We start from the raw sequence: 72,089 nt of genomic DNA, 5'->3' as shown, positions 1-72,089 counted from the left end.
ATTTGAGAGTTGTGTTGCAGAGATTGAGGGAGGAGAAGCTTTATGCCAAGTTCTCCAAATGTGAGTTTTGGCTCAAGTCAGTGGCTTTCTTGGGGCACGTGGTGTCCAGTGAGGGTATTGAGGTTGATCCGAAGAAGATAGAGGCGGTTTAGAGTTGAACCAAGCTGTCCTCAACCACAGAAATTCGCAGTTTTCTTGGATTGGCGGGTTATTACTGTCGGTTCGTTCAGGGATTTTCATCTATTGCATCACCCTTGACCAAGTTGACTCAGAAGGGTGCTCCATTCCAGTGGTCGGATGAGTGTGAAGCGAGCTTTCAGAAGCTCAAGACTGCCTTGACCAAGGCTCCAGTGTTAGTTTTGCCATCAGCTCCAGGTTCATATACAGTGTATTGTGATTCTTCGAGAGTGGGTATTGGGTGTGTGTTGATGCAGGAGGGTAGGGTTATTGCTTATGCTTTTCGTCAGTTGAAGCCCTATAAGAAGAACTACCCTATTCATGATTTAGAGTTGGCTGCCATTGTTCACGCGTTAAAGATTTGGAGGCATTACTTGTATGGTGCGTCTGGTGAGGTGTTTACTGATAATCGTAGCCTCCAGCACTTGTTCAAACAGAAGGATCTAAATTTGAGGCAGCGGAGATGGTTGGAGCTGCTAAAGAACTATGATATTACTATTTTGTACCATCCGGGGAAGGCCAATGTAATGGCCGATGCTTTGAGCCGGAATGCGGTGAGTATGGGCAGTCTTGCATTTATTCCTCTTGGGGAGAGACCTCTTGCAATTGATGTTCAGGCCTTAGCCAATCGGTTCGTGAGGTTGTGTTAGTTTATATGAGTCCACCAAACTATAGAGTACCTGGTCCTTTATGAGTTTCTTCTGAGAATACTAATGAAAAGTAAATGAGACACGAGATTTTTACGTGGAAAAATCCCACTCAAGGGGACAAAAACCACGACCTACTCTTGTAGGTTTTCAACTTCACTAACTTCTAAACACTCTATTATAAGCCACTTTGTAATGACTCTATTACAAAGGCTTCAACTCAACTAACTTGTGATACATTTACCACAAGCCACTTTGTCACTCACTAGTTACAAAGACTTTAACTCAACTAACTTGTGATACACTTACCACAAGCCACTTTGTCACTCACTAGTTACAAAGACTTTAACTTATGACTAACTCTAGTCACAACACAAACTCAGAAAGTTTATGGTTTTACAAATGGGTTCCTAAGCAACGCTTCTAGCTAAGCAATTTAGGAATTACAATAAGAACAATCACAAAGTTACAACTCAACTAAGGACAACGAAATACTCGATTTAGGAACTGGTCTGTAGTAGCGTTTAACTTTGTTCTTCAAGCTCACGAGAGTTAAGTTCACTGTTTGCAGAAGACTTCTATGCTTGAAGTGAAATCTCAAGTGTTCAAGTGATATTTTATTATAATGCTCTTGTTAATACACCCTTGATGACATCACTTGAATGATGTAAGCACTTCATAGGTCAAAGGGAAAGTGACTGCAGAACAGCTGCACTGTGTGCACTATTTCTGTGGCAGTCACTTTCCAGCTGTGCACAATTGACTTTCGTACTGCTGTCAGGGAAACACAAGGGATCAGGTCCTTGACTTGTTTCCCTATTTTCTACACTTGTAGCAGTTCTCTTTAGCTGGAGTCCTGGCTAAAATCCGTTCATTTGTAATGTGTACCAAGTGTGTCAGGTTCCATATCTCGTTCTTGATAGTAAGTTTTTTAGATCATCAAATCATAAGACAAAGATATTGAAAACCTATCAATTTCCCCCTTTTCGATGATGGCAAACTTAGATATTGATAACATGTATTTAGAGCAAAAATAACCAGATGAAGTAACAAGAACTTCACAAGTTCCCCCCTGACTTGATGCTTCCCCCTTAATGAGATCCCTGTTGAATTATACTTCCACCTTTTGGCATCATTAAAAATACGCAAGTAGGAAAACACCATAAAGAAGTCCAGCCTAGCTAACTCATGTCACATATATGCACACAACATGATAGAGAAGAGAGATTGAGAACGCAAGCATTTAGATAACAAAAGAGGATAGATTTCATAGAAAAAGAAACAAAAACATCTGCCAAGTCATAAAAACTAAAAGAGACAATCCAGAAACTGGTCACTGAAGGGGTTACTTAGGGGGCACTAGGAGTAGAGGGCTTGGAAGCTGCACCAAGAGTTTGGAGAACTAGGTCTATTTGGGCATTGGCCGACTTTTGCTCATAGAGCAGTTCTGCTTTCAAGTTCTCCACTTGTGCTCTGAGATCAGCATTTTCTTTTGTCAAACGAGGCACTTCCACATTTGACTCCGGAGCCCCTTGGGCCTGCTGACCTTCCAGGATAGCATTCCTAGCCTTCAACCTTCAAATCTCCTCAGTTGCACTATTTTGAGCATTAATGATCTGCGAGATTGTTGATGTACTGCCTAACCCCCCCATTCTTCTCGATGCACTCACATTCTTACAATGTTGTTTGTGAGAAGGTCTGCTTCTTGGTTCCTATCTTGCCTTGCCTAAGTGGCCCTTGAAGAACTTGAACACTTGTGTAAGCAGAAACCCATATGGAAGACCATGATTGCCATCCTTGAATGTTGCTACTTTTTGCATATGTTCGATCATGATAGCAGGTAGGTTGACAGGATAAAGACCATCCAGTTTCTCCATGAGAAATAGGTCAGACAGTAGAACCTTGTTTACCAACTCGAAGAGTAATTGATAAACAGGGAGTAAGGCCTTCTTGTGAATCTGGTCTCCCTTTTGGTTCGCATTATCCTTTACCACAGCAGTCCAGAAGTTAGACCCACACGCATCTTTCACACTAGACACACCAACTGTAGGGACTTTAAGAATCTCCCCAAGCAAACATACATCAAACACAATGTCTACCTCATTCACCAATGCACGATGTGGTCGGTATCAACAGGAAAGAGGCTTGCATAAAAGCTTTGAACCTCATCCTCATACACTTTGGGTGAATCTATTTGGAACAGATGACCCCATTGTTGAAACTCAACCATCTTCAGAATTTGTCTCATACCAGCCATATCCGAAATTGCTGGGTTAAAAGTATGATCCAACAGAACTTTTTGGCGCCGTAATCATTTTGAAACAGAGCTAGATTCACTCCTCATCTTTTTCACAGAACCAGGTTCCTTAACGATTTCAGACTTTCTCTTTCCAGATTTCACACCACTTGATTTTGCTTTTCCCTTAGACTTGAAAAACACATCCTCATCAGAACCTGAGGGCTCACTCACAACATCCATCAACTTTGAACTGGGGGTTGTAACATTCTCTATGGAAGCAGATTACTTCTTTTTCTGGGACCTTCTCACTAGAGAACTAGGTTCCTCTATTGTTTCCTCCTCAATCTCCACCACAGGAACAACCATATCACACAGTATAACATTGTCTTTCACCAATCTCCTCTTTTTCTTCTTACTGCTTTTTCTACTCTTTTAAAGGGTAGAGTCATAGGCTACCTTTGCTTGCAACCTAGTAGTAGGTCGCTTAGTAAAAGACTCAGGGGTGGACACCACTCTTCGCTTGACTATGAAAGCATCAAGACAAATGTTGTCGTGATCCTCCTCATCGCTAGACCTCATTTCAGGAATTTGAGTATCCAAGGGCTCAACAGCAAATGCAGGAGCAGAACTGGCCTGGGAGTGAGAACCCTGACCTGTTTCCTCCAGAGAGGCGTCAAATTCCTCACGAGAGGGCCCGGTAGTTTCTGCTAGTGCAGAGGTTTCAACAGCCACCATGGCTCCTTCTCCCACCATTCCATGTGTCACATTCTTCTGAGACATGGAAGCAGCAGCAATTACCTCATGTAAGATGCCAACAAAGATGGTCGCGACATTTTCTTCCTCAATAGGCTCCATGGCCACCACATGATCTGAAACAACAATAGCAGAAACCTCTTCGACCTCAGGACGTTTACCCAGTTCTCCACTTTTCCTTTGATCAACGGGAACCTCAGAAGATATAGAAGAAGGATCAACAATTTTAGGGTTTCTGAGATAGTCGTCGTAGAACTGGAGGGAAACGAGAAACTTGGGTTAGGATTGATTTTAGTGATGAGAACAGGAATGGTTACAGAAGACTCATTGAGGACGGAGGGCTCAATGGGTTCTTTAGTGTTAGAAACGACTAAGGCAGGAATTTCGGAGTTGGTGCCAGCCATTGAAGAGATAGAAAGAAAAGGCTTTGGAGAAGTTCTAATAGATGACTATGGTTTGTGAAGTAGGGAGAGGGTTTTTAATGAGATGGGATAATTATGAAAAGAGAGATGGGAATCGGTTCTGAAACAGTGGTTGTGCTTTGGAGAGATGCAACGTTTCAGAGGGAGATGGAACGATTTGAAGTGAAGAGACGTGACAACAGGGTCTGAAAAGGTGGATGACATGGCAGTTGATATTTGTACCTTTTCTAGACGTGTATTAAAGAATGCACAGAACTACTAACCTTTGGTACAAGAACCAAGTTCTTGACCTATCATTGGAAATTTCAATCCACTTATATCATCCATGAAATGCATCTACAATTTCTATATTCATCATGCGTGTTTACCTGCAAGGGTATTGAAGTGAGTTAGACTTGGCCAGAAAACATTTTAGCTAGTTTTACCTGAAGGTGATTTTCATAGCCAATTGATGAGGAATCAGGTTCTCAATTGGGCTTCAATAGCCCCAGCTTCACCTTGTTTCTTTCAAAATGTTCCCTACTTAATGCTTTGGTGAAGATATCTGCAATTTGGTCTTCTGTGCTGTAGAACTTCATACATATCAACCTTTCTCCACATTGTCCCTCAGAAAATGATGTCTCACATCAATATGTTTGGTTCTTTTGTGTTGAACTGGATTTTTGGCCATGTTGAGTGCACTGGTGTTATCACATAGAAGAGGCACACACTCAGTAAACACCCCAAAATCCTTCAGTTGCTGCTTAATCCATAGGAGTTGAGCACAGCAGGATGCTGCAACAACATATTCTGCTTCAGCTGTTGAAAGAGCCACTGAGTTTGCTTCCTTGTGCCCCAAGATATGAGACATGACCCTAAAAGTGAGCCATTCCAGAAGTGCTTTTCCTGTCCACAAAATAACCTGCATAGTCAGCATCAACATACCCAATGAGATTAAAACTGTCACCTGAGGGGTAATATAGGACCAGGTCCTGTGTCCCTTTAAGGTATCTCAAAATTCTTTTGGCCGCCTTTAAATGAGATTCCTTAGGATTTGATTGAAACCTTGCGCATAGCCCTACACTGAAGGCAATATCGGGTTTGCTGGCAGTGAGATAGAGAAGTGACCCAATAATACCTCTATACATAGTTTGATTCACAGGAGATCTAGTTTCATTCATGTCTAGTCGAGTAGCCGTTGCAATGGGAGTGTCTATTACTTTTGATGCTTCCATATCAAACCTCTTCAAGAGATCCTTGATATATTTATGCTGACAAATGAATGTACCCTTTGTGGACTGTTTCACTTGAATACCCAAGAAGAAATTCAAATCCCCCATCATGCTCATTTCAAACTCACTTCCCATGAGCTTTGCAAATTCATCACACGGAGAATCAGCTGTTGCCCAAAAATGATATCATCAACATAGACCTGAACAATGAGCAGGTTCCTTCCCCGTTTCTTTAGGAACAAGGTGTTGTCAATTTCCCTCTTGTAAAACCATTTTCTAAGAGGAACTTTGACTGTCTCTCATACCAAGCTCGAGGATCCTGCTTCAACCCTTACAATGTTTTGTCCAGTTTAAACACATATTCAAGGTGTTCATGACATTCAAATCCTGGAGGTTGCTTCACATAGACTTCTTCCTTAAGAAGTCCATTCAGAAATGCACTTTTGACATCCATTTGGAACAAGGTGAATTCCATATGAGATGCAAAAGCGATTAGGATTCTAATAGCTTCCATACGAGCGACCGAAGCAAATATTTCATCATAATCAATCTCTTCCTCCTGATTGTAGCCTTTAACCACTAGCCAGGCCTTGTTTCTTGTAGTGTTTCCATGTTCATCAAGCTTGTTCCTGAATACCCACATGGTTCCTATAATGGTTCGATCTGAGGGTCTAGGTACCAAGTGCCAGACATTGTTCCTTTCAAACTGATATAGCTCATCTTGCATGGCTTAATCCAGTCTGCATCTTTCAGGGCTTCCTTGATATTTTTGGGTTCTATTTGGGAGAGAAAGGTTGAGAAGGCAAGTGAATTTCTGGCTTTTGACCTAGTTTGTACTCTAGAATCTAGAGGAGTAATTATGTTGTCAAGAGGATGAGAGCTTTTGTGTCTCCAGTTGGGTATTTGAGGATCATTCGTAGCGGAGCTGGGTATATTTAACTGGTTCTCTTGTGTTCTTCTCTCAGGTACTAGTGGAGTACCCTGTACAACATCAACCACTCTTTCTTCAGCTTCAGTGGTGGTAATTGAGGTACCAGGTTCAATTGAAGAAGAGGCAGAATTGTCTCCACTCGGCTCCTTCACTTGGCTCATCATATCTGCCTTTCCATTTGTCATGTCAATGACTTCACCAGGAACTAGATAGGGCTCTCCATCTTGATCATCTTTAGCATTTTTCTCACGGGAAGGGTAGGACTCATCAAAGATAACATGAACACTTTCCTCAACACATTGAGTCCGTTTGTTGTATATCTTGTAAGCTTTACTTTGAGAAGAATACCCCAGAAAGATTCCTTCATCACTCTTGGCATCAAATTTGCCAAGCTGATCCTTTCCATTGTTGAGAACATAACATTTGCACCCAAATGTTCTTAGGTGAGACAGCTTGGGTTTTCTTCCGTTCAGCAACTCATAGGGGGTTTTGTCCAGGAGAGATATGATCATGCACCTGTTCACCAAGTAGCAGGCAGTGTTGATAGCTTCAGCCCAGAAGTTCTTTGCAATCCCACTGTCGATCAGCATTGTTCTTGCCATTTCTTCAAGAGTTCTATTCTTCCTTTCCACTACTCCACTTTGCTGGGGGGTTCTTGGAGCTGAGAAGTTGTGAGTAATGCCATTTTCATTGCAGAACTCATCAAATTTGGCATTGTCAAAATCTGTTCCATGATCTGATCTAATACATGCGACTTTGGACTCCATCTTCACCTGGATTTTCTTTACAAAAGCCACAAACACCTCAAAGGTTTTATCTTTAGTTCTAAGAAACAGAGTCCATGTGAATCTGGAGTAGTCATCAACTATCACAAATATGTATCTTTTTCCTCCCCTGCTTTGCACTCTCATAGGGCCACATAAATCCATATGCAGAAGATCGAGTGGCTTTGAGGTGCTTACATCTTTTTTAGACTTAAAAGAGGACTTCACATGCTTTCCTCTAGCACATGCATCACATACTTTCTGTACTTTGAACTTTGACATGGGCAGACCACGGACCAGGTCCTTCTGAATTAGTTTGTTCAAAAGAGAGAAGCTTGCGCGCCCCAATCTTCTGTGCCAGAGTTCAGCATCATCATCAACAGCTTTCAGACAACTCAGATCACTACTTTGTATGGACTCAAAATCAGCAACATAGATGTTCTTGTATCTCTTGGCCACAAGTACCACTTCACCAGTTACCAGATTAGTAACTGTACATATCTTAATTGGACAAGAACTCCACCTTGTTTCCTTTATCACAGATCTGAGAGACACTCAAGAGACTGTAATTAAGACCATTAACATAGTACACATTCTCAATAGAGTGGGTGAGTGATTTCTCGACTTTTCCAGCTCCAAGAATGTACCCCTTTTCCAATTGCCAAAGTATACACTCCCTCCTTGCAGGGCTTTTAGTGAAAGAAAGTCCATGATGTTCCCAGTCATGTGCTTTGAACATCCACTATCCATGAACCATTGTTGACTGCTTCCCTTCACTGTTCCCTACACAAGGAGATCAAGAGTTAGTTTTAGCAACCCAAGCAAGTTTAGGTCCCTTGTAGTAGACAAGAGGATGAATAAGAGCTCTCTTAGTCCATGCAGGTAATATGCGTTTTTTGTGAGTGGAACTTGGCCCCTTTTTGGTAGTTACATTTTCAGCAAACGCTTTGTTTTCTGAAAGGCCTGGACCCTGGCTTGGCAATTTTCCTTGAAATGCCCATTGTTCCCACAGTGGGTACACAACCAGTTATCTGGTACAGTAACATACTTGCTATTGGGGTTGTAAGGAGTTTTCTCCCTTTGGAACCCTATTCCCTGCCTGTTTCCACCATTATTAACATACATGTCAGTTATAGCTTCTGAGGACCAGGTCCACTTTAGGGACTTTTCAAGATCATTTTTTATTCTTTCCAGTTAAGTCCGAAGATGCTCGTTTTTCTCAGATTCAACATAGACTAGTTCTTACGGCCTTCAATTCGGTTTCAAGCCTAATGTGTTCCTCACTTGCTACCTCTTTTCCTTTTATAGAATTTACAGGTATTGACTCGGTCCCTAGTCCCTCTACTGTTTCCCTTAGGTCTGAAATTGTCACACCTCCTTTTTTACACACCACCCCGAAGGATAGTGTATAAGGGAGTTTTTCCAATTTAAGTGACATTATTCGAATTGGGATTATTTATTTATCAGAGTCGCCACTTGGGATAGGTTTGGCTTTTGGTGTCCCAAGTCACCGGTTTATGTTGAATCCCCACTCGAGGAAATTTCGACTTTCCAAATGAAGTTTGCGAACCAGAAATTCTGACTAAGGAATTCTGTTGACCCGGGGGAAGGTATTAGGCACCCCCGGATCCTGTGGTGCTAGCACGGTCGCTTAAACTATTATAAATGGCCTAATATCTAATTTTAAAACATGTTCATCCTATAGTGCAATTTTAAAATTATTTACCGCTTTTAATTGGTTTTTAAGGAAAGTTGAACGTCGTTTAAAATGTATTTTTGGATCACGTCACATGAAATGCACCCGGATCCGCGACACATTTTATTCAACATTTTGTGATTTGGATTTGGGTCACATGAAATGCACACCCGAGTTTAGGAAGGTAAAATTATTAAATAACGCGCCTAAAGCAACTAACGCGTTGTTAACTTTGCGGGAGCCCATGAAAATTTGCTAAATGGCACGTCCCGATTTCTAAGTATTTTAATGTAAGTATTTAAAGAGGGCCACATAATTTATGAATTTTTTTTGGTGCGGCGCACCTCGATTTATTTTAAAAGGCCATCCTAAAAGGAACTATTATTCTCTATTAAGGATTGTCTCTAAAAGGTCTAATTAATTAACATTATTAGTTAACTACTATTAAAGGCATTCAAGGAAATTCGGGCCTCAGGATCAAGTCCAAACTCAAACAAGAGGATCTTCATTATTGAAACCCTTTAATTCAAGTTTGCTACTTAACTTGAAAGGCCTAAGCCTACAACATTCAAACGATTTAATGGATCATTTATTAAATCTGTCTTGAGCCCAAAATGGATTCAGTCCTCATGAGAGGCATACAGAATAAGGGCTTCCATGGTTGCAGAAACTAGCCCAATTCGGCAGTGTTAACCTGGGCTCAGGGCAGGCCCAAAGCAAAAAGGGATGTCTAAAAGGAATGTGAAAAAATCAGGAAATCAAATTCCAGCAATCACAATTAATCTAAAATAGGTATATGAACAACTGATTTTAAATCTGCAACTTCCTTAGCTAGACTCGGATGAATACAAGGAAGAGATGAAAAGTATAAAAACATAAATCAATCATTGGAGCATGGATCATGAATTAACTAGGAACCGATTTAAACATCTATTAGCTAATCAATTTGATACTCATACTATATTAAACCTGAATTCCAGATTTGAGTTAACTCCTTAATCATAATAGTAAAACTTTGAAAGCATTAACGGGAATCTATGCGATTGTAAGCCAAACTCCTAATAACTTTCATGTTTCATGAACGATCAACCTGATTATTACTGCTTAACCTGGTTCATAAGAGATATCCAGCTCACATTTATTCAACAGCAATAAAGTTTGACAAATCTAAATTGCTTATGCATTCAAACTAATGTGGATTATGAATTAAACTACAACTCTAAACCAAAATAGCAGAATCCGAGCATTTCAAAGTTCAAAAGTCCACTAATAGTTACAACTCGAGTTTTAAACCATTCTAAGGGAATAAACGCCAACAATTACATCATTGATAAGCAAGGTACATGATCATGAAAGGGAACAAGCATTTAGCACAAGTGAAAACTAATATTAAGGTGTATGAAAAAGTTGCTTCATTTCATCCTCAAGACTGGGTTTCACATTATGTAGATCAGAAATTTGTACCTGGAAGAGGAAATAGACAAGGAAAAATGAGACAACAAGTTCAGCACCAACAGTAACAGGATAATATTCAGCAAGAAAACAACAATCCTAAACCCAGAACCCATGCAACGAAGGATAGAGTGCAGTAGATTCCAAAACAACTTCAATCAAACAACAATCAGCTGAATTTGAAAACAAGCTTGATGAACCACTTCAATTGAAAAACAACAGTAGATCCGAAGGGATTTTTATACTATATTTTTTGTTGATTTTCAGGATTTTTGTTTCTAGGGCCTATTTTCAGTAGTTTTCAGCAGCTTTGAATTTGAATTTTGAATTTTCTGTTTTCACTAAGCTTCAGATCTGGAATTTTGAAATTTTCAGAGTTTTTTTTATCTCTAGACCTCTCCCACTTTTATAACCTTTGAATTTCAGATCTGTAGCTCTCTCCAACTTTTTAAAACCTTTGAATTTCAGATCTGTAGCTCTCTAAAACCTTAAAAACTTCTGAATTTCATATCTCTCCCCCCTAAACCTTTCAGATTTCTAAACTTTTTTTTTATTGCAAGGCAGGGGTACTGCCCTTTTATAGATCAAAACTAGGGCAACTCTCAGATTTTCCCTTTACATTTTAGTCCCTCATCTAATTTTAGTTTTTAGCTACTTAGTCCTTCAATTCATGACTTGTTGGTCAAGTTATACTACCAAGTTCCTGAATTTCAAATTAAAACCCCATCTAGAAGGTTCTAGGGGGTTCTATTTCAGTTATTGCAGGATTCTCATAATTGAACTACCTATACTATCCCTACATTGGTTCTGAAATTACCAACCTATGTTAACTAACCCCAGTCCATTTAACTTGGTCAAAAATTGACTATGGTTAATACCAAAGGCCCTGGAGTATTCAGCTATATCCAAACAATTTCAATTATAATAAAAACCCTAAAAATTGAACTAATAAATCAATCTAGCTAATCAAAACATGGAAATTAATTCTAACTAACACTGTTAAGGGCTACTGAAATAAACAAGAATCTAAGAACAAAGTTAATCCTGCTGCTAGCAATCAAAACAAAAATTAAGACTCACATAAGGAATAAAAGAAACAGAATCAATGTGAAACCAGTACGAATCATAGAAAAATTAAAAACTTAAAATAAAATTTGGCTACAAAGGCGAAACAGGAGATGAATAAAAGAAGAACAAACAAAGAAAGAAAGCAAACGAAAAGTGAGAAAAACTTACTGATTTTAGCCCTCTAATCGACTGACTTCGAGTCTAGTCCCCAAATAATGTTATATGCTTGTTCTTGCCAAGAACAAACACATAACATTATTTTGGAACCCAATTCGAACACTGGTGACCCTTTGGAACTCGATCCAGTCTTAACCTAAACCCTAGATCTAAAAATCGAGGGATTCCAACTGGATTTGAGGGATTTTGGTTTGGGATTTGGGATGAGGGAGGTGAGAAGGCTATGGGGTGTGATTTTGGTGAGGACGGCGGAGCCGGCGGCCACTGCTTCGGTTATTCGACGAGTTTGGGAAAGATTTGAAGGAAACTAAGGTTGGATTTGGAGAGGGGAGGAAGAGAGGGAGCTATGGTGTAAATTTTAGGGGTTTGGAGACTCGCCGCCGGCGGAGGCGATTTCCGGCCGGCGGCGGACGGTGGAGGAAAGGCGGCGTTAGGGTTTGTGTACATTGAATGATCTAAGAGACGGAAGAGGGGGGGGGGGGGCATGCGTTTGGATAGATATATATTTATTAATGGGGACTTCTGGACCGTCCGATCAGGAAACCTCGACGGTCCTGATTAAAAGTTGCCCAAACGACGTCGTTTTAGGCTTAGTGGGGCTGGACCGGGTTGGCTCTTGGGTTTGGACTGGGTTGGACGGGTTTGGGAGGGTTTTGGCTTGGGCTGGAGTTTGGGCTTGTTGACCGGGTATCCTTGGGGTTGGCTTGGGCTGGGATTTGTTTTAACACTGGCCCAAAAACTTGTAAAGCTTTAACAAGCCAGCTTTGTTTTCTTTATTTCCCATTTCAATTAATTCCTCTTTTCTTTTATTTTCTTTCATTTTCATTTCATTTTTTATATTTTTGTCAAATACAAAATTAAAATGAAAAGTCCTGATTTAACTCTAATTTTCTAAAATTAACTAAATCCTAATTTAAAAAGAAAGCTAAGAAAAAATCGAAAATTAAAAGTAAAAAAATGCAAAAGGACTATTTTTGTTATTTTCTTCCATTTCTTGTAATGTTAATTAACTAGTGGAACTAAAAAAAATATATAAAATTGGGTCCTACATGCAAGTATGCTATTTTTGTATTTTTTTATGAATTATCATGCACACAAAATACGCAATTAAATCCTAAAAAATCAAATAAAAAAAGAAAAATCCTAATTCTAAGAAGCTATAGGAATAATTCAAGCGAGGCAAAAATCACGTGCTCACAGCTGCCCCTCTTTGCTCGGAGACACGATGGGTTTTCGGGCAAAGATAAATGAGCGACATGAGAGATTTTTGCCTGCCTGGCACTCCATGAGAAGCATTTTGAAAAATGTCTGACCGAACCTTGCTTCAGAGGTTGCCTAAATATCCTTGGCGATAAAGGAATCAGGTCAGTGTAGTTCTGGAAGTTTTGGTAGCTAGGACTACTAGGGGCTGTGATTTCAATGCTGTTGCTGCTGTTACTGCTTGCTGACCTCTTTATTACACCAAAAGGAAAATCAAAGCTAAGCTAGCTATGCCTATCAACTATGAGTTACAAGATTCCTATCTATAAATCTCTTGAAGCTTGATCTTGAGTCTTAGCTGATTTTGCCGTGGACTTCGATCTGAATCTTGATGCTCGCAAGCTATAGGTGTTGGTTCTTTCTTCAGCATTGTGTCAAAGCGGGACAGGCGGAGCTTGTGACTTCAATCAAGTTTTGAGCAGTCCGCATCTCTGTTCACTTCGGCATTTTGAATTCACTTCTTTTTGTTCTTTTTTTTCCTTCTTTTCTTTATTCTAGATTGAGACTCATTCCTTTGGTCGTCTCGAACACTCGTGCCTCGATGTCAAACCTGCTCAGACACCAAAACAAACAAACGAACTAAATTTCTGCCCCAGTTTTCACTAGGAAAATTTCATGAGTTATTTGTTACAAAGTCTGAACTCATTCTCTTTTTTTTTTCTTTTTTTCTTTTTTTTTCTTTTTTTTTTCAAGGATTGTATTTATCTATGATAGAACAAATTAGGGATTGGAGGCCCTATGTCTAAAAAGGCGCAACTCAGGGATTGGAGCCCTAATGTTGGTTAAAAGAAAACCGCTCAACTCAGGGATTGTAGCCCTAATGTTGGCAAAAGGTAAAAACGCTCAACTCAGAGATTGGAGCCCTAATGTTAGCTAAAGAAAAAACGCTCAACTCAGGGATTGGAGCCCTAATGTTGGCTAAAGGGAAAAAACGCTCAACTCAGGGATTGGAGCCCTAATGTTGGCTAAAGGGAAAAACGCTCAACTCAGGGGTTGGAGCCCTAATGTTGGCTAAGGGAAAAACGCTCAACTCAGGGATTGGAGCCCTAATGTTGGCTAAGGGAAAAAACGCTCAACTCAGGGATTGGAGCCCTAATGTTGGCTAAGGGAAAAAGTGCTCAACTCAGGGATTGGAGCCCTAATGTTGGCTAAGGGAAAAAACGCTCAACTCAGGGATTGGAGCCCTAATGTTGGCTAAAAGGAAAAATGCTCAAATCAGGGATTGGAGCCCTAATGTTGGCTAAAAGGAAAAATGCTCAACTCAGAGATTGGAGCCCTAATGTTGGTTAAGGGAAAAACGCTCAACTCAGGGATTGGAGCCCTAATGTTGGCTAAAGTAAAAACGCTCAACTCAGGGATTGGAGCCCTAATGTTGGTTAAAGGAAAACGCTCAACTCAGGGATTGGAGCCCTAATGTTGGCTAAGGGTAAAATGCTCAACTCAGGGATTGGATTCCTAATGTTGGCTAAAAGGAAAAACGCTCAACTCAGGGATTGGAGCCCTAATGTTGGCTAAAAGAAAAAACGCTCAACTCGGGGATTGGAGCCCTAATCTTGGCTAAGGGTAAAACGCTCAACTCAGGGATTGGAGCCCTAATGTTGGCTAAAGGAAAAATGCTCAACTCAGGGATTGGAGCCCTAATGTTGGCTAACAAGGTACCAGGTTAGGTATTGGAAATTCTAAATTGTCCTCTTTTGGGGATTTTCTTCTTTTGTTATCTCTTTTTTTTTTTGATTTTTGATAAGATGCAGGAGAGAATTTGGGAGGAAGCGTTTTTTTTTTCTTTTGGCTGCACCTGCCTTTTCGCGGTCGCCTGGATTGCACCTGTCTCAATTTTCAAACAAAGAACAATTGTTAGTTTGAAATGGTGGTGGGTTTTGTGGCCTTGATTGCTTGATCTCGGCCTAGCTTTTGTTGAGAACCTCTGCTGCTTGCTGGTTTTGAAGATTCTTCTCTCTTTCAAACCATAGGACTCAACTTTCAAGATTTCATGATGACTCGCCCCGCGTGGGCCTTCGATCCTTTTCACTTTATTCTGCCTTTAAGACCTTTGTCCTTGACTTTTCTTTTTCTCTTTCAATAGCTTTGATTTCAAAGCATCCGCCATCATGGCCAGTCGGGATTGACTTGATGCACCCGCTGAGGCTAGGTACTTTTCTTTAGCTTTTGTTAGGGAGAGCACTGTAAAGCCAGTCCTGTCACCTTTTCTTTGCATTAATTTTGGGAACAGAGTTAGACCGAAAGGGATTTCATGGAAAAAGTAGACAAAAGGCAAGAGAATGAATTTAAAGAGAAGCGTCCCTTTCAGGGAGAAAAGAAGGACTTATCTGGGGTGCATGCGGGCTTCAAATAGACATGACATGCTTCTTCGACTGGGTGCCCGACCCGCACAAACTTTCCACACTTCTCATAAACTCATTGACCCGTGTTTCAGATCCAGGGAATCTTGCCAGGACTCTTTCAATGGTGGGAGATGTCTTCTCTTCGGCCGACGGCGCCCTTTGCGGGTTTTCACCAGTCGACCTCTCTCATTTCTCTTCTCACCGTCGCCCGATAGTGCTCTTTACGAGTTTTCACTAAGCAGACTCTCTCATTTTTAATTTCTCTACTCACCATCGCCTTATGGTCCCCGTAGGTTTTCACCGATAAGACTCTCTCATTTTATTTCTCTCAATTTGATTGCATCAGATTCCAACAATGATGTTTTCAATTCCCACGCCTTTGCCAATTGATCGGAAGGACTTGGACAAGGTTTTTGGGTAAAAAGAATCTTGGATGGAATTACAACTTTGGAACCGTTTTGGTGGGCTCATTGCCGAGCCATTATATCATCTGCCCCAGTTTCACTTTTTGGGGGAATTGAGATTTTTGTTTTGGTGTGACTGAACCCCAGAGAGAGGCTGCCTACGTATCCTTTCGGAATCAAGTCAGACGTAGTTTAGGCAAACATTTGTTTTGGTTGTTTTTGTTTTTTGTTTTGTTTTTTCTTCTTTTTTCTTTCTTTTTTCTTTTCTTTTTCTTTTTTTTTCACTTTTTTTCTCTTTTTTTTTCTCTTTTTTTTGTCTTTTTTTTTCTTTTTTTTTGTACTTTCGGGTTCCAAAGAGGGTAATCAAGGAAGAGTAACCGGCTTAAAGGGTTTGCAAAAGATTGATAGTGTTTGGATAACAAGAATGAAAGCCTTCGTCATCCCAATTGAACAAAGTCATAGTTGCAGAAAGCCTAAACATAGTACCTCTTTACTGTATCCGCATTCACAGCTGCTTCGGGATTATTTCCTTCGATATCGCCAAGATACAATGCTCCTCTCGGCAATATCTTTCTGATGATGTATGGGCCCTTCCAATTAGGAGCAAATTTTCTTTTTGCTTCCTGATGATGAGGGAGAATGCGCCTTAACACAAGTTGTCCCACTTCAAAATTTCTGGGCCGCACCTTCTTGTTATAAGCACGGGCCATTCTTTGTTGGTACAACTGCCCGTGACAGACCGCAGCCATCCGCTTTTCATCAATTAGGGTCAACTGTTCCAGACGAATCTTGACCCACTCAGTGTCCTCAATCTCTGCTTCAACAATGGTCCGAAAAGAAGGGATTTCTACCTCTGCGGGTATAACAACCTCGGTTCCATAGAGCAAAAGGTATGGGGTTGTTCCAACCGATGTGCGCACTGTGGTGGTGCGATATCCCAGTAATGCAAAAGGCAACTTTTCATGCCATTGTCTGGAGCTTTGAATCATCTTCCTCAAACTCTTCTTGATGTTCTTGTTTGCGGATTTGACAGCACCATTGGCTTTAGGTTTATTCTCAAATTGTTCCAATTCTCGATTTATTTCCCTAAAAGCCTCTTCTTCATCATATTGTGGTTCTTGGTTCATTACTTCACAATTAGACAGCGTGTTTGGATCTGGGCATGAAGTCCGCAAGCATGTCATGTTATTTAAGGCCGCATTATTAGAACTGAAAGAAAAAGTAAAAGAGAAGAATAGCAAAATCAGAAAGAATAAAGAGAGATGAACGATTCATTTCTTGGAATTTAAAGATAACAGGGTTTACATTTGGAAATTAAAAGACAAGAAACTAAAAAAAAACATCCGAGTTACACCCTGGAATAACTCGCGATGCAGAAAAAGTGGCCGGACAAGTCTACCGGGACTCCCGCCTGATTGGGAATGGCGTAGCCTTCCAATTCTGCAGCTTGGCGTTTGGTCCCATATACAGCACCTCAGCGGTGCTTGTGCCCTCTCCCGGCTGAACCATGTGGGTTTCGTAGAGTATCTTCCTCATTGCCCCACATATTTCCTCAATCTCTTCGGCCGTAAAGGCCTCATCATCCTCTTCTTTACTGTATTTTGGCTTGACAAAGGTTTCGTACAAATGTGGCAGTGGCTGAGGTAGAACCCATCCATCATTCTTTCTCTCGTCTGCCCACTTTATATCATCTGGGGTAGGGTGGAAACCTATCCCGAAGAACCTCTCGGTGGTAGGCAGGGTAACCGGTTCAGCTATTCCTTGCAGGGATTTTCCAAGTCCCTTCCCTGGTTTGAAGCCATGTCGGATTATTTCTTTGGCCACCATAATCGAGGCATTGGAAAGGAAGGGTTGGGGGCAAGGGTTTCCTTCTTCATGCTGGTCTGCCACCACAACTTCAAAGGCCTGATAAACTATGTGCTCACTGCCTTCTCTCGCTTCAAGACATGGGACTGATGGGTCCCGATAAATTGATTGTTCATCCTCCCCGTGGACCATGATCTCTTGGTCCTCATGCTCAAATTTTACCATTTGATAAAGAGTAGAGGGTAGAGCCCCCGCTGCATGGATCCATGGTCTCCCCAAAAGAAGGTTGTAGGAGGTGTCCATGTCTAGAACCTGGAAGGTTACTTCAAAGTCCACTGGGCCAATGGTCAAGATTAGGTCGATTTCTCCAATGGTGTCTCTTTTGATACCGTCAAAGGCTCTCACACAGACATTGTTGGGACAAATCCTTTCAGTCCCGATTTCCATACGCTGTAGTGTGGAGAGTGGGCAAATGTCTACCCCAGAACCTCCGTCTACCATGACCCTCTTCACATAGTATCCCTCACATTTGACGGTTAAGTGCAAAGCCTTGTCGTGAGCAGCTCCTTCCGGAGGCAAGCCATTTTTGCTGAACGAAATCTGATTGACAGCAAAGAATCTTTCCGCCATTCTTTCCAACTGTTCCACTGAAGTTTCAGCTGGCATGTATGCTTCATTCGGGGTCTTCATTAAAACCTTCTGGTGTTCGGGGGATTTCATCAGTAAAGATAGCAAAGAGGCTTGTTCAGGAAACTTTCGAAGTTGGTCAACCACTTCATAATCTGCCATCTTCATTTTTTGAAAGAAAGCTTCCGCCTCTTCGGCACTCACGGGTTTTTTGGCTGGGAAACGCTTCCTGGTGGCGTTGTTCACTTCTTCCAAATTGGAGTACTTTTCCACAGGGTAATTTTCTTGAACCTCTCCTGAGATTTCTTTGCCCTTATACGTCACCACTGTTTTATGGTAATTCCAAGGCACCGTGGAAGGATCTGTCATGGGCCTCTGTGGCGCGCGGCCAACAACCACGGGCTCACTCAGCCTTGGTGGATTAATTGGCCCCCGCACCACATAAGCTCCTTTGGGTACATACATCTAGGCTCCCTTTTTCAGTTCAAATCTTTTTGGAGGGCTCAAAGTCAACTGCTTTTCGTTGCGGCCTCGTGGGACATATAGAACAACATCTTTGCGTTGCCCCAGTTTCAGCTTCAATCTTCTTCTCCGACCTTGGAGGGGTGGTTTTGTTCTTTTTCTCCCCTTTGTCTTGTTTCAGGGAAGCTTTTGGTTTCCTCTCTACATCAGCAATGGCGATTATGGCCTTCAATGCCAGGTCAAATTCTTTATCTTCGCAAATCATTTCGATTACTGGCCCGTTGTTGTGGGCCGGCAGTGGGTTATTAGTCACGTTGGGGACATCCTCATCCCTTAGCACTATCTTTCCTTGCTCTATCAAGTTCTCCACCGCTCTTTTCAGGGTCCAACAATCATCTGTATCGTGCCCTTCTGCTCCTGAATGATAGGCACATCTGACACCGGCTTTGTAAGCAGGTGATGCTGGGTTTTGCCTTGTTTGAGGAACCGGCTGCAGCATACCCATTTGGACAAGTTTTAGAAACAGATTGGAGTAGGATTCACCAATTGGTGTAAAAGTTTGCCTTCTGGGTGGCTCACGAGGGGGAAAGTTATTATGTGGAGGACGGGGATTGTAGTGGTTTTGGTAAGGAGGCTGGTTTCTTGGAAATGGAACTTGGTTTCTGTTGGCTTGTTGCTGAGGCCGGACAAAAGGTTGAGCATTCATGACCGCGTACGGTTGAGGAACATAGGCCATGTCGTGGTGAGGGTAATAATGTTGAGGGGATCTTTCTGAGAGCATGGGTCTAGGAGCGCGGTGTCTTCTTGCACCCGAGGCCGCCATGGCTGTTTCTTCTTTCTTCTTACCCTTTGCCATTCCTCCAGACCCGCCTTGGATGGCTTGGGAGGTTGCTCTAATAGCGGATTGGCTCAGAATTCTGCCTGTTTTTAGTCCATTCTCCACCATTTCACCGATCTTAATAGCTTCTGCGAACGGTTTGCCCATAGCTGACATCATATTCTGGAAATAATCAGCTTCCTGGGCTTGAAGAAATACCGTGACCATTTCCACCTCATCCATTGGAGGCTTTACTCTCGATGCTTGCTCACACCACTTAATTGCATACTCCCGAAAACTTTCTGAGGACTTCTTCTTTAGATTTGCCAATGAGTTCCGGTCTGGAGCAATGTCTATATTGTACTGGAACTGTCTAACAAAGTCTCTCGCGAGGTCGTCCCAGATGTGTCATTGAGAGATGTCCTGATCCATGTACCACTCAGAGGCGATACTCACCAGACTTTCCCCAAATTAAGCCATGAGCAATTCTTATTTTCCTCCAGCTCCGCGCAATTGATTGCAGTATTTCTTAAGGTGAGCAATGGGATCCCCATGCCCATCGTATTTTTTGAACTTCGGAGTTTTGAATCCCATAGGCAAATGCACGTGAGGGAACATGCACAGATCAGTATAGGACATACTTTTCTGCCCACTCAGTCCCTGTATGTTCTTGTGGCTCTGCTCCAAGCTTCTCATCCTTTTTGCAATTTCCTCCTGTTCGGGAGTTTTGGAAGTCCTTTCCTGTCCCGCAGTGAACTCAAATTGAGGCGGTTGAGGATAAGTATAAGTGGGGAACTGAGGAGGCTCCGTTTGGACAATAGGTGTTTGGAATGTAAAGGCTGAAGGATCAAAAGTGGGCCTAGGCAGTGCAGGCTGTGTTGTGGCTGAGCATGGGGGAGCGGTGCAAATATTGGAGGCCGCACCAGACATGAACACCTGGGGGCGAACCTCAGAAAGTGTTCCTACGAAATGAGCCGATATGGTGGGCTGTCCCAGTGGAGTATTAGGATGACTGATGGGAATATTGGAGGTACCCCCTGATCTAGGGAACAGTTCGGGGAATCCAGGGATGGCACTTGGAGGTTCCCTTCCATTCGTCCACGCAACCCACATCTCCATGACCCTAAGAAGTAAGATCCTGTTCTCTTCAGCCGTTGCAGATTCCGAGGCCGGGATGCCCGAGATTGGGCTATCTTCTGGGATCGGATTTGCTGGCAAGGTCATTTCCGAAGACATTTCTATGCTCCCCTTTGATCTAGTAAAGTACGGATGTGATGCCAGTTTACCACGAAAAACCGACCACCGTTTCTATAAAACCCGGACTGATTGTGACAGCAGCAAATGGTTAGTTTGAGGCAAATAACAGATAGGTAATCGCACGTTGAGGCGTGATGCACCTATATAGTTAAATGTGTTTCTATACGTTTTGCAACGGTTGCATGCGTCATCCCAGCTTTTCCTTATTCTTTCCCATTTTTCTTCTTTCGATTTTCATTTCTCCTTTTGTTTCTCTTTTCTTTTCTTCTCTTGCCCTTTTTCTCTCACTTTTCAATGCCTCATTTTTTCACTTTTTTTTCTTTCTTTTGGTTATGGTCGAATCCTATAAAGGTTGCCTACGTATCATGACCCCGCATGAATCAGACCGAGCGTAGTTCTGGAAGACTGGGAATTGAGTAAACTAACTCTCTTTTTTTTCTTTTTATAAAACTCAGACCATGAAGTTTTATGGCAAAAGAAAAATATTTTTGAATTTTTCTTTTGGAATTTTCTAAAAATGCTTTTAAACGAAGAAAGAGATTTTTTTTTTGATTTTTGATTTTGATTTTGATTTTATTTTTGAAAGAAAGACTTCAAAAAATTCCTTTTCTTTTGATTGGAACTTTGGGAATTCAAAAGTAAAAAGAAAATATTTTTTGTTTGAATTTTTATTTGTTTTCTCTTTTTCTAAGCAGGAAAGACAATAATATTTTTTTTGGATTTTGGATGTTGCCTCTTAATTTTCGAAAGAGGGGATTTTTTTTAAGAAAAATGTTTTGAATTTCTGAGCTTTTATTTATTTACAAAAGTACTTCTAAAGAAAAGCAAAAATATTTTTAGACTTCAATTTTTTTCAAATTTTTTTGGATATTTACAAAAAGAAAGACATCTAAAAAGTATTTTTTTTGGGATTTTTGTTTCTCATTTTTTTGGATTTTTGTTTTTGGAAAAATACTTCAAAATGAAGGAAACCCGTATTTTTGGATTTTGATTTTTATTGATTTTTCTTTTTTCGTATGAAAGACATTAGAAAGAAGGAAATCATTTTTGAGTTTTAGAAAAAAACTTCTCTTTTTCTTTTTTTTAATTTTCTAAGGAAAGATTTCTAAAGAAGGAACTAAAGGAAAATATTTTTGAATTTTTGAAAATTGGGGTCGGAACCGATGAGGTTTGCCTACGTATCTCACATCCGGTGAGAATCAGACCCGCGTAGTTCGATCAGATTTGACAAAACCAACTATTTTTGAAAACAAAAATATTCTCAAAAATTCGGCAAGGTTTTAGAATTTTTCTGAAAAAATACCTACCTCTCCCTCTTGGTTTTTCTTTTTTTCTTTTCCCTCTTCTTTTTTTTTTGATTTTTCTGTCCCTATTTTAGAAGCCGGTCAACATGCAAGCCGAAATAAATAAATGCACAAGTAGCACGTAAGATGTATCGGAATGGTCTTTTCATTTCAGGTCACCTGCCCTAGACGGACCCAACTCCTGTGTTGAGTCCCCTAAGTCAAATGCACGTGATGCAAACAAACGTTCCTACTAGGGATCCGGCATGAGGCTTTTTGATTGACCCCAAATTTTGCACACAAGTAACAAACGACACCACGAACCTACTCTGACTCCCGAAACTCCAATCCAAGCCCGATAACCGCAAAGTCCACTCTCGGTCAAACTTTCAAATTTCCAATTTTTGCCATTTCAAGCCTAATTCAATTACGGACCTCCAAATCACTATCCAGACACGCTCCTAAGTCTAAAATCACCCAACGGAGCTAACGAAACCGTCAAAACTCCATTCAGCAGTCGTTTACACATAAGTCAACATCCGGTCAACCTTTTCAACTTAAGCTTCCAACCTTGAGACTAAGTGTCTCAATTCATTCTGAAATCTCTCTAGACCCGAATCGACTAACCCCGACTAGTCACATAACAGCTATAAAGTACAAAATAAGAAGTAAATGGGGGAACGGGGCTACAACTCTCAAAAGGGCCGGTCGGGTCGTTACATGGATCATCTCCAAATTCCTTATATATTAAAAGATATAAGCTTACGAAATTAGACTATTAAACCTGCATATTTTCCACTGCAATCCGCACAGTTTCCACTGTCTCCGCACTCGGGAGTTTGCAGCCGCAAAAAAATATGCCCTCCGCACTTCAACTGCTTCAGAACATCATCAAAGTGTCGAAATCCCCAAACTTGTTCAAAACTCACCAGAAACACACCCGAGATCCTCGGGACCCCATCCCAACATACCAACAAGTCCTAAAACACAATACAAACTTACTCGAAACCTCAAATCACATCCACCAACATCGATACAATGAATCGCAACCCAATTCAAGCCTATTGAAACTATGAACATCCGAGTTCCAAAATTAATGCTGAATCATACCAAAACAACTCAGATTGATCTCAAATTTTGCACGCAAGTCATAAATGACATGATGTACCTATTCCAACTTTCGAAATCGGATTTTGACCCCGATATCAATAAAGTCAATTGTCGGTCAAACTTCTCAACTTTCCCAACTTTTGCTATTTCAAGCCAAAATCACATGCAGACCTCCGAATCACTATTCGAACACACTCCTAAGTCCAAAATCACCTTACGGACTATCGGAACCATCAAAACTCCATTGCGGAGTCATTTACACATAAGTCAACATCCGGTCAACTCTTTCAACTTAACCTTCCAACCTTGGGACTAAGTGTCCCAAATCATTCCAAAACATCCGTAGAACCGAACCAACCACCCCAACAAGTCATATAACAACAATTGAGCATAGAATAAGCAGTAAATGGGGGAACAGGGCTGTAATACTCAAAACAACAGGCCGGATCGTTACATCCTCCCCTTCTTAAACAAATGTTCATCCTTGGACGGGTCTAGAATCATACCTTGAGTCTCAAATAGGTGTGGATATTTGTTTTGTATCTCCCCCTCAGTCTCCAAAGAAGCCTCCTTGACTGGCTGACCCCTCCATTACACCTTCACTGAAGCTATGTTCTTTGAACTCAACTTCTGAACCTGCCGATCCAAAATGACCATCGGCATCACATTATAAGTCAAATCCCCATCTAACTGAACCGTGCTGAAGTAAACATGAGACGGATCGCTGACATACTTTCGGAGCATGGAAACATGGAACACTAGATGAACACTCGATAGACTAGACGGCAGTACAAGCCTATAAGCCACATCTCCAATCCTCTTAAGCACCTCAAAAGGCCCAATATACCGAGGGCTCAACTTGCCCTTCTTCCCGAACTTCATAACACCCTTCATGGGTAAAACTCTAAGTAATACCTCCCCCCCATCATGTAAGCAACTTCACGAACCTTCCGATCAACGTAGCTTTTTTGCCTAGACTGCGCCGTGTGAAGCCGATCCTGAATTAACTTAACCTTGTCAAAGCATCCTGAACCAAGTCAGTACCCAATAGCCTAGCCTCACCCGATACAAGCTAACCCATCAGAGACCGACACCGCCTCCCATACAAAGCCTCATATAGAACCATCTGAATGCTTGATTGCTAGTTGTTGTTATAGGCAAACTCTACAAACGGCAAAAATTGATCCCAATAACCCCTGAAATCCATAACACAAGCGCGTAGTATATCCTCCAATATCTGAATAGTGCGCTCGGACTATCCGTCCGTCTGAGGGTGGAATATTATACACAACTCAACCCGTGTGCCAAACTGTCACTGCACTGCTCTCCATAACTGCAATGTAAACTATGTGCTCCGATCTGAAATTATGGACACCGACACACCATAAAGGCAAACAATCTCACGGATGTAGATCTCAGCCAACCGCTCTGAAGAATAGGTAGTCCCAACTAGAATGAAATGCGCGGACTTGGTCAGCCGATCCACAATTACCCAAACAACATCAAACTTCCTCGAAGTCTGTGGGAGCCCAACTACAAAATCTGTGGTGATACGCTTCCATTTCCACTTCAAAATCTCAAGCCTCTAAAGCAATCCGCCCGGTCTCTGATGCTCGTACTTCACTTGCTGACAATTTAGGCACCGAGCTATAAATCCCGCTATATCTTTCTTCATCCTCCTCCACCAACAGTGCTTCCTCAAGTCCTGATACATCTTTGCGGCACCCGAATGAACGGAATACTACAAACTGTAGGCCTTCTCAAGAATCAACTCATGTAGCACATCCATATTGGGCACACAAATCCGACCCTGCATCCGCAACACCCCATCATCTCCAATAGTAACCTCTTCGGCATCATCGTGCTGAACCGTGTCATTAAGGACAAGCAAACGGGGGTCATCATTTTGATGCTCTCTGATGCGATCATATAAGAAAGACCGAGAAACCATATAAGCTAGAACCGACTGGGATCCAAAACATCTAACCCCACGACCCGATTGGCCAAGGCCTGAACATCTGCTGCAAGTGGTCTCTCACCAACAGGAATAAATGCAAGGATACCCATACCCACCGCCTTCCTACTCAAGGCATCGACCACCACATTGGCCTTCCTGAGATGATACAAAATGGTAATATCATAGTCTTTTAGCAGCTCCAACCATCTCTGATGCCTCAAATTTAGATCCTTTGTTTGAACAAGTGCTGGAGACTCCGATGATCCGCAAATACTTCAGAAGACACGCGGTAGAGATAGTGCCCCCAAATCTTCAATGCATGAACGATGGATGCCAACTCCAAATCGTGAACAGGGTAGTCCTTCCCATGGGGCTTCAACTGGCGCAAAGCATAAGCAATCACTCTACCTCCCTACATCAAGACACTCCCAATACCAATCCGAGAAGCATCGCAATACACTGTTTAAGAACCCAATGCTGAAGGCAAAACTAGAACTAGAGTTGTGGTCAAGGTAGTCTTGAGCTTCTGAAAGCTCTCCTCACACTCATCCAACCACCTGAATGGAGCACCCTTCTGGGTCAACCTAGTAAAAGGTGCTGCAATGGACAAGAAACCCTCTACGAAGCGATGATAATATCCGGCCAAGCAGAGAAAACTCTGAATCCAAGCAGTTAAAGACAATATGGGCTAACTCTAAACTGCCTCTATCTTCTTTGGATCCACCTTAATTCCCTTAATGGACACCACGTGCCCTAAGAACGCCACCGAAATGAGCTAAAACTCACACTTGGAGAACTTGGCATAAAGTTTCTCCTCCCTCAACCTCTGTAGTACAATCCTCAATTGTTGGGCATGCTCCTCTCGGCTACGTGAATACACCAGGATATCATCAATGAATATTATAACAAACGAATCAAGATATGGTTAAAATACATTGTTTATAAGATGCATGAATTCTAGTGGGGCATTGGTCAGCCCAAAAGACATCACAAGGAACTCATAGTGACCGTTGCGGGTCCTGAATGCCGTCTTCAGAATATCCGAGTCCCGAATCTTCAACTGGTGATACCCAGACCTCAGATCAATCTTGAAGAACACTCTAGCTCCTTGAAGCTGGTCAAATAAATTATCAATTTGCGGTAAAGGATATTTGTTCTTAATTGTAACTTTGTTCTACTGCCTATAATTGATGCACATCCGCATAGTACCATTCTTCTTCTTCACAAACAGAACATGTGCACCCCAAGGCGACACACTAGACCTAATAAGCCCCTTATAAAGAAGCTCCTGAAGCTGCTCTTTCAATTTCTTCAACTTGGCTGGTGCCATACGATACAGAGGAATAGAAATGGGTTGAGAGACCGGCACCAAGTCAATACCAAAATCAATATCCCTGTCGGGTTGCATGCCCGACAGGTCTGTAGGAAACACATCCGGAAAGTATTGCACTACCAGAATAGAATCAATAGTAAGAGTACCAGCACCGACGTCCCTCAGATAAGAAATTACCCTGCATTGCCAATGTTACGGTCTTAGCATGACAATCCAGAAGAGCATGACATGGAGACAACCAATCCACACCCAAAATGACGTCGAAATCAACCATACTAAGCAATAAGAGATTAACTCTAGTCTCCAGTCCCCCAATAGTCACTACACATGACCGATATACACGGTCCACGACAATAGTATCGCCCACTGGCATAGATACATGAACAGGTGAAAGTAAGGACTTATGGGCATATCCAAGTAACGAGCAAAATATGATGATACATATGAATAAGTGGAACCAGGGTCAAATAGTATATAAGCATCCCTGTGGCATACCGAGACAATACCTATGATCATTGTGTCTGAAGTAACGGTCTATGGACTGGTAGGAATAGCATAGAATTGAGCCTGACTGCCACCTGATCGACCTTCCCCTTTGAGGTGACCTCTAGCTGCCTGAGCCCCACCCCGAGCTGGCTGAGCGAGTAGTGAAGTGACTGGTGCGAAAGTCACCGCTTGACTCCTCTACTGAACTGGACCTCCCAAAAGGCGGGGACAATGCCTCTTTACATGACCAAACTCTCCACAATCGAAGCAACTCCGCTCTAAGAATGGCGGCAAGTACTAAAGTGGACCCCGAGAATTAGAATAACTACTAGAAGGGCCTGGCATGGATGAACCCTAAACTGATGGAGCATGAGATGAACTCAGATATAGGAGTGCATGGAGAGATGACTGACCCGGGCGAGAACTATATGAACCATGGCTATCTGATGCACCATGATGAACCAGACGAGCCATTTGAGCGGGCCTATAAGGACTACCCCTGCTGTGGTGGGACTGACCCAAAAGAAACACCGTTGAAACCACCCGAACCACGAGGCCTCCTGGCCTCCCTCTCCTCACGCTCCTAACTACGAACCAGCTCCATCCACCTAGCAATATCAACAACATCGTCGAGTATAGCACCTGATACATTCTCTCGAGTCATAACAAAGCGCAGTCCATAGTTGAGGCCATCAATGAACCTCTTAATCCTCTTCCTCTATGTGGGAACAACCAAACCGCATGACGAGCCAACTCTGAAAATCTCATCTCGTACTGGGTCACAGACATACCCTCCTGGCGTAGCTGTTCAAACTGCCTACTTCTCCCTGCGAGTTGGTGGCACAAACTTCTCCAAGAAAAGAACAAAGAACTCGTGCCATGAAAGTGGGGCAGCAACGGTTGGCCTGCTCTGCTCATAGGTCTCCCACCATCTAAAAGAAGCACCTGTCAGCTGAAAAGTAGTAAATGAAACCCCACTAGTCTCCAGAATACCCGCCATGCGAAGAATCCGCTAACATCTATCCAAGAATCCTGAGCAACCTCCAACTCATCCCCACTGAATGATGGAAGCTAGAGCCTCCCAAACCTCTCTAGTCTCTTTTGCTCCTAATCAATCATAATGGGACCCACCTAGGAAACTGAGCAACTACAACCAGCTGGGATGGTAGTACCTCCGGTGTCTGAAGTCCCTACACCACCTGCTCTCCAGTACGGGCGGCAGTTTGAGCATCTACCCCACCTGAGAAATGGCTGGTGCAGCCTGAACTGAAATCGCTTGAGCAAGGCTAGTGCAAACAATCAATATCTAGGCAAAAGCCTCTTGAAGGCCTGGAATCACAATGGGCATAACTGGAGCAGCACCTGTGGTCCCACCAGCTCAACCGCATCTGGAATCTGCTCCTGAGCTGGAGCAACTGGTGGATCTACAGGTGCTGCTCTAGCTGCTGCACGAGCTGCACCACGACCACTACTGTGGCCCCAGCCTCTCGTGGCCCTAGCTGGTGGTACTGGTGGCCGTTCGCCCGATCTGGTAGCACGTGTCCTCACCATCTGTGAGAGAACAGAATATCAAAAGTTTAGTTCCCGGAATCAACAAATTTGCATGCCAAGAATACAAGAAAGTGAAGTTTTTCTTAACGGTTTGGTAGCCTCTCGAAGATAAGTACAGATGTCTCTGTACCGATCCGCAAGACTCTATTAAACATGCTTATGACTCGTGAGACCTATGTAACCTAGGCTGTGATACCAACCTGTCACGATCCAAAAATCAGATGTCATGATGGCACCTATCGCAATACTAGGCAAGCCGACAGTCACAATAAACTACACATCCTTAAATTTGAAAACATAGCAAAATAAGTTTAAGAGTAGAATCTCATAAATATTGATAGGAAAATACCACGACTAATTACAATATTCTCCCAAAATTCAGGTGTTACTGAGTACATGAGCATCTATACAATAACATGGTTTGACTGTTGAAAATACTATCTAGGAAATTAGAACAGTATAAATAAACTAAAAGGAAAGGAGGAGAGTCAAGGTCTACGGACGCCAAAGCAGCTACCTCGATAAATCTTCGAACTGATAAAGCTCCAAAATCAGCAACCACCGTGCCCGGAAATACCTGAATTTACACACGAAGTGTAGAGTGTAGTATGAGCATAACCAACTCAATAAGTAACAAGACTAATCTTTGGGCTGAAAGCAGTGACGAGCTCAACCAATACAGTCCAAATACAGAGTTTAACAGTACGAAAATGACACGAAATATGACAATAATATCACAGAGAAACTCATAATCTATTGGTACACAAAACAAAAATATAGACATGCTTCAAGCTTTAACAGTTAAGCTCAATACAGATAAAATATGCCAAGTATGATTGATATGAGGAATATTACATCTCTATAACTACATGCCAATGTGCATATCACATGTGATGCAACACGATGAAAACCTCACGTACTCATACTCTTAGAGTACTCAATCTAACTATATCAATTTTCGCTATCACACTCAGTCACTCAACATTGTACGGTACCTACTGCGGTGGGCAACCTGATCCCATCATGAATCAATAAAATCTGTGCTCACTGTTGGAATGTAAGACTCCGGAGGAGCGGATCCTACCCAAGTGCTGATAAAACCTGTTGCGGCGTACATCCCAATCCCATCATGAATCAATAATGCCTGCTGCGACATGCAACCCGATCCTATCTTGAGTCAATAGTACCCGCTGCGGCTTGCAGTCCGATCCCATCAATATCACTCACAAATAGGACCTTCAGCCTCTCACTTAGTCATCAATCTTTCTAGTCCCTCGGGCTCACAACTCTCGTGCCAAACAGCCAAAATAAATGATACATGATGTGACAACAAATGATAATAGAGACTGAGATATGATATGAATGATGAATGCGACTTAGTACATAATTGCAAATTAAGCAAATAACTCAACAATAAAGAACGACCGTTGTGGGTCCCAATAGTACCAGCACATAGCCTAAGCATGATTTCTAACATAAATCACAACTCAATTCCTCTAACACATAGAGTACAGTAATAATATTCACATAAGATAGCTAAACAGTTTTACGGAATTGACCAAATCACAATTTCTATGGTGCACGCCCGTCACCTAGCATGTGTGTCACCTCCACACCAATTATATAACACGTAATTCAGGGATTCATACCCTCAAAATCAAGCTTAGAAATGTTACTTACCTCAAACCGTGAAAATCTCTACTCTAATAAGCCCTTGTCTCGCGAATCGGCCTCCGAACGCCTCGAATCTAGCCACAAATAACTTGGTAAAATCAACACAAGTTATAGAAATCAATTCCATATAAAATGCTAAGCTCTTAATCAAAAGTGGAAAAGTCAACTCAAAAAGTCAACCTCAGGCCTACATCTCGGAATCTGACAAAATTAGCAAAATCTGAACTCCCATTCAACCACGAGTCCAACCATATCAAAATTACTCAAATTTGATCACAACTCGACCTTCAAATCCTCAAATTAAAGCCTATCAAATTTCTACAATTTTTCCTAAATTTCCAACTCAAATCACTAACTAAATGATAAAAATAACAATGGATTCGTGTAATATAGCCAGAACTGAGTTAGAATCGCCTACCCCGATGAATTTCTTGAAAAACCCATGAAAAATTGCCACTAACCGAGCTCTCTACGTCCAAAATTGAAAAACGCGATGAAACCCTCATTTATATGGTACCACATCTGGTCTCCCAAAGTGCTGACCGCACTTGCGGTCCGCACTTCCACATTCTGTGGCCGCGATCCAAATTGTGCGGCTGCACTTCAGCAACAACTGTACTACCAAAGTTTAATAAATTGACCATAACATTTTGTAAACATATCCAAATGATGAACGGTTTGATTTTCATGGAAACTAGACTCAAAGGGCTAAAACTTTTATTCAGGGAACATCTCCAAATTCCTTATAGATTAAAAGATATAATCTTGCGAAGTTAGACCATCAAACCTGCAGATTTTCCACTGCGGTCCGCACATTTTACACTGCCTCCGCACTGTGGGAGTTTGTAGTCGCACATGAGGCTTTGCCTCAGCACTCCAAAAATGTGCCCTCCCCACTTCAACTGCTCCAGAACATCATCGAAGTGTCGAAATCCCCAAACTTGTTCAAAACTCACCCGAAACACACCCGAGGTCCCCGGGACACAATCCCAACATACAAAAAAGTCCTAAAACACAATACAAAATTACTAGAAACCTCAAATCACATCCAATAATATTAATTCAACTAATCGCAACCCAATTCAAGCTTATTAAAACTATGAACATCTGACTTCCAAAACTAACGCCGAGTCATACCAAAACAACTCTGATTGACCTCAAATTTTGCACACAAGTCATAAATGACATGACGGACCTATTCCAACTTCTGGAATCGGAATCCGACCCCGATATTAATAAAGTCAATTCCCGGTCAAACTTCTCAACTCTCCAAACTTCTATTTTTTCAACTTTCGCCATTTCAAGCCAAAATCACCTACGAAACTCCAAATCACTATCCAAGCACACTCCCCTATGGAGCTATCAGAACCATCAAAACTCCATTCTGGAGTCATTTACACATAAGTCAATATCCGGTCAGCTCATTCAACTTAGCTTCGAACATTGGGACTAAGTGTCCCAATTCATTCCGAAGTATCCCCAAAACCGAACCAACCACCCCGGCAAGTCACATAACAACAATTGAGCATATAATAAGCAGTAAATAGGGGTACGGAGTTGTAATACTCAAAACGACCGGCCCAGTGGTTACAATAATAATGTCTTAATGTCAAACAAGTTAAGATCAACCGCTAAAATCTTTATTATCTCCAATATAATTCATCCAAGTGAAAGACGCTGCGAACTATGTGGCCGGTAACATAAAAGATATGCCGGCAGCTAGCCAACTCCACTCTCGGCGTCGCTTGCCTTAGTGAGCTCGAAAAAGAGGAAGGAAGGGGAGCACACTTTTACACACGAACAAAGGTCAAATCATAAGGGATTGCTTGAGGAAGGCCCACATACCATTCTGGGGGGTCCTCTATCTTCCTCATTTTATTTCTGACTTATGGATTGCCTTAAGAAAAGCATCATTTCCTTACTTTTGCCAGATTAAGAAAAAACTCTACCGACCAAGCTGCTTACCATCAATATAGACTTTCAACTAGTAAAGTTTATGATTCCTCATCAATGTTTTAATTATATACTTATTACCATGACGCTTTGGCGATGTTATCTACCAAATAAAAGGCCGGCTAGGTGATCAAAATCGCTCAGGTCAGTGAAGACTCACTCACTCACCTACTCTTATCTATTTAATTCAAGTTTCGGTTGCTACTTCTCATTTTGATAAGAGTAGGTGCTTGCAGCTCACTCGCTGTCTACTAAATGAGCCTTCACTGCCCGCCCAGCCCTTATCTTTAATCTTAAGTAAAGTGAAGTCAAATCAATAAAGTGAACAACCCAACCTCTTTGTTTGAAGCTTTGCCTGGAAGCTTCTACTTGTTGAAGCTTTGTTTCCCCTAATTCTGAAACACAACAATAGACTTGCCACTAGTTCAAACCATAGCATGTTACACAAAAGCGCCGCTTTCTCTGTAGTGTTGTCACACAGCTACCCGCCTAGAGGATCACCTCGCTCAATAGTGTTGTCACACAAGATAAGCACGTCACCCACCTGCTGGCCGGGTGAATCAAAGTTATCTTCCGGTCAACTATCTACCCAGTCAAGTGCAAAAAACATAGTAGAATCACGCAACGCAAGCTGCTGGTGTGCTTCCTGCTCGGTATGTTTTATTTCTTGGCACTCTCTTTCTACATTATGCAAACCTAAAAAGAGTGATGGAAAGTGGATTTCAGGTTCGATAGACTCGAGAAGGTATTAGCTACCGGTGACCATACTTTCATAATTAAAGATGGGCAAAAAAAAGCAAAGAAGAGAAAAAAAGGGGAGAATAACATATATAAATCGGTTACACACTAAATGAAAGATAAATTCTAGTTATCCTACCCAACTACACAAGATATTCTACATGTGGCAAACAAAAGAATCACTAGTTATTGGCCTCAAGATAGAGACTAGCTGACTAGGATCATAAGGTTAAGATAGGGCGTCCGTCCCATTTCCCGGATGTATTGCATTGAGAATTGACTCGTCGGATTAACCACTTAGACGGAGAGTTCCTCGTATTCCATTTCATTGGCAACTGAAATAGATCTAAACGGATTGTGCGGTACCCCGAACCAGAGAAATTGAAAAATAAATTGAAAAGAATATTCACCTCGTATGCCGATAAACCAATAAAGCGGCAGAAGAACCTATTCGACAGTAATCTAGAAGGAACTTCAGAGAAAAACTAGAAAGTAAGGAACGCAGTGCTCGATCGAACTTCTAAAGCTTCTTCTACATAGGCTCTGTAACTTCTGGAATTGCAAAAGGAAGCTTTTCCAATCCCGAACAACCAGCCATTTTGTCTAGTAATTGATTCTATATTCGAGGTAGGCTATTTTGTCCTAGCTTTCCAATTATTCTGTCCTAACAGCGTTAGAAGCCTAACATCTCTATTTCGGGTTTACTCGGAGCTTTCGCAACAACCGTAGGAGGTGTTATGCACATGCACTCATTTCAAGGGGGTGCAACACTTCTCAGTTTGGGCCTTTATCCGACACCATGATAAAATACTACCCTCATGATTAAACCATGTCCTTGAGATTTGATAAAAGAAAGGTGAATTAGCGGTTAATACATTGCAATTGGATAAGTTATTAGGAATATGATGGAACGAAAGACCAAGGAAAGAAAGAAGAATACACCAAAATGCAAGTGCTGCTCCAAATACTGGTGGTTGTTTCTTGTTGTAAGTGAATGCAACGAAAAGACACGTAAATAACAGAGATTGTTCTTCCTCAGCTGGCTTGTTAACCATGGTCTCTTGAAGGTTTCATTCTTTTACCAGCTCTCCCAGCCAACAACCTGCTAACCCTAAGCTTGCAAGCACCTTGGTCACATCTAAGTCCCTATTCTATTATTTTACAAATAAAGTCAGGAGGTCATAGGACCTGCGAGTCTGAAAGTATAATTGGTAAAGTGGGACAACCCCAAAGGATAATTATGTATTATCCCTTATTAAACAAATAAAATGGAGTTACCGAATTAACCATAATATCATCTTAAATCATCTCTAGATTTTAAATTCCATAATAGGGTAGGTAATGTATGGGGTAAAATATGTTCATATTTAATGATCGCATAAGAAAGAGAAACGTGGAACCGAAGGCAGAAGATAGCCAATCCTGAAGGCAATTATCTCGCTTGTCATCGAAGAGAATGATACTCATAACGACAAATATAATACCGCCATCTGGTAGCATTCAATGAAGAATACTCTATAGCATTAAATGCAAGATCCGTTACAGAGAATATGTTATTCAATGTCCACCGTTACACATCCTTCAATGGCCCTCATAATTGTCATTAAAGAGGAGCTTAATCCTAGGACCTTGCTCCCTAGGTGCAGCTATAAATAGTGAGCTCTATTACCATTGTAGGGAGGATGAATTTTTTGAGAAGCATACACCATATTCTATCAAAAGCTCAATAACTTTTTACTTTCTTGCTTATTTGTATTGTTCTTATTGCTCCTGGCAGCTCTGCGCCCGGAATCAAGATATCTGCTGTCCATTTCAGTTTTTAGGCTAAGTCTTATATTTCTGTCTAATTAATTTATTTTTTTTGGTTCAAATTAATTCACTTGTCTATAAACTACGTACAAATTCAACTGTACCATTTTACGGATAAACAGTTTGGCGCCCACCGTCAGGCATAGACGGTCGTCTAATTGAATTGATCCCTGCATCTGTTACTAACTTGTATGATTCTTTATTCTCAGCAAAAATCATTAAAAATGGCAGATAATGGTGTTAACAACACACAAAATGTTGAGGCCCAAGAAAATCAGCCACAGCACGAGGATTCAATTAGTGATAACCACAACGAGGGGAACAAGGCAACGCCGATCCACGGCGTCTGATATCCGCGACATGTTCGGGAGGTAACTTCAGTTGATGCTGAAGAAGAGCACGTCATCGAAGTAGTCAGGGTCTTGCAAGAGCAATATGAGGCCATTATAGGCCATCTCAGACGACATGATAAGTTCATAACGAAACTGAAGTAGGCATTGTTAGGCGCTTCCCACAACGCGAATGGGCTAAGCCTAGTTCTTCCCGGTGCTCCCTCAAACCAAACAACGCAAAGGGTCGACAACAACACTCCAAGAAGTGAGGTCGACTCTAATAGGGTCGGAGGGAACGAATTCGGTCAACACAACGACAGTGATCCCTTTAAAATCGAACTCATGTGATTTATGAAGGAAGTTAACACCCGAATGGATCAGATTCTGGGCGCATCACCGGTGCTGAAAGGGCCTAACTCAAAAAAGTACACACAATTGTCGTACAAACCAAGTGTCGCACCAGAACTAATCCCGAAGCGGTTTATAATGCCTGACGTGCCAAAGTATGATGGGACTTCAGATCCTTAGGACCATATCACCACCTATACAACGGTGGTGAAGGGAAACGATTTAGCCCCCCACGAGATTAAGCCTATTTTGCTGAAGAAATTAAGGGAGACTCTTACGAAGAGAGCCCTGACGTGGTATTCGCTTTTGCCCGAGCATTCCATAGATTCATTTGAGATGTCGCAGACTCTTCATTAAGGCCCATGCTGGGGCAAGAAAAGTAAGGCCCGAAAGGCCGATATATTCAGGATTACGCTAGGAGTGCCCGAGTTGCGAAGTTCGTAACCAGGTTCCAAAAGGAAAGAATGTTGCTACCAGTCGTTCCGGATGAATGGGTAGCTGAAGCACTCACCAAAGGCCTGAATCCAAGAAATTTCGATGCTTCCCGAAAGTTGAAAAAAAGTTTGCTCGACTTCCAGGCAACAACTTGGGCGGATATTAATAATCGGTATGAGCCAAAGATAAGGATTGAAGATGATCATCTTAGTTTCCCGGAGTCGGTTAAGGGCCGAGATCGGGAAAAGAATAAAGAAGATGATTTCGATACAAATCGACGATCTTCGAGGAGTTGATTTTTTCCTTATGAACGGGACAAAGGGCGTGGCAGAGGTTTCCGGTCGGCGCATAGATTTGCTACCGATAGGAGAACTGATCGTGGCCGAAATAACAGGTCATTGCAGAACAAGGAAACGTCAGGTTCTCAAGATTTTTCCTACCCCAGACTCTCCGAATACAACTTTAATGTCAGCATAGTGGAGCTGGTATCGGCTATGAGGAACATTAATGAAGCACGGTTCCCGAAGCCAATGAGATATGATCCTGGTCAGAGGGATCCTAATTTATGGTGTGCATACCACGGGACAAACGGTCACTGGATGGGGACTACCGGAATCTGCACGAAGAGGTAGTGACATTGCTGAAAAACAGTCATCTCGAGGAATTTTTAAGCGACCGGACTAAAACCAACCAACTATGGTCGCAATCGTAATAATACAGAGCCTTCAAAAGCAGGAGAAAATCCCCCACATCTGACGATCAACATGATTTTTGGGGGGAACTAGATTGAAGGGGTTACATTTTCAGCGGTAAAAAAGACGAAGGTATCAGTGACCCACAGCAAAAGACTTTAAGAAGCTGCTGAAGACGACATTACTTTCGCGGAGGAAGACGCGGATGGACTGTTGCTACTGCAAAACGATGCCCTGGTAATTTCTCAAAATGTCTTTGATTTTAAGATTAAATGTGTTCTAATTGATCTAGGAAGTTCGGCCAATATTATCCAATGGAGAGTGTTGAAGCAAACCAAGCTTACCAGAAATATCATTCTGGCCACAAAACTCCTTGCCGCGTTCAATCTGTCAAACGTGACAACCCGGGGAGAGATCTTGCTGCCCACAAATGCCAAGGGGGTAATGAAGACGACCCTTTTCGAGGTAGTGGATGACGACATGAGTTACAATATCATTTAGGGGAGACCATGGTTGCACGAAATGAAGGAAGTGCCATCAACATATCATCAGTTGCTGAAATTTCCAACTTCCCAGGGAGTTAAACAAATAAGAGGTGACCAACCGCCAGCAAGGGAGATGAATGTAATCTCAGTCTCCGATAGCAAAAGGAAGGAGCATGCGGCATAGCAATTATGGGAGCCAGTGCTTGTTTTCGAGCCAAGCGAAGTCAACCAAAGGAAGATGCGTCGGAATCCTATCAGGTGCCAAGGTATTTCCAAGTACCAGAAGAGACGGATGCAACAAAGTCTAGAGGGGAAGAACTTGAGCAAATCGCATTATTCAAAAAATCCTTGGAGAGGAAATTCCACTTTGGAACAGGACTGCACCCGAAATCAGGTTCAGATTTATCGAATTTCTTAAATTTAATGTCGATTGTTTTGCAGGGTCACATGCGGATATGAGAGGTATCTTGCGGGAAGTAGCCGTACACAAGCTAAGCTTGAATCCAAGCATTCCTCTAATAAGACAGAAAAATGTCCTATTTTCGAGGCCAGAAGTAAATTAGTCAAAGAAGAGGTAACTCGCCTGCTTGATATCGGTTCGATCTGAGAGGTAAAGTATCCCAACTGGCTAGCTAATGTAGTAGTAGTTACAAAGAAGAATAATAAATTTTGCACGTGCGTAGACTATAAGGACTTAATTAAGGCGTGCCCAAAAGATTCGTTCCCATTGCCAAACATTAATCAAATGTTTGATGCAATGGCCGAGCACAATTTAATGATTTTCCTCGATGCTTACTCTGGGTATAACCAAATCAAAATGGACTTGGAGGATCAAAAAAGAAAACTTCGTTCATCACGATTTTCGCCACATATTTTTACAACATGATGTTGTTCGGGTTAAAGAACGCCAGAGCCACTTATGAACGGCTCGTAAACAAGAAGTTATAAAAACAAATAGGGAAAATCATGGAAGTTTACATAGATGATATGCTTGTTAAGTCCTTGAACACAGGTGATCATCTCAAGCACTTGCAAGAAACTTTTGACAACTTAAGAAAGCACAACATGAAGCTTAACCTCGAGAAATGTGCGTTTGGGGTCAGCTCCAATAAGTTCCTGGGATTCCTGGTTTCACAAAAAGGGATCGAGGTTAACCCCGATAAAATCAAGGCCATCGAAGACATCCCGGACCAGCTATCAAGCGTAAGAGATGTTCAAAGGCTAACGGGAGATTGGCCGCTTTGAGCAGATTCATTTTCCGATCTTCGAAGAAATGACATCATTTCTTCTCACTGCTCAAAATGAAGAAAAGCTTTGAATGGACCCCAAAATGTCAACAGGCTTTGAGGGATTTAAAAAGGTATTTCCGTTGCTATCGAACCGAAAGAAGGCAAAAAACTATTGACCTACTTAGCAGTCTCGGAGGTAGTGGTAAGTGCTATTTTAGTCCGTAAGGACGAAGATACACAATCTCCTATCTATTACGTTAGTAAAATTTTAACGGGAGCAGAAACTCTCTACCCACATCCAGAAAAATTGTCCTTAGCCCACGTAGTCGCCGCTCGAAAACTAAGGCCTTATTTCCAATGTCATCCAATAGATATGGTGACCACCTTTCCCCTGCAGAATAACCTAAATGTGCCGTCAATGACTGAATTTGACATAGAATATAAACATAGGACTGCGATTAAGTCACAATTTTTGGCCTACTTTATGGCTGATTTCAGTTTGGGACTGTTACCTTTGGCAACCAAAGAAGCAATGATGGTGTCAGAATCAATATCAAGAGTTTGGACCCTATTCACAGATGGAGCTTCCAATATGAAGGGGTCCGGGCTCGGCATGGTACTAACCACGCCTTCAGGAGAAACCCTAAGGCAGGCCATAACAAGGTCCTCCTGACTAACAATGAGGCGGAGTATGAAGCTTTGATTGTAGGGCTCGAATTGGCCCGGTGACTGGACTCCGAGGTAATGGAAATCAAATGTGACTCCCAGTTGGTGGTAAATCAGGTCTACGGAATCTTCGAAGCCAAGGAGGAATGCATGCAACAATACGTAATGCAGATTCAGGCTCTACTCGCTCGGTTCTGGGAGTGGTCAATCACGCATATTCTGAGGGAAGAAAATGCAGAAGCAGATGCATTAGCTAACCTTGGATCATATACACAAATGAAAGGATCGGACTCTGGCACGGTCGTACAACTTATGCACTCGGTACTGGACGCAGATAGCTATTGCGAGGTAAACGCGACTAATTTGGTCTGGGACTGGAGAAACAAAATTATTGACTATCTCCAACACGGGAAATGGCCTAAGGATCCTAAGGCATCTCAGGCACTACGAACTAAGGCAGCACAATATAGTTTCAAAGGAGGTATATTTTATAGGAAATATTTTCAAGGCCCGTTGGCCCGATGTTTGGGAGCCTCTAAAGCTAACTAGGTTATACGAGAAGTCTACGAAGGGATCTGCGGGAATCACTCGGGCGCAGATTCCTTAGTACTAAAATTAATAAAGGCATGATAATAAAGTCCTAGGATGGAACAAGACGCCAAAGCATATGTCCAAAAATACGATAAATGTCAATGCTATGCACCGTTTGTACATTAACTGGTAGAGCCACTGCACTCAGTTCTGTCACCATGGTCGTTCATGAAGTGAAGAATGGATATCGTCGGACCACTACCCACGGCCCCCGGTAAGGTAAGATTTCTTTTGATTTTACTAAGTGGGCTGAAGCAGGTCCTTATCAGAATATCGACAAATGTGAACGGGTAGATTTCTTGTGGGAGAACATAATTTGCAGATATCAAAAGAAATAGCCTACGACAATGGGCCACAATTTATAGGTGCAAAAATCACAAAATTCCTTGAGGATTTGAAAATCAAGAGGATCATATCATCACCTTATCATACGAGCGCAAACGGCCAAGAAGGATCAACAAACAAAGTGATCATACAAAACCTCAAAAAGAGATTAGAAGAAGCTAAAGGAAAATGGCCTGAAGAGCTTCCAGGTGTACTATGGGCGAACCGAACAACATCCAAATCAAGCACGGGGAGAGACTCCTTTTTATCTTCTATACGAGGCAGAAGCCTTGATCCCGGTGGAAGTAGATGAACCTACCATGAGGTATTTCCGGTCAAACGAAAAAAGCAAACAATGAAGCAATGTTAGTCAATTTGGAGCTGCTCAATGAACACAGGGACTTGGAAGGATGGAAGCTCAAAAGCAGCGAATAGAGAGATATTATAATCGAAGAGCCAACCTTCATTATTTCAAAGTAGGAGACTTGGTTTTAAGGAAAGTAACTCAGAACACCCGGGAACTCAATGAGGGAAAGCTAGGCCCAACATGGGAAGGCCCCTATCGGATTTCAGCTGTCACGGGAAAGGGTCATACGAGTTAGAGAATCAAGATGGAGAAAAGTTGCCAAGCAATTGGAACGTGGCACACCTCAAGAGATACTATTGCTGATGAACATCACCTTACTAAAAGTATATGCTGCACTATTTTTCCCTTCGTTTGGTTTTTGTCCTAATTGGGTTTTTCTGGCAAGGCTTTTAACGAGGCAGCAACAGAAAGCATACTATGAAGGAAGTTTCAACAGCAGCAATAAGACCTTTTAATTACAAGGCACACAAACGAAGAACCACTAAGGAGTGGTTAGATAGTGTTTTGCTCGATAGCAAGGTTCCAATTGGGAAGTTGAGTTTGTTGTCGAATAAAGATTACCCGACCGTTCACAAATGTACCACTGGGGGATTGTTAGATAATCTTTGGCTCGACAACATAAATTCCAAAGGGGAAGTGAAGTTTGTCACCGAACTGAAGACTATCAATCAATTCACTAGTGGAATCCTCGAAGGTGTAAAAATCCAATGTTCTAATTCGCATTCTTCACATTCGGACACTGGGCATTCGCAATTCCTTTTTAGCACAATGAATGCTTATGTACTTTTGAAATGGAAGGAATAAAGTAAAGTCTTTTTTTCTATATTGTTTCTTGTCTGAACAATGAATTGACTTTATCATTTGAAAGTTAAACAAGTAATTCAAATTCTAGCGTCGTAATGAACATGAGATGTCCTCTTCAAGAGCATCGTAAACATAAGAGGGCCATCTCTTATGAAAACCCTCATGTTAAAGGGTTGATTTCGGAAGAACTCATGCCCGGAATCCAAATATTTTTGGGTAAAAATACACCCGAAGCCTTGCATGATTAGATGCAAACAGTTAAACTTGCACAAACACTTAAATGAAAAAAGACGCAAAGAGCAAACTTGCGCAAATATTTAAACGAATGTATGCAGAAAGAGAAGCTTATACAATACTTGAACGAAAAAGTATTTTCATTTACAATAAATGTTCCAAACAACACAAGTACAAAAGTTTGAAAAGAAAATCAAAGACTAAGCTGCTGCATCTCCAGAACCCGGAGGAAAAAGAGCATTCGCGCCCCCATGCGAAGTGGGTAGATCCGTCGCCAGTTCGATGTCTTGGCCTTCAGCATATTTTCCTTCTGATTTCTCTTCAGTTCCCGAAAACTCATAACTGGAACCAGAAGAATCGGTAGCATCATGCCTAGCTGGAAGACCCCTTTTAGCAGCCAAATCCAGCTCACAGGCTTTAGCGATTTTGGCATCAAAGTCAATGACGCCCACTTTAGCCTCTTCCAAGGTTTTTCTCCTCATGATGTACATAGCATATGTTTTTTCAACCACGAGAAAAGCCGCTCGGTGCTTGAGTTCTTCTTTAAGTTGATCAACTTCGGTAGAAAGGCTTTCTCACGCGGATCTAACGGACTGGAGGCTGACATCGAGATCACGGACAGTAGAGCTGAAAAGTCTATTATGCCAATAGTCTTTTTATGCTTCTCTTCCCATTGGCCATACTTCACCCCTGCGGTAGCAAGCTCTTATTTTTGGAGTTCAAAGCCGCCTCCAAATTATTCAATCTTTCAGTGGAGGCAGCCTCACGATCGAATGCAGCAAGAACGACATTATGAATTTCAACATATTTTGCCCCAACCTCTTCAAATTGAGCCCTCAACGGGGCGAATTCTTGACTAAGGGTCTCTATTTCTTGCTCGCTTCGGAGCCTCCAACAAAGCAGCCTCAACAACTCTAGCTTCTATCTTTGAGAGGCGAGCGGTTGTTTGATCCTGCTCGGCCAAAAGTTGATCCCGCTCAGAGGTAAGTTCCTCCTTATCTCGAATCAACCTTTGGAGGCCCTCAGAAGCAAGAAAGTTGGCCTACTAAACAAAAAATGCAAATTCAAAATCCTACTATTTCAAAGATAGAAGAGATAATGAAGGAAACAAAAAATATATCACTGTTGCGTTGTGCATAGCATTGTTTAACAGACACTCTTCCGAGAGAGCTTGTATCTTTTACCTATATTTTTCTGAAACCAAAGGCTTCAAATAGTTTGCAAGTTCCACCGGCCGGTACAGCAGGTGGCATCCGGTAGAGACCGAGAAAGTAATGCTCCTCCTCCTTTGTGGATCTTCTGAGTGGGCAGCATAATTGTACCCAAAGTTTCCATCAACTGGGGACTGGAGGAGAGGGGCATACTCTTCTCGGGCAGTTGCGGCTGGTGGAAATGATGTAGCACCTGCTGGTGGCGAAGGAAGAATTGGTGAAGAAGGAGATGAAGCTGATGGCGTTGAAGGATGAGAACTGGCTGCAACAAGCATAGTGATGGTTGCTGGTTTCTCATCAACCGAAGATGGAACGGACCCGGTACTCAGCCTCACGGTACTAGGCACGGCGACTGGGATCCGAAAGCGGGAGTTAGCATTTTCCACCATCTCATACTACCCCCCAGAGTGCCGAGGCATCGTCCTTGGTTGGTGTAACTAACTCAACAAATTGAGAAGTCTGTTGAGTTGAGGAAGGTCGTCGTCTTCTATGTAGAGAAGCCCTCTCCTCGCTGGCTTCCCCATCATCGTCAATCATTACGATGTCTATGGCCGGCTCGGGTGGGGGAGTCACCACCACAACTTCCGGAGACGACTCGGAAGCGGCACTCTTCACCTTTTATTTTTTCGCTAGGCCGCAGAGGAACGTTTTCTTTTTGGTTATTTGTTCTCGGGCCAGGGACTTTGAGAAGAAGCACTCACACCAGAAGCAGGCTCGAGACACCTGTCTGAGTAAAAGCCTCCTGCAACAGCCTCCCCGTATCAGCGGGATTAGCCAAAACTTTCTCCTCGGGGATGACAACTGAGCCGTAAGGTAGACTTGAATCCAACAGCAGAGAAAGGTTAAACAACTTCCTTATAAAAAAGAGTAAAAACAAGATGAGACTTACCATGTTTTTTGGCCTTCCACCTATATTTAAGGGCCAGTTCTTTCCACGTACGGGTCTCGGTTGTAGTAACGTTCAAAATTTTCTGGACTCACTGGTCCAAGCCTTAAACCCTAGGTGGAACCACCGAGTCGCTGAAATAAGCGAAAGAAGAAGGGCTAATAACAATATTGAATGATCTTTAACGGAGAAAAGACAAATGGTGAACTTACGAGTGCGGTTCCATAATTTCGCAAAGGATGAATCCGTAGTTGGAATGATGGCACTGGTGGTGACTGAAATGAACCATTCCATCCACCCACGGTTGTTGTCATCATCCATGCTAGATAGCAGAGCATGGTTGTTAGTTTATATGAATCCACCAAACTATAGTGTACCTGGTCCTCTATGAGTTTCCACTGAAGATACTAATTAAAACAGTAAGTAAATGAGACACGGGATTTTTACATGGAAAAATCCCAACTCAACGGGACAAAAACCATGACTTACACCTGTAGGCTTTCAACTTCACTAACTTGTAGACACATTATTACAAGCTACTTTGTAATGACTCTATTACAAAGACTTCAACTCAACTAACTTGTGATACACTTACCACAAGCCACTTTGTCACTCACTAGTTACAAAGACTTCAACTCAACTAACTTGTGATACACTTACCACAAGCCACTTTGTCACTCACTAGTTACAAAGACTTTAACTTATGGCTAACTCTAGTCACAACACAAACTCAGAAAGTTTATGTTTTACGAAGGGGTTCCTAAGCAACGCTTCTAGCTAAGCAATTTAGGAATTACAATAAGAACAATCACAAAGTTATAACTCAACTAAGGATAACAAAATACTAGATTTAGGAACTGGTCCGTAGTAGCGTTTAACTTTGTTCTTCAAGCTCTTGAGAATTGAGTTCACTGTTTGCAGAAGGCTTGAATGCTTGAAGTGAATTCTCAAGTGTTCAAGTGATGTTTTGTTATAATGCTCTTGTTAATACACCCTTGATGACATCACTTGAATGATGTAAGCACTTGGTAGGTCAAAGGTAAGTGACTGCAAAACTGTTGCACTGTGTGCAGTGTTTCTGTGGTAGTCACTTTCCAACTGTGCACAGTTGACTTTCGTACTGCTGTCAGGGAAACACAAGAGATCAGGTCCTTGACTTGTTTCTCTATTTTCTATACTTGCAGTAGTTCGCATTAGCTGGAGTCCAGGCTGGAATCCGTTCATTTGTAATGTGTACCAAGTATGACAGGTTCCCTATCTGGTTCTTGACAGTAATTTTGTTAGATCATCAAAACATAAGGCAAAGACATTGAAAACCCATCAATTTTCCCCTGTTTGATGATGACAAACTTAGACATTGATAACATGTATTTAGAGCAAAGATAACCAGATGCAGTAATAGGAACTTCACAAGTTCCCCCTGACTTTATGCTTAGTTCCCCCTGACTTTATGCTTCCCCTTCAATTCAATTATACTTCCCCCTTTTGGCATCATTAAAAGGACACCAGCAGGCAAACAGCATAAAGAAGTCTAGCCTAGCTAACCCATGCCACATATGTGCACACAGCATGATAGAGAAGAGAAATGGAGAATGCACAATGAGATAATAAAAGAGGATAGATTTTATATATAAAATATATGCCTTTGCTTAAAAACCAAAGGCAGAGTTGGACTGTTGAAAACGGGAGCAGTACTGATACATCCCAACCACATCAAAACAAAAGAAACAAAAAAACATCTATCAAGTCATAAAAACCAAATGAGACAATCCAGAAATTGGTCACTGAAGAGGGCACTTAGGGGGCACTAGGAGTAGAGGGCTTGGAAGCTGCAGCAAGACTTTGGAGAACTAGGTCTATTCGGGCGGCATTGGCTGACTTTTGCTCATTGAGCAGTTCTGCTTTCAGGTTTTCTACTTGTGCCCTGAGATCAGCATTTTCTTTTGTCAAATGAGCCACTTCCTCATTTGAATCTGGAGCCCCTTGGGCTTGCTAACCTTCCAAGATAGCATTCCTAGCCATCAACCTTCAAATCTCCTCAGTTGCACTATTTTGAGCATTAATGAGTTGTGAGATTGTTGATGTACTGCCTAACCCCCCCCCCCCCCCAATTCTTCTCGATGCACTCACATTCTTCCAATGTTGTTTATGAGAAGGTCTGCTTCTTGGTGCCTACCTTGCCTTGCCCCAGTGGAACCTTGAAAAACTTAAACATTTGCATACGCAGAAACCCATATGGAAGACCATGATTACCATTCTTGAGGGTTGCTACTTTTTGCATCTGTTCGATCATGATAGCAGGCAGGTTAACATGGTTAAATCCATCTAGTTGCTCCATTAGAAACGGGTCAGACTTAGAAGTCATGGACCTCCTCTCAGCACGAGGCAATAGAACTTTGTTCACCAACTTGTAGAGCAACTGATAAACAGGGAGTAATGCCTTCTTGTGAATCTGGTCCCCCTTTTGGTTTGCATTATCCTTTACCACAGCATTCCGGAAACTATACTGACATGTATCTTTCACACTAGACATACCACCCGTAGGGACCTTTAGAATATCCCCAAGCAGACTCACGTCAAACACAATGTCCACCTTATTCACCAAGGCACAAATATGGTCGGTATCAACGGGAAAGAGGCTGGCATAAAAGCTTTGAACCTCATCCTCATACACTTTGGGTGCATCCATTTGGAACAGATGCCCCCATCGTTGAAACTCAACCATTGCAAGAACTTGACGCATACCAGCCATATCAGAAATTGCTGGGTCAAAAGTACGACCCAGCAGAACCTTTTGGTGCCTTAAGCGTTCTGAAGCAGAACTAGTTTCACTCCGCAGCTTTTTCACAAAACCAGGTTCCTTAACGGTTTCAGACTTTCGTTTGCCAGACTTCACACCACTTGATTTTCCTTTTCCCTTAGACTTGACTAACACATCCTCATCAGAAACGGAGAGCTCACTCACAACATCCTTCAACTTGGAACTGGGGTTGTAACATTCTCTGTGGAAGCAGATTCCTTCTTCTTTTGGGACCTTCTCACTAGGGAACTAGGTTCCTCAGTTGTTTCCTCCTCAACCTCCACCACTGGAACAACCTTATCACACACAATAACATTGTCTTTCACCAATCTCATCCTTTTCATTTTACTATTTTTTCTGCTCTTTTGAAGAGCAGAGTCATAGGCTACCTTTGCTTGCAACCTAGTAGTAGGCACTTAGTAGAAGACTCAGGAGTGGACACTACCCTTCGCTTGACTATGAAAGTATCAAGAGCAATGTTATCTAGATCCTCCTCATCACTAGACCTCATCTCAAGGACTTGAATGTCCAAGGGCGCAACAGCAAATGCAGGAACAGAACTAGCCTGGGAGTGAGAACCCTGACCTGTCTCCTCCGGAGAGGGGTCAGGTTCCTAACGAGAGGGACCAGTAGTTTCTGCTAGTGCAGAGCCCTCAAAAGCCACCATGGCTCCTTCTTCCCCCATACCATGTATCTCGTTCATCTGAGAAATTATCTCATATAAAACGCCATCAGCAGATACCATAAATATGGTCGTGACATTTTCTTCCTCAATAAGCTCCATGGCCACCACGGAATCTGAAGCAATAATGGCGGAAACCTCTGCGACCTCAGGACTTTTACCCTGTTCTCCACTTTTTCTTTGATCAATGGGAAACTCAGACGATAAAGAAGAAGGATAAACAATTTTAGGGGTTTCTAGGATAGTCAACTTAGAACTGGAGGGAGATGGGGAATTTGGTTTAGGAGTGATTTCAGAGATAAGAACAGGAGTGGTTACAGAAGACTCATTGGGGACGGAGGACTCCATGGGTTTTTCAGTATTAGAGACGACTGAGGCAGGGATTTCGGAGTTTGTGTCAGCCATTGAAGAGATAGAGAGAAAGTTATTTGGAGAAGTTCTAATGGAGGACTATGGTTGGTGAAGAAAGGAGAAGGGTTTTTAATGAAAGTGGATAATTATGAAGAGAGAGATAGGAACCAGTTCTGAAACGGCGGTTGTGCTTGGATAAATGCAACATTTTAGAGGGAGATGGAACGATTTGAAGTGAAGGGACATGACAGCAGGGTCTGAAAAGGTGGATGACATGGCAGTTGATATTTGTACCTTTTCAAGACGTGTATTAAAGAATGCACAGAACTACTAACCTTTGGTACAAGAACCAGGTTCTTGACCTGTTATTGAAAATTTCAATCCTCTTTTATCATCCATGCAATGCATCTACAGCTTCTATACTTATCATGCGTGTTTACCTGCAACGGTATTGAAGTGAGTTAGACTTGGCCAGAAAACACTTTAGCTAGTTTTACCCGAAGGTGATTTTCATAGCCAATTGATGCGGAATCAGGTTCTCAATTGGGCTTCAATAGCCCTAGCTTCACCCTGTTTCTTTTAAAATGTTCCCTACTCAATGCTTTGGTGAAAATATCTGCAATTTGGTCTTCTGTGCTGCAGAACTTCATACAGATCAGCCCTTTCTCCACATTATCCCTCAGAAAATGATGTCTCACATCGATGTGCTTGGTTCTTTTGTATTGAATTGGATTCTTAGCCATGTTGATTGCACTGGTGTTATCACATAGAAGAGGCACACACTCAGTAAACACCCCAAAATGCTCCAGTTGCTGCTTAATCCATAGGAGTTGAGCACAGCAGGATGCTGCAGCTACATATTCTACTTCAGCTATTGAAAGAGCCACTGAGTTTTTCTTCCTTGTGCCCCAAGAGATGAGACATGACCCTAGAAAGTGATCCATTCCAGAAGTGCTTTTCCTGTCCACAAGATAACCTGCATAGTCAGCATCAGCATACCCAATGAGATTACAACTGTCACCTGAGGGGTAATATAGGACCAGGTCCTGTGTCCCCTTAAGGTACCTCAAAAATTTTTTGGCAGCCTTCAAATGAGATTCCTTGGGATTTGATTGAAATCTTGCACATAGCCCCACACTGAAGACAATATCGAGTCTGCTGGTAGTAAGATAGAGAAGGGACCCAATAATGCCTCTATACATAGTTTGATTCACAGGAGATCCAGTTTCATCCATGTCCAGTCGAGTAGCCGTTGCAATGGGAGTATCTATTACTTTTGATGCTTCCATATCAAACCTCTTCAAGAGATCCTTGATGTATTTCTGCTGACAGGTGAATGTACCCTTTGTGGACTGCTTCACTTGAAGACCCAAGAAGAAATTCAACTCCCCCATCATGCTCATTTCAAACTCACTTCCCATGAGCTTTGCAAATTCTTCACACAGAGAGTCAACTATTGCCCCAAAAAAAATATCATCAACATAGACCTGAACAATGAGCAGGTTCTTTCCCCGTTTCTTTAGGAACAAAGTGTTGTCAATTTTCCCTCGTGTGAAATCATTTTCCAAGAGGAACTTTGACAGCCTTTCATACCAAGCTCTAGGAGCCTGCTTCAACTCATACAATGTTTTGTCCAGTTTAAACATATATTCAGGGTGTTCATGACATTCAAACCCTGGAGGTTGCTTCACATAAACTTCTTCCTTAAGAAGTCCATTCAGAAATGCACTTTTGACATCCATTTGGAACAAGGTAAATTCCATATGAGATGCAAAAGTGATTAGGATTCTAATAGCTTCCATGCGAGCGACCGGAGCAAACGTTTTATCATAATCAATCCCTTCATCCTGATTGTAGCCTTGAACCACTAGCCTGGCCTAGTTCCTTGTAGTGTTTCCATGTTCATCAAGCTTGTTCCTGAATACCCACATGGTTCCTATAATGGTTCGATCTGAGGGTCTAGGTACCAGGTGCCAGACATTGTTCCTTTCAAACTGATGCAGCTCATCGTGCATGGCTGTAATCCAATCTGCATCTTTCAGGGCTTCCTTGATATTTTTGGGTTCTATTTGGGAGAGAAAGGCTGAGTAGGCAAGTGAATTTCTGGCTTTTGACCTGGTTTGTACTCTAGAGTCTAGATGAGTGATTATGTTGTCAAGAGGATGAGAGCTTTTGTGTTTCCAATTAGACATTTGAGGTTCATTTGTAGAGGAGGTGGGTATATCTAACTGGTTCTCCTGTGTTCTTCTCTCAGGTACTAGTGGAGTACCCTGTACTGCATCAACTACTCTTTCTTCAGTTTCAGTGGTTGTAATTGAGGTATCCGGTTCCATTGAAGAAGAGGCAGCATTGTCTCCACTTGGCTCTTTCACTTGGCTCATCATATTTGCCTTTCCATTTGTCATGTCAATAACTTCACCAGGAACCAATAAGGGCTCTCCATCTTGATCATCTTTAGCACTTTTCTCACAGGAAGGATAGGACTCATCAAAGATAATATCAACCGTTTATTTGAGTTTCTATTTTAAAAAAAAAATTATATTTCTTGGTGTTTGATTGAAAATTAGTTTTGAAAAAAAAAAATTATTTTTCTTCACAATAAGTTTTCCCAAAAAAAGTTGAAGCAAGAGCAACTTTAGAGCAACTAATTAAACAAAATTGAACCACACGGAATATGCTATTTTATAATTAACTTAGCTTAGGTTTTGGAATTGGTAACAAACTATTTCAATTTACCTTTGGTTCCGACAGTTAAAACTTAAAACACCAAAGAAAACTAAAATCTAACTTATATTTTTTCTATGAACTTTCTTGTACACATGGCTTGTAACGGCTACTTATGAAACATTACTTCCCAAACGTTTATTTAATCCAAGTATATGGAGCATTTATTTTTTTCGAAAATTCCCTAGCTAACACTTTTTGGAGAGAATGTTCCTCTTTAGTATTAAACAAATAAAACTTTAATTTTAAATATTTTCATTGTTAGAGGATTTTGTTTCTTTGAAATATCTATCCTCATATCTTATTTTGCTTTCTCACTCGGTATCCGATATCAGCATTAAAGTCCAATTAAATCTGAATTCGCGCTGGGAAAAAAAATAAAGAAAACAAAACGCTCCCTCATAGAGGCAACTTCATACCAATATCTCATTTGTCATATCCAGGGCAAAGCCATATAATTACAAGGATGGTCAATTTGACCACCTTTTATCCAAAGGTAAAATATTATATTTTAGATATATATAACATATGTTGTTAATTTTATTTTTTTTTATAATTTTAAAATTTGAACATTCTTGAGAAAATTTCTAGTTTCGCACTCTCATATCTTGGTTGATCAAAGTACTACTACAAAATAGTCTTCCCACTCATCAAACACCTTCTCCCCGTAGGGCCACAATAAAATCAAAAAGTATCAAGCGGATCTGTAAATTTCTTTTTTAAATAAATATCCAAATTTTTGCTTTCTTTTAAAGAAAACAATAAGTAAAAAGAAATTTCCAATATTCACAATCACAGCTCACTTTGCCAGTATCTATACTGTTTGCTTTTGCCGTCAGCTGAAGAATCTCCTCTCCACCACCCTACCACCCACTGACCACCTCCTAATATTCTTCGCCCTAAGAAAGAACATTGCCAATTCCCATTTCCCAATAAAGTTTTCGCATTTCTACATATGAGATCATACTCTAATCTTTAACAGTCTCACACACACACACACTGTGAGACACATACTGTTTTTCTGTATCTGTAAGACTTTGCTCTCGAAATGCACGACTCCACGCGACTTAAATCTCAACCCCACAATCGCCGTCGTGAACCGCCGCCGTCGCATCATCATCGTCGTGCTTGGTGTTGCTCCTTCACTGTCCCACCACACAGCCCGGAAAACCCAGTTCAAGCTCCAGCTGCGGCCGGTTTGCCCAAAAAGAACCAATCTTTACTAAAACCAGAAATACCAACAAAATCTTCATCCAATTCCACCTTATCATCTTTCGCTAATTCACCTCAAAACACCTCCAGACCCGGCATCGTGACCCGAATTGACCCGCGTCGGATCCTCTCACCGGGTCGGGTATCTCCAATTGATTCCATTGACGAAACCCTAAACCCGATTAACCCGGTTAATTTCTCCGAGATTCCTAAATCCCCGGCTCCGGTTGATTGTGAGCAGCAAGTTAGTGGTGGTGGGCCCGGGGTAAGGGATGATTGTAATTTGGGGATCTTTGATGTAAGGTTGAATTTAAAAGGAAAGAATGGGAGTGGATTAGTATTAGAGCTTAATTCTGAAGTTCTTAGTACTAATAGTTGTGTTTTTGCTGACTTGATTGCGAAAAACTCGAGGGGGTTGTGTAGGATAGAGGTGCCTGAGGTGGAGAATTTGGGGGTGTTTCGCGATACGATTGAGCTAATGTTTGAGGATGATATTCCCCGGAAACTTATCAGGATCGGTGCTTATCGCACCATTGATGTGCTTGAGGTAATCTTCTCAAGATCCAGGATTTTTGAGTTCCCTAACTTTTTTTTTGAAAAGCGTTAATAAAGTGATTATTAGACCAGGATAAAAAATCTATCATATTTATTGAGTTTTGTTTGTCAAAATGTGAAATAGATTATGAATAATTTGATGGTCAAATTTAGCAGGTCAACATAGAGTAGTTAATTTTGGGAGAGAGGGTGTAATGATAGTGATTCCTGAATGAATTATTTGTTCATCAGAGAATATTGAGTTTCTCCAATGTTTTTGACGATGGGAAGAATATGTAGAGAACTCGTGATGAAATTGGCATCTTTTTGATAAAGTTTTTAAATTGTTGATAAAGGAAGTTGGCATCTTACATTTCTTGTTTGAAGACTAATTAGGCACACTCCGTAGACTAATTAGGCACACTCAGTAGACTAATTAGGAATTGCATTGGTGATTCTTATGGATTTACTCGTTCACCTAAGTTTATGGAAGATCCCACGTGTCTTTTAAAATAGAGAAGAATATATAGAGAACCTGCGGTGGAGTTGGCATCTTATATTTCATGCTCGAAGATTAATTAGGTAAGCTGCTAAGTTTGGAGCAAGCAGATTGACTAATTAGAAATTGCATGGTTGGTTCAGTTTGCAGAGCTGGTCCTTTTGAACTTCTTTCCTGTGTGCGTGGTATATTACATTTGGTAAAGAAACTTTAGTATTTTCCAAATTCCACTGGCTAGCTAGAACATTGAATAGATGCACGATAAACAATGCATTCAAAAGGAAACTAGAGAGCTACCACTTTCTGAAGCCTAGATCTAGCGGAAACTAATCCTTGGCTAAGTTTTACCCGGAATATTTTTGGTACAAGGCTAATTCAGTGTTCTTAATAAGAGTTGGACTATTTCCTTAATTCAAGTGTATTCCTGTGAGCATTCTCCTATAGGTAAAATTCTATTATAAACTTCTTCTTATTCTTGAAAAAATAGTTATTGCCCCAATGAAAAGTTACATAAGCTCTTAAGGTGGTGCAACCTCAGTTACACGGTGTAATATAATCCTGCTGCCTAACATGTCTGCGTTGCTGCATTCTTGCTCCATTCCGTTAAATTCGTCCTGATATTTCCACACCATTCAAAATCTCACAAAGATCTTTAGTTCCATAGCTTTCAGGATGTGCAGAATAAGGTGCCTGAAATGGCCAGAGCTTTACAGAATAGTGGTGCAAGTCTGTTGTCCATATTTATTGCCTTCTTACTTGTCATTTACGAAGATCATTGTTGGTTTTCAAATCTTGCATAATTGCTAGCTGAAGATAGAGCTGCTAGTCAATTCTTCTTCTTTATCTTCAAAAATCATTAATTTATGTCGTGTTAAATGCAGCCTCATTTGCATATGTGTACTGTTCATTCGACAAACATTTACCAAGAAATGGAGTATGATAAATGGATAACAAAAAGGGCAAAGGGTAAACAGCAACTCCTACCCCCCCCCCCCCCCCCAAAGTAAAAGACAAAGGAATTAAGAAATGTACAAAGGAGGATTACTTTTTAAAAACGTACTAACAAAGTAAGATATTCAGAAAGGATTAACAGGTATGGAATAGAAACTAAGATAGCTTTATTTCCTGTTACTTGTCTTTAAAAAACTTTATTCTCTGTTTAGCATGCATAATTTGGTAATATTTTTCGTCTAGGATATAAAAATAGAGAAAAGGATTGGAAGTGGGTGGATCTTTGTTTTTCTAAATGTGGAAGCAAAAGCTTATACAACTTTTTATTTAATGTGGAGAAAAATCTTGTAAGAATTTTCTATAATTTCAAAGAATTAGTTATAATGTATGTCTGCAAACTAATGCCATTTAGCTTTGCCTTGTGGCAGTAAAACATATAAACACTTTTAGTAGGTATGTCTTCCCAAAATGCATGTGCATCCTTTGTTTCTTTAGTCTTCTAAATGCCTATCAAATCAGTCCTCTGGTCAAGTTTTGCATTCTGCTAATTTCGGTGCTGAATCACTTAAGTATTAAAAACTACTGCTGATTGCTACTTCTGTCGCTAACTGAATTCAGTGTGAAAGAGGGACCTCTTCTAATGGGTGTCTTTGTTTTGTTATTTGTTCTTTCTCTATATGGAGCTTTAGGTCTCCGTGCCCCTTGTTCCATCATTTATTTTACATGGTGATTGGGTAGCCAGTTTAAGCTTTTTGTTCATCTGCATTTTCCTTCATCATCTTTTAAGAGGTATAGCATTGTTGAACATATAATGAAGCTCATCTTTTACTGAATAGAGAAATTCGACCGTACATCTTTCATAGAAGGAAAAGTATTCATTGTCTAGCTAACTGTCACTATTAGTTTTCACACAATAGAACCCACCCCTGGTTGTTTGTCCAGTACTAGACTTCCTCTCCTCCTATCCTCAACTTTGTCTTTGTTGTTTAATGCTATCCCTCGTTAATTTTAGGTATCAGCTGGTATCAAATTCAACCGGGGTGTTTTATCATGTTTGAAGTACCTTGAAGCTGTTCCTTGGACTGAGGAAGAAGAAGAGAAATTGAGGAGCTTGTTTAATAAAATGAAGTTTGATCATGAAACAGCTAGAGACATTTCGGCCAGACTCTACACACTAGATATGGCAGATTCCCAGCATACTTTGTCTAAGCAGCTTGTTTGGTCTGTAACCACCTGTGTTGATGCCAATTCCAGAAACGAGCTAAAATCCTTAGTCAGGGGTCTTCTGTGCAAAAGCTCAGTCTACGAAAAGGACTGCCCTGATCTGAACAAGGCGGATATATTTGCAATTTGCCAGTCTTGTATAAGTTCACTTGTTTGTTTGCTTGAGGAGGCCACTAGTACCAGTCCATCTAATAAATTTGCAAAGAAAGGGGAGAAACCCTTGATTGAGCGCATATCGAAGCAGGTTGACAACATCATTTGGCTGCTCGAAATTTTGCTTGATCACCAGATGGCAGAGGACTTAGTGGTGATATGGACCAATCAAAGCAAGTTGCTTGGAATGCATAAATGTGCATCTCCATTGGTCAGATACGAGCTTAGCCGGGTGACAGCTATGTTATTCATAGCAATGGGCACAGGGAAAATGCATTGTCGCTCTGAAGCAAGGTCGGGGCTTCTTCAGACATGGTTTAGGCCGATGCTTTTAGACTTCGGGTGGTTACAGAGATGTCGAAAGAGCCTAGACATGAAGGCATTGGAGGAAGCCATGGGTCAAGCGCTCCTTACACTTCCTTTGAAGGAACAATATATTCTGTTTATGGATTGGTTCAAGTGTTTCTCTAAGCATGGTACTGAATGCCCTAACCTTAGCAAATCGTTCCAGATATGGTGGCGACGATCGTTCTTGAGAGGGTCTGAAACTCAGGCCACTGAATCTAGGTAGACTGGTGTTTTTTAGTCTTGTTTTCTTTCTAGTGGAGTGCTGTACTTGGGCAATCTGAAACACTTGGGAAGTCAATAATGTAGATTAACACTGTAGATTTACTAATTGTTGTGAGAAGGAATGGAATGCCAATTGATGAGTACATATGTTTTACCATAATATCTAAAAAAATTTAAAGCATAAAGACATATTATACTTAACTTTGCTTATAATGTTATACGTCAGACAATAGTATAAGGTGGATTATATAGAAAGGATAAAGTCTGATGATAACGTCAAACTCCAAATATCCATCTTTTTCAAGTGACATTATTCCTCCAGTATTTAAAGATTGTGAAAGTAAAGAAGGCTGACGCAATTAATCCAAACATTGGAGTACGCCTTTTGTTTTTGTTGAGAAATTTACTTAGATAGCCATTCGTCCGTCCTAAAAAAAGACCGGCAAATGTATATATCCATAATAGTGCATAACATATATGCATCTTGGTTATGACCGTATATATTTTTAGTCAAGCGGTTAAATATGTTAAAGTCCTAGTTTGTTTTGATGGGCAAATATTAAAGCAAGGGAGGAGAGTATATATATTATAGACCCATCAATCAATTGACTACGTCTCAATCCTAAATTAGTTGACTAAGTCACATGTCTATAATTATTTTTCTGCTACAAAAGAAAAAGAAAAAGGAAAATTGTTTCAATGTATTGTATAAAAACAAGGAGGAGAAAGCAAGATCAAGTCAAGAAGAGATGCATGCTCCACTGCCTTTCTATTATTCACACGCTCTTTCATTAGTTTGCACTATCTATAAAAGAAAATCATGGTTTTAAGTGTTAGGATCGAAAAAACTCAGGTGTCATGCGGAAGCTAGTAAAAGCAAACCCTCAACGATATAAATTATACAACAAAGAGAAATATACCAAAAAGAGACACAAACATTTAACGTGGTTCGGTCAACTGACCTACGTCCACGGTGGAGATGAGCAATCCACTATAATAAAAGAGAGTACAAAATATCAAGAGAACAACCTCACGAAGAGGCAAACACAAGTGACACACTAACACTTGTCCCATAAAGTTCTCCCCCTAAACACGACTCTCAACCCCCTATGGCTACATCGTGGATGCTACTGAATGAGAAGGAAGGATCCTCAATTTATAGAACTCCAAACCTTTTCCTACAAGAAAAGGGACTAGCCAAATATGGAAGAATTTATAATTTCGCTTTACAAAAAGGAAACCCAATTAAGGTAATTTTATATTGCCCTTTTCCTTCAAGAGATAGGAAAACCAAATATGATAAGAAAATTATGGCAAACACCTAACATTAAGTTGATTACTACTGTTTAAAAAAACCGCTCTATTCAAATTTATTTTAAAGACTAAATTATACTACAGTATGTATTTAAAGAAAATGTAGCGGAAACTCAATTTTCAGATTATTTTCTCTTATTTTGATCATTTCCGTATACTACTTGATTCTCTGCCAAATTGCATTTTCTGCGGAATATGATGTTTATAATCTTTACGATTGCATATCTTTCTTAATTTCCACGTTTCTACAATATTGATCTAGGTGAGCACGTTTCAACAAATTCAATTTTGTGATTGTGATTCAGTAGCGGAGACACCCCGATAATGATTCACAAAGTAATTCATTTTATATGTATCAATAAACAATATTCTTTTAGAAAATCTGTATATATGCACAATGAGACAATGCATAAAAATAATATAAGGTATTAATTTGGGACATGAAGTAAAGTCTTGAAAGCACAACAATTCCAACCCATATATCAACAACAATAATAACTACCCAGTAAAATCCCACAAAGTGGGGTCTGGGGAGGGTAATGTGTACGCATACCTTACCCCTACCCCGATAGGGCATAGAGGCTGTTTCCGATAGACCCTCGGCTCAGAAAGACGGAAATAAAAAACAAGAAAAGACAATTCATTAGTAACTCCAGCAGAAACCGTAATAGTAACAGAAGCATAACAACCAAAAGATAAATGACATGCAATAACAGTAACCAGTATCTAAGGCCCGAGGCTAAGATAAACAGCAAGGATAGTGTGGACTCAACATAAACTGCAAGCCGTTTAAGATCAACCCTAATCCAACCCCGCCTCACCCCGGGTATGAAGTAAGGAAAGCTCTACTACCCCCTAACCTACAACCCTAATGCTTGACCTCCAGACCTTCCTATCAAGGGCCATGTCCTCGGAAATCTGCAGTCGTACCATGTCCTGCCTGATCACCTCTCCCCAATACTTCTTAGGCCTCCCTCTACCTCTTCTCGTACCCACCACGGCCAACCGCTCACACCTCCTCACCGGAGCATCAAGGCTTCTCCTCCGCACGTGCCCGAACCATCTGAGTCTCGCTTCCCGCATCTTGTCATCCACAGGTGCCACACCTACCTTTTTCCGAATATCTTCATTCCTAATCTTGTCTATCCTAGTGTGCCCGCACATCCACCTCAGCATCCTCATCTCTGCTACCTTCATCCTCTGGATATGGGAGTTCTTAAACGGCCAACACTCTACCCCATACAACATGGCCGGTCTAACCACAGCTCTATAAAACTTACCTTTGAGTATCGGTGGAACTTTCTTGTCACACAAGACTCCAGATGCAAGCCTCCATTTCATCCAGCCCGCTCCTATACGGTGAGTGACGTCCTCGCCAATCTCTCCGTCCCCCTGAATCATCGACCCAAGGTACTTGAAGCTATCTCTCTTGGGGATGACCTATGATCCAAGCCTCACGTTCCTGCCTACTTCCCTCGACTCAGCGCTAAACTTGCACTCCAGGTACTCTGTCTTAGACCTGCTCAATTTGAAACCCTTAGACTCGAGGGTTTGTCTCCAAACTTCCAACCTCTCGTTAACAGCGACCCTCATCTCATCAATTAGAACTATGTCATCAGCAAATAACATACATCATGGCACATCCCCTTGAATATGGTGTGTCAGTGCACCATCACCAAGGCAAATAAGAACGGGCTAAGCGCAGAGCCTTGGTGTAATCCCATAACAACCGGGAAATACTCTGAATCACCTCCCACGGTCCTAACCTTAGTCTTAGCTCCATCATACATGTCCTTGATCGCTCTTATGTAGGCTAACGGCACGCCTTTTGCCTCAAGACATCTCCAGAGTACCTCCTTAGGGACCTTGTCATACGTTTTCTCCGACCCATATATCACTTAAAATAAAATTGTGACAATAGATCGATACTAGTGGCATAAAATCCTGTATATCACTAACGGATAACAATCTGCCTTTTATATTTGGTATGAGAAAATATCATGGTAGAGCCAGTTTTCACACTGGTCAGTGAAAAATAGCCAGCGTTTATCAAGTCAATGAAAAATAGCCACTATTTTGCTGCAACAGGGACCGGTCCAGTATAATATACGGGAGTTCTGGTGTATTTGTGTACGAACTCCAGCATATTATGCTGGACCGGTATACTTTGCTAACTCCTGTAAAATTTGCGGGAGACTGGAGCACCAGTGCTCCAAACTCCAGTATATTATACTGGACAATTATACTTGCTGGAACTCCCGTAAAATTTGCGGGAGTTCCAGCATAATTATGCTTGAACTCCTGTAAAATTTGCGGGAGTTCCAGCATAGTTATCCTGGAACTCCCGTAAAATTTACGGGAGTTCAAGCATACTTATGCTGGAACTCCCGTAAAATTTGCGGGCGTATTTTTTCGGATTTTGAACAGTGTTTTCGCTCAGATTTAAAGTGGCTAAATTTCGATGACTTTTGAAACTTGGCTATTTTTCAACGACCAGTGGTAAATCTGGCTATTTTTGAATTTCTCCCCCAACTATGCGAAGAGCACATATCCGGAACTGGAAATGTTAAATAGAATGGATATTTTTAAGAATTTAAAAAGAATTAAAGATTGAAAATGCATTTTATCTTTATTAGTGGCTGGTTTTTATTTCTCTAGTGACTGGTCTGAAATTATGCAAATTAACTTGAGACGTTACGCTATCTTTTTACTTTCTCTCCATTTAAAAGATTCTCTTGATACATGGTTCCTTACTTTAAATTCAATCTAACATGCAGTAGAGTATCAAATTAAAGTTTCCGTGCATTTGCTCGTGCAAAAAGCTAGAATTCTTCATGTACTACACTTCTCGTAGCTCCTTTTTTTTTTTTTTTGCACGATAATTTGTGCACGATGTTTGAAGGGAGCTTTGGAGCAATGGTAAAGTTTTTTCCATGCGACCTGTAGGTCGCAGGTTCGAGCCGTGGAAGCAGCCACTAATACTTAAGGTGCGGCCCTTCCCCGGAGCCTGCATGAATAGGGGATGCTTTGTGCACCGAAGTGATCTTTTATTTGCACAATAAGTACACTTCGTGTAGCTCTGTCATACACTATCTCCACTTTGGTTCTTTGGAGATAAAGCTTTCATTGTTTGATTTTGAGACTTTTGACTACTTTACTAACTGAATGGTTAGCTTTTAAAGGACTTCCAAATTATTTATCTTTATTCGTTCTAATTACTAGAATCCCTTGTATTCTTTTAAAGGGAGTCCCCCATAAGAAAAAAAAAGATAAAAAAAGAAAAAGAAAAGGAAAAAGTAAAGAGGGAGCTCCGCAGGGACAGGCAAAGAATCTTCACAAAGGGAGATATGACTTGCAACCACAGTGCTTCCCCGAAAATCAAGCACAGAAGAACAGAGGACTAGATTAATCAGTAGATACAAATTCAATAGACATTTTAGCTTTCAACCCCTTGTCTATTGCACACTACACTCATAAATGAAGTTGAAACTCAAAGTTTAACTCCTATATTTAAGCTATCAACTTTCTTAATAAGTAGTTCGAAATAATCAAGGCCATTAACTACAGGCGAACATATGATATTCTTAGGCATCAGAGGCTGAACAAAAAGATGACTATATGAAAAATGGCTGATTACAAGTACTTATCAAGAAAAAAAAAGGTATGCTGATTACAAGTGCTTGGACGTTAGATTCAGCCTTTGGAGTAACAGCTGCCAAGTTCAAATTTCTCATAAAAGCAACAGTCCTCTTGCATTCACCCCACATTTTGGATTCACAGATCCAGCTTCAAGGTGCTGTCATAGCTCAAATAACTTCCTTAGAAAATTACAAAACTCCTTGAGCCGAGGATTTACCAGAAACAGCTTCTCTACCTTTATAGGGTATGGGTAAGGTCTGCGTACACACTACCCTTCCCAGACCCCATTAAACTTTTTTTTTTTTTTTTTTTTGTTGTTGTTGTAGTGAATTACAAAACCCAATCATGAAGGATCCTCATGTGGACACATACCTTCAAAAGAGTGATGAAAAAGGTGGTCTCTAACAAAATCTCCGACCCTTCAAAGCAGGAAATGAATTTGATAAAGACATGGCAGCTCCCACAGATTCCAAGGTTTTTCAACTTTCTCACTCAATGAATCAAGGTTCATCGTTTGCAATGAACAAAGAGGACCTCAGACATTAGAGATTTGAATAGTATGAAGGTAAAGCTGACTATAACTGCTTGGATTGTTAGATTCAGACACTGGGATCAAAGCTGGCTGTTGAGCTCCAATTTTGTACAAATGCAACTGGTTCTGTTGCATCCTCCCCACAACTGGATTCACTGAGGTCCTGCTTCCGGTCGCCGTCAATGCTCAAAGAACTTCTCAAGAAATTAAAAATCTTAATCACCAATAATCCCCACATGAGCAGACACCTTCATTGAAGTGATGAAAACGGTTCGTGTCTCTAACATAAATCTCTCTCCCCTCAAAGCTGGAGATGAATTTGATAAACAAGTGGCAGTCCCCACATATTCTAAGGTTCTTTATGACACTTAGAGGAGTCCCAGGATTAGTGTTCAAAATTCCTAAAACTACCGCCAACTTCTCACTATGTCCACACAAGATCAGCTCCTTGTCCTGTTCTTCAACATCTTGCAGAACAAAATCCATATCATGTGAAACACCTGAATTCTTCATGTCCATGCTCAATTTTCGCAATTTTTCCATAATATGTGGCATTTGAGGATGTAAATCATCTCCTGCTAATAACATGTGCACTTTGTTTTTTATTTCAATCCAACTACATCCAGGATTTTTACTCAAACCCACATATTTCATCCTGTCCCTCACCCTGTCTACTTCTTTCCATCTATTGTTAGAAGCATAAATATTGGACAGTAGGATGTAGTTTCCAGGATTCTTGGGTTCTAGCTCAAAGAGCTTATTAGCAGCAATCTCGCCCAAACTCGTATTACGGTGTAGTCTACAAGAACTTAATAAAGCACCCCAGACACATGAATCAGGTTCAACTGGCATTGTGGACATCATGCTATATGCTTCTTTGAGCTTTCCTGCACGGCCAAGAAGGCTCACCATACAAGCATAGTGCTCAACTCTGGCCTGAAGTCCATGAACTCTAGACATAGAATTAAAGTAATATTGCCCTTGTTCTATAAGGCCTGCTTGGCTGCATGCAGATAAAACACTCGTGAAACTAATGAAGTCAGGTTTCTGCCCACTCCTTTGCATTAGCTCAAAGATCTCAATAGCTTCCTTAGCCTTTCCATGCATTGCATATCCACTGGTCATTGCATTCCAACAAACCAAATTACGTACTGGCATCCTGTCAAAAACGAGACGAGCCACCTGAATCCTTCCACAATTGGCATACATATCTATTAAAGCACTACCAACATAGACATCATCTGGAAAACAATTTCTCAGAGAGAAGCAATGTGTTGCCTTTCCGTGCACTAGTGCTGCGATATTGCCACAAGCTGGAAGCAAACTAGAAATTGTTACAGAGTTTGGCATCACCTTAGCCAACTGCATTTCTCTGAAAATCTCTAGTGCTTCAAGGTCTTTGCCATGTTGCGAGCAAGAACCAATCATCGAAGTCCACGAGACCACATTTAATTCAGTCCCTCTGCGCTTAAACTTTTTGAAAACTTTGAAAGCCTCATCAACAAGACCATTCCGCGAGAGCCCAGCTACCAAAGCATTAAAAGCACCCAAATCCGTTTCCTCTGCTCCTTCAAAGACTCGTGACATCTCCAAAGTACACCTACACTTGCCATACATATCAATTAACGCGCTGATAATACAGATATCACATTCAAGACCCATTTTGATCACATGACAATGAACTTGAACACCCATCTTAAGATCCTCCAAGTCACCTATAGCAGGAAGAACGCTTGAAATACTCGCCCCATCACTCCTAAACCCTTCCGAATACATCCTCAGAAACATACAAACTGCCTCCGGATAACACCCACTCTGATTAAATCCCGCAATAATACCATTCCAGGAAACAAGATTTGGTTCAATACCTAACTTCCCAGCTTGATCAAACACCAACTTAGCATTAACAACATCCCCTCGTCTCGCATAACCGGAAGCTAAAGCACTCCAAGAAACCAAATCCGGTTCAAGCATTTTATCAAACACCTTACGTGCACATTTCAACTGGTTACATTTCACATACATATGAACCAAAGAAGCTTCAACAAACGAATCTAACGCCAACCCAGATGTTAAACCAAACCCATGAACTTGCTTCCCAACTTCTACCGCCGATAATCCAGCACATGCCTTAATAGCACTAGGAAGGATATGTACATCAGGCAAAATACATGCCGATATAAGTCGAGAAAACAAAACAAGTGTGTAACTGAAAAGATTGGATTTTGAAGAAGCGTGAATGAGAGCTTTGAAAGAGAAGATATTGGGATTAGGAAGCGAGTGGAGAACAGATTCTGCATCGGTAAAGCGTTGACAGTTGAGGTAAAGGGAAAGGAGATTGTTGGTGAAATAGGTGTCATTAGAATTGCCAGTTTTGAGGATATGAGCGTGAATTTGTTGTGTTTGGGAGAGAGATTTTGATTTTGTGATGAGACTTAAGATGCTGTTGTGGTTAAGGGTATCAAATGCACGCAGTGTTTGGAATTGCCTTACACTCATGGAATTAGGTGTTCTCCGTACAGAACAGAACAAGCTTCTCCTCGCTGGAGTGCCAATATCAGATTTCTATTATTATTTTCCATTTCTTTTCTTCTTTCTTTTTTCTTCTTCATTCTTTTGTATTTTACTTTCGGAAAGGAGCCAAATATATTCATATACTATCAGAAAAGGTTTAGATGTACCCTTCGTTATACTTTGAGTTTATGTATATCCATATCGTTATACTATTAATTCAAACTAGTATCAGTACCCGCGCGATGCGCGGACACGAACCTGTGATTTGAGCTATTTGATTATGTGCAAATAACTTTAAAATATTAATCTTTCAGTTAAAAGTTATATATTATCATTAAATAAATGTTAATAAAAAAGCATAAGTTTTCTCAAATCTCTTAAAATTACCCATAATTTCTTCTCCATATTGCATTACCCATAAGTTAAAACTATCATATTCTTGTCTGTTACTTCCATTATAATACATTATAAATAAAAATATGTTTTTTTCTTGTAGTAAAATTTTTTATTTACTTTTATTCTTTTATTCTATTGTTCATATTAAAGTTTAAATTTATCATATTCTTTATAACACCTATATTCTTATCTTTATAATTAATTAAGATAGAGGCGCTGTTTTTATCTTTCAATTTATTTATTTTTTAAATTATATTATTAAGATAGGGCAGAAAATATCTTTACAAAATATTCACTGTCTTTTCATTTAGATTCCAAAAAAAAAAAAAATTAAATTAAGTATTAGTATTGATATTATCCTAAAATGCCAAATAGTTTTATAATAGTTTATCACTTGGCTTAACCACAATGCAAATTTTATTTGTTATTATTTAAAATACTTTCTCTTCTCAAAAATCAAATAAGTCTTATCCTTCCAAATATTTCTACATTGAAATTATTTATATATATTTTCTCTTTTTCTTTTAATTTTTTTAATTCTATTTGTCATATTAATGTTTGAATTTATCGTATTCTTTTTATAATACCTGTATTTTTATCTTTATAATTAATTAAGATAGAGGCGTTGTTTTTATCATTCAATGTAATTTTTTATATCTTATTAATTAAGATATGACAGACAATATCTTTACAAAAATATTCACTTTCTTTTCAGATTCAAAAAAATATATATTTTAATTTAAATTAAGTATTAGTATTAATATTATCCTAAATTGCCAAGTGACTTTATAATAGTTTGTCACTTGGCTTAATCACAATACAAATTTTATTCATTTCTATATATATATATTGTATTGGGAAAAATTGAGTTTATATATATTGAAGTGATAAAAAGATGACATGTCATGACACGTAGACTGGTCAAAGAATGATTATCAGCAAAGAGGCACGAGTTGCAACAGACGCGAGCAGAGACACGAGCAGAGATTCAAAAGCTCGGCGCTCGTACCTATTAAGTCAAAAGTTAAGAGAATCGAACTGNGAATACTTAATCTTAATTATAATTTTATCCATCATAAATTTTATTTTGAAAAATAAAAGTGATCTAATTATTTGATTTTAACATACAAAAAAATTTATTCTATGTTGATTCGGATCTTAATATTAGTTCATCTCTTGTTTTGAATACTTAATCTTAATTATAATTTTATCCATCATAAATTTCATTTTAAAAAAGTAAAAAATTGATATGACATTTCACTTTAGATTTTTATGTGTGTAGAATCATTAGTGGTGTTGACTCACATAGATAGATAGATATAGATAAAGCATCCCGGGATAATACTCTTATCTGATACTCGAATCTGGTGCCAATTAGATTCTTGTTCCACTATGAGTACTTTTCCTCCGTTGTTATCTGGAATCCAATATCTTTCCCAACGGGACACTTAAATCATCTAAAATTATTTCTTTCGATTTTTTCTATTTTCTTTTAATATGTATATATACTAGTACGGGGTAATATATATCGCTTTTGATCGTGCTAGAGAGCATAAATGCGGGAAAAATTAAAAAATAACCAGATTTACAAATGATCATTTAGAAATAGTCACAGTATCAAAAGTAATCGAAATTTAGCCATTTTTTTTGTAAAGATAAATTTGAACGAAAATATTATTCAAAGTCCGAAAAAATACTCCAGTATAATATACAGAATTCCAGTATAATATACTGGAACTCCAGTACAGCATAAGTGTACTGGAACTCCAGTATAGTTCCAGTATAATATAGCGGTCCAGCATAATATACTGGAGATTGGAGCACCTGTGCTCCAATATCCAGTATATATTATACTGGAACTCTCCGCGTGTTGGAGTTCCAGCATAATATGCTGGAAGTTCATACACAGGTGCACCGATCTCCAGTATATTATGCTGGAACTTTCCGTGTTGCAGCAAAATAGTGGCTATTTTTCAATGACTTTGCAAACGCTGATATTTTTGAATGACCAACTCAAAAACTGGCTAGCCCGTGCTATTTTTACCATAAATGATGATTAGGGGTGACTATGTCTATTGAATATTGATACGAGCAAGCTGATATATACAACATATATCCACAAACAAAAGGAATATATGCTTAATAAGTGGACTTATCGATCATATGCCCTCTGCTCTGCTTCTCATTTCATGGAGTAGTTTTTTCTATAAATTTGCTTGCATTTTGTCCTCAAATTAGAAGCTTCAATATCAGGCTAAGAGAATTAAATAAATATTTCAACACACCAAGAAATATAATGAAACATCACCATTTCCCTGCAGGAGATAACTCTTTGATTAACGAATCAAAGGAAACGATGAGGGAGAAGCTCTGGGGAGCTTGTGAATCAGCTATTACAACGGCCATTAATTCCAAACAAACTTGCAAGGAATTAGGGACTACTGCAGCTGAGTTCTATAATATTTGCAGCAAAAAACAAAGAAGAAAGATTTCTAATTTGGAAGATCCAATGAGAACTATCATGTTCGTGGGGTCTTGGAGCCATACTTAATAAAAATAAAAGAACAATCTTAGTCCCTGAATTCAAAAATCAGTTGTTCTACCTTTTTTTTTTATTGGGATGGGAAAACTATGTCTACTTTCTCAGAACAGAAACTCTTTCTATAATGTCATTACTTTTTTTCTTTTTTAAATTTTAGTAAGTGGTCGTATTATGTATATATTTAAGTTGGAGTGAAGTGAATAATTCGAAAAGCTTCTTTTGTATTTGTATGAATAGTAGTATTCCATGGAGTATATATGCAGTTCTACCGTTATAAATCACAGCCACATCCCAACTGTCTAAGTGATGGATAAATTACTCTAATAGATATGGTTGAACAGTATTTTCGTTTTCAAATTTGATGTGATCTTTTTATCTCATTGGAGAATTGCTCCCACCTAGTGCATAATTAAGTTCATGACTTTGGACTCACTGCCTTGCTTGTAATTCCTCTGAGATCTTGTATTGAGGGCCTTCTGAGTTTTGACATTTATTTTATTGAAATGAGAGAAGAATGGTTCGATGATGCAATCTCCTAGAAAATAATTGCGGTAATTGTTGGGAGTTTCTACTTATTAATAGTTTGTTCAACTCTAACTTGATATAATTAAAGGCGCCAGAGATTTCACTCTTTTAAATAGAGTTATTCATGTATTATGATGTTATGTATATGGTAACTACAGATAAATTTTTCCTACTGAATATAGTATTCTATATGTGTATAGGATCCGAGCCTTTAGGCGTTATAATTCTTAAAAAATAAAAAAGATAAACTTGGAGCTTTGGAAGAAAGAAATAGCAATTAATTGAGCATTCAACATCAATTAGAGCACGATGATTAATTAAAGATTATTGAAAGAAGCTTTCCCAAAAATCATGATAAACACTAATTAATAATACAAGGCTATTGAGCTTGTAATTAGAGCCACTGTATTGGGAAAAATTGAGTTTATACATATTGAAGTAATTGAAAGATGACATGTCATGACACATAGACTGGTCAAAGAATGATGATCAGCAAAGAGGCACGAGTTGCAACAGACACGAGCAGAGACACGGGCAGAGACGCGAGCAGAGACACGATCAGAGATTCAAAAGACTCGGCGCTCGTACCTATTTAAGTTCAAAAGTTAAAGAGAATGAACCTGATAGCAAAAGAGAGTACAGATACAGTATTTAATAGGCATTAATTACTGGAAACGTTATAGAATCTGTATTGAATTACAATGATTATCATTTATAACGTAGCATTAAATGCCTTTAATTGTCTATAATGGCCTTATTATGACAAAGGCAAAACGTATATCTTAGAAATAGCTATAAAAAGGAGAAGACTGATCATTTGTAAGGACACGAAAAGACTATTGAATATACTGATTTACTTCGCTTTCTATTCATCCTTTATTTACATCCATTATTCTTATTTCTATTTGATTATCAGTAACCCGAGTTCTTCTAAAATAAGCTTTGACTGAAATTCCACTTTTTGGTTAAACAAATTGGTTCCGTTACCGGGAATCTGATAATCGTTTTGCTTTCTTAAGTCAATCCTCTCATCAAACAACTTACTATGTCGAATATCAATGACAATAATTAACAAGGTCTTCAACAACAAGAAAATAATGTAGGTGACAGGTCTCCTCCTCCTTCACCACATGATTCATAACGTCAATCACGAGAAGGAACTCCAGATGGCTCTGAGACAAACAATGGAGTTGCAAATCAAAACGGAGTCGAAGCGATTCAAAATGCTGGAGTTGTGAATGAACAAGCACTTGATGATGCCTTAAAAAATCTGATTGCTCAGCAAGTCAGTAATGCGCTCCGTGCTTTTACTAGTCAATTGCCACTTGCGCCACCAACACCAACTCCGAATCAGAATACATTGGAAAACCATCAGAATACATTGGAAAACCCACGTTCTGGGCTCATGCATTCAGGCACTGGTGGAACTCCAAGAGAGTCTCGTGATGGCGAACCAGGTAACATAGTTAATTCTGATTTACAAAATTTAGTTCTAACCCTGCAGAAGCAGCTCAAGGAACAAAGCGATCGCATAGAGCAAATACCTGGAGTACCACCTATTATCAAAGGAATAGAAATGGACAAATACTCACAACAACCATGGAAGCCAAGTACCGCTCCGGTGCCTATTCCAAAGAAGTTTAAAATGCCTGATATTCCAAAATATGATGGTACAACTGATCCACGAGATCACATGACTGCATTCACAACTGGCGTGAAAGGCAACGACTTAACCAATCAAGAAATCAAATCAGTATTGGTCAAGAAATTTGGTAAAACACTCACCAAGGGAGCATTGACATGGTATTCGCTTTTACCCGAAAATTCCATAAATTCTTTTGCCGAGCTTGCAGATTCATTTATCAAAGCACATTCGGGAGCTCAAAAAGTCAAAAAAAGAATGGAAGATATTTTAAAAATCAAGCAAGGGGACTTAGAGTTGCTTAGAGAGTTCGTGGATAGATTCCAGCGTGAAAGAATGACGCTACCACGTGTACCAGACAATTGGGCAGCTATAGCCTTCACCAGTAATTTGAATGAAAAAAGCTCAAAAGCCACGAGGCGACTCAAGGAAAGTCTTCGTAAGTTCCCAACAACGACTTGGAATGACGTTTACAACAGGTATAACACGAAGCTAAGGATAGTAGAAGATATTATCTCACGGTCTCAAAAAGAGGAAAAGGTGAGTTCGAGACGTGCGAAAACCGAAAAAAGGTCCGGTAAAAACAGATACGAACCATATATGGGGCCAGCGGGAAAAGATTCACGGTCAAAGCAGGACAATTTAAGGTATGATCATAGATCGAGGAATAGAGAGTCGGGTTCACCATCAAGGTTTGGGAACGATCGAAACACGCGAGAGACACGAGACGATGATAGAAACTTGAAGGCAAGATTTGGCGGCTATAACTTTAATGTGAGCACTTCCGAGCTTGTAGCCATTTTAAGAAGCATGGGTGATAAGGTGCGGTGGCCAAAAGAAATAAAATCAAATCCTAATAGGCGCAATCCTGATCACTGGTGCGAATTTCACAACGATCATGGTCATAAAACGACAGACTGTAGATTGCTACAAGGAGAAGTTGATCATCTATTGAAGAAAGGGTATCTCACCGAATTATTCAGTGAGAAAGGTAAGCAAGCATACATGAAGAATAGGCAGGAGCCCCCTAAACCGCCTTCTCCCCAAAGAACAGTTAATGTCATAAGCGGAGGTGAAGAAATTATTGGTGTGCGTACACAACAGCCAATAAAGTTTCAAATGTCCCGATTACTCACGGGAAGCGGGTTCGACATGTTTTGGAGGAAGAAAGTATTACATTTGATGATGCAGATGAAGATGGCGTGTTAACTCCACATAACGATGCACTGGTAATATCTCTACTTGTACATGATACTAATATGAAACGAGTTTTGCTTGATCTAGGTAGTTCCGTGACCATTATCCTACTAAGAGTACTACACGAGATGCAAGCTGAAGATAAACTAGTACCAAAGGCGCATACTTTGTATGGATTCGACAATTCAAACGTTGTGACAAAAGGGGAGATAACGCTTACTACATTCGCAGAAGGGGTTGTCGAGGATGCGAAATTTCAGGTAGTAGAGTTGAAAATGGCTTACAATATGATTCTCGGGAGACCATGGATCCACGAGATGGATGTCGTTCTGTCTACCTTACATCAAGTTATTAAATTTCCATCACCATGGGGAATATGTCAAATCTGTGGGGATCAACAAACATCCAGGTGCATCAACTCTGTAGCAGATTCAAATACGAGAAACGAAGAAAAATAGCAATTATAGAATCCAGTTGAGGATACCACAACACAAACCTCAACTGAACAAGGGCGAACAGATGTGGACTCACGGCCCGATTCCATTCAAGAACCAGAGGAAAATGAAAATATCAAAACAACGATTGAGGAACTGGAGGCTGTAGAGTTATTTACACAATGTCTAGAAAGGAAAACCTACGTTGGGGCTAACCTGAGCCACAACATGAAAGGTAAGTTGATTGAATTTTTAAAAACTAACGTGGATTGTTTTGCCTGGTCCCATTCTGATATAACAGGAATTCCACCGGGAGTAATGACTCACAAGTTAAATGAAGACCCATCATATCCACCCATCAAACAAAAGAAGAGAAAGCAGGGGACTTTCAAGAATCAGATAATTCAAGATGAGGTTCAAAAACTATTAAAAATTGGGTCTATCCGCGAGGTAAAGTATCCAAATAGGTTAGCTAATACTGTTGTAGTGCCGAAAAAGAATGGCAAATGGCGAGTTTGTGTAGATTACACAGACCTTAACAAAGCTTGTCCTAAAGATTCTTTTCCATTACCACACATCATCAACTAATTGATGCCACTGCAGGACATGAATTGTTAAGCTTTTTAGATGCATATTCAGGGTATAACCAGAACAAAATGGATCCCTTAGATGAAGAAAAAACTTCATTTATAACAGACAGGGGGACTTACTGTTAAAAAGTAATGCCCTTTGGTCTCAAAAACGCTGGTGCCATATACCAGAGATTGGTAACCAAAATGTTTCAAGAACATTTGGGAAAAACTATAGAAGTCTATATAGATGATATGCTTGTCAAATCTCAACAATCAAGAGATCATATATCCCATTTAACTGATACATTTCAGATTTTACAAAAATTCAATATGAAACTAAATCTCGAGAAATGTGCATTTGGTGTTTCATCAGGTAAGTTTTTAGGTTTTCTTGTTTCTAACCGTGGTATTGAAGTAATCCCGCGCAGATTAAAGCCATCGAAGAAATTCCTGACATGCTTACGAATAAGAAAGAGGTGCAAAGACTAACGGGGAGAATTGCAGCTTTGGGAAGATTTATTTCCAAATCGTCCGAAAAATGTTTTAAATTCTTTTCAGCTCTTAAAAAGCAAGATCAGTTCGAATGGACTGAGGATTGTCAACAAGCACTCAAAAACTTGAAGACATACCTTTCAAATCCGCCGTTGCTCGCAAAACCAAAGGATGGGGAAAGATTGCTCATCTATCTAGCTATATCAGAAGTAGCGGTACGTGCTGTTTTAGTTCGTGAAGACCAAGTTAAGCAATCTCCAATTTATTATGTTAGCAAATCATTATTAGATGCGGAGACGCGGTATCCTCAATTAGAAAAGCTTGCACTAATATGGCATCCAGAAAATTGAGGCCTTATTTTCAATGTCACCCTATCTCTGTAGTAACTGCTTATCCATTGCGCAATATATTACACAAGCATGAGTTATCGGGTAGGTTAGCCAAATGGGACATAGAGTTGAGTGAATATGGCATCACATATCAACCCAGGACTGCAATAAAATCACAGGTGTTAGCTGATTTTTTAGCTGATTTTAGTCAAGGGATGCAACTAGAAGCGAAAAAAGAACTACAAGTGTTCAATGGTTCTAATTTAGGAACCTGGACTTTATTTACTGACGGTTCATCAAATGTGAAAGGTGCAGGTTTAGGAATTGTTTTGGTACCACCCGCGGGTGAAATCATTCGACAAGCCATAAAATATCATCCTATAACTAACAATGAGGCAGAGTATGAAGCCGTGATTGCAGGCTTAGAACTGGCACGTGAACTTGGCATAGAACAAATTATAATCAAAAGCGATTCGCAACTCGTAGTCAACCAGATGCTGGGGACTTATACAGCCAGGGAAGTAAGGATGCAGCAGTACCTGGAAAAGGCACGAGATCTGGTAAGGCAATTCCAAAGCTGGAAGGTTTTGCAGGTCCCACGGGAGGAGAATGTTGAGGCAGATGCCTTAGTAAATCTTGCATCTGCAGCAGAAGTAACAAATGAGGAAAATGCTTCTGTCATACATTTATTTCATTCGGTACTCGATCAGGACAAAAATGAGGTAAATTTCAATAACCTAACTTGGGACTGGAGAAACGTGATTGTTGCTTTTTTGCAGTATGGAGCCGTACCTGAAGACAGGAAAAAAGCTCACGCGCTTCGTAAAAAGGCTGCTCGGTACTGTTTAAAGCAACGCAATCTTTATTGAAAAATGTTCGGCGGTCCATTAGCGAGATGTCTCGGGCCTTCTCAAACGGAATATGTAATGAGAGAGATACATGAGGGGCATTATGGAAATCACGCAGGAGGAAGGTCACTGGTAAGAACCATGATTAGAGCAGGCTATTAGTGGCCTCAAATGGAAGAAGAAACGGAGAATTTCGTGGCTAAATGTGATAAGTGCAAAAGATATGGTAACAATATGCATAGACTTGCGGAGTTGCTATATCCGGTCATCGCACCATGGCCTTTTATGAAATGGGGGATGGACATCGTAGGTCCACTACCACAAGCAAAAGGTAAGGTAAAATTCCTACTTGTACTCACTGACTACTTTACTAAATGGGTAGAGGCAGGAGCATTTAAATAGG

General features: G+C 40.5%; 2 protein-coding genes across 2 annotated transcripts; one reads left to right on the top strand and one right to left on the bottom strand.

Annotated features, from left to right (window-relative positions):
* LOC109210187 (BTB/POZ domain-containing protein At2g13690) lies at positions 50,297–54,853 on the top strand. Its single transcript, XM_019373565.1, has 2 exons — positions 50,297–51,326; positions 53,776–54,853. Exons 1-2 carry the CDS (start codon positions 50,616–50,618, stop codon positions 54,709–54,711), a joined length of 1,647 nt encoding a protein of 548 aa, XP_019229110.1. The 5' UTR covers positions 50,297–50,615; the 3' UTR covers positions 54,712–54,853.
* LOC109210179 (pentatricopeptide repeat-containing protein At1g20230) lies at positions 59,403–62,772 on the bottom strand. The gene has a single exon (XM_019373558.1). The coding sequence runs from the start codon at positions 62,692–62,694 to the stop codon at positions 60,415–60,417; it is 2,280 nt and encodes a 759-aa protein (XP_019229103.1). The 5' UTR covers positions 62,695–62,772; the 3' UTR covers positions 59,403–60,414.

The sequence above is a fragment of the Nicotiana attenuata genome, chromosome 2 (assembly GCF_001879085.1).
Source record: "Nicotiana attenuata strain UT chromosome 2, NIATTr2, whole genome shotgun sequence".
Lineage (NCBI taxonomy): Eukaryota > Viridiplantae > Streptophyta > Magnoliopsida > Solanales > Solanaceae > Nicotiana > Nicotiana attenuata.
This window is presented reverse-complemented; position numbering and strand designations above follow the sequence as displayed.

Excerpts from the sequence above, each read along its gene's own strand:
- LOC109210187 (XM_019373565.1), top strand. The coding sequence starts at position 50,616 with ATGCACGACTCCACGCGACTTAAATCTCAACCCCACAATCGCCGTCGT. Across the intron at positions 51,327-53,775 it reads GCACCATTGATGTGCTTGAG|GTATCAGCTGGTATCAAATT; the intron begins GTAATCTTCTCA and ends CGTTAATTTTAG.
- LOC109210179 (XM_019373558.1), bottom strand. The coding sequence starts at position 62,694 with ATGAGTGTAAGGCAATTCCAAACACTGCGTGCATTTGATACCCTTAAC.